We start from the raw sequence: 67697 nt of genomic DNA, 5'->3' as shown, positions 1-67697 counted from the left end.
ACGGATAAACCAGCGATCCTCATCAGGTTTGTGAATCAAAAACACAAGCTAGCTCTGATGAACCAAAGGAAGAACCTGAAGGGATCTGCTGCTAATCTGAACGACCATCTAACCAGAAGGAATGCTGAAATCTCCAAACATGCCAGGCTTCTCAGGAAGCGTAAGCAGATTGAGAACACTTGGGTTAAAGGCTGCAGGATTTACGTCAAACCACTCGGTCCACCGGACCGGTCCGAGGTTCTGGTTGTGAAGACCATGAAAGACTTTGAGAAGTGTCTAATCACAGACGTCTGAACCAACATGCAGTAATAAATCAAAGAACCAAATAATTTCAAGAAATATGACTCCATAAGTCTGAAGTGACCTGATTAACAGCAAAGCTCTGACATGCAGACAACTTGACCTCAACTCTTAAGGCCTGTTCACACCGGGATGAATTTCGCCGGCGATTGTCGCAGACGTTTAACGCCTCGTGACTAAACAAAGGGCACCAATGAGAGTGTGCACACCGACGTGAAAAAACGTCACGCGTCACAGCGTCAAAAAAAACAAAACGCCTCGGGTTCGTTTTTTTTTTTTGACGCGTCGCGTCGAAATCTATTCGACCAATGAGAATGGCGCTTTTGCACACGTGTCTGGAGCTTCTGAAGTTACAGTAAAACACAACTTGGGGGCGCTCAAACACAAAACTGCCTTGCTGAGCACACATACCAGCGAAGAAGATAGACGCCAAGTAGCGTCTACACTGCCGCATAGAAATAATGACGGACATTCTAAAATATCCCCGAACCAAGCACCAGTTGGAGCAACTGATGCTTGAAATATTCATGTTTTCTTTGTTTGATTCTGACAAGCGCGTAAATACTTGCTCTCTTCTTCTGAGGGAAAAACGACTTTAAGAAGCGTAAAGTTGCGCAGCTCCACCTTGTGAACAGGAGTATTTCTGTTTACATTAAGCGCCATCTAATGTCAGGGAATGAAATTGCATGTGCGCTCGGCTCATTAACTGCGAAAATCGCCTGGGTGTGAACACAAAAAACGTGGCGAAAAACGCTGGCGAATAACGCCTGGCGAATATTCGTCCCGGTGTGTACGGGCCTTTAGGCGCCGCTGATATCAGCTGAAGAAGGATATGGACCTCTATCTAATGTCTGCAGACATGACAGCAAAGAGAACTATAAGCTTTGTTTTAAACCGAGAAGAACGGCTGTTTATCAGCAGAAAAAGAAGAAATACCAACCTTGGTCTTTCGACAAATATGGACCCTTTTTACTTTACTTCATAACATTACTTTATCATAAAAAAAGATAAATAAAAATACAAAAAAATAATAAAACAAATGATTAATCAATTATTGAAAATTGTCAAATTGATTGACTTTAATTATATTACTTCACTTGTTTAAAAAAAATTGATAAGATGATTCATGAATTTTTCCTAATGAAACATAATTTTGCACATATTATTAACTTTTGATACTTGACCAAATTTTGCTATGAAAATTCCTGAAATAGTATTTTGTCTATTTTACTAATATAGTATTATTTTTTTAATCATATCAATGACTTTTACAAGTAACATAATCTGCATATATTTTGGATACTTCATTGCCATGTTGATTTCTAAAAGTTATTTTTTACAAAATAATTTAAGTAATTCATCTTTGTCATGTGCTTTCTAGGAACCGGATATTATAAATCATGTAATAAAATGGTTACAGTAGAACAGGGGTGGGATTATAGAAGTTCACTTCCTTCCACTCCCTTTCAAGCAATACTTAATTTTATGTCTTTTTGTGTATTATTCCTATCTGATTGCTTGAAATAAACCATTTCAAATGCTGTAAACATTTTCTTTTTACTCTGATGTATGAAAGTTACTCTATGTGTGTGAATGATAATGGTTACAATTTCATTGGCGGTATGAGTGCAATGTGTGGTGTTATACCCAAGAGGCTACTCTCACCCTAAAATCCTTTTTTTTTTTTTTCAGTTTCATAAAAAATTGTATTCTGTTAGCTATACAAAACAGTACAACAACCATTGTCAATAAAGGACTGAGCTAAGACTGAAAGGTGGACATGAGGGTTATTTCAATGGTCCTCTGCTATAGTGACCAAACATCTACTCATTTTGACTTGCAGTGCTTACTCAATGCCAAAGGGAGAAAATATTTTGGGGGCACTGACTGTTTAAATGAGAAGGAAATTTAGTTTTGACACATGAGTGAATTGTTTTGGGAGAGATATGAGCTTTTGCAGGTGAACCATGGTGTTGGGCTGAACCATCCACATTATTTTAGCAAAAGCACCAAGAGTGTTGAGAACGTCCAGTCTGATCAAGAAATGAGCCAAACCAATGGAGAAAAACTGTAAATGTTCCTAACAACACCACACAAAAATGATTAATGGAAATGTATCCGCCTATGGAGGGTCATACCCAGAGTGAAAGTGGAAAAACACACTACAGGCTGATCCTGCTTGGATGTTATGTCTCTGAAACAAGTCAAAATGAGGTTTAGTAGTGGGCGTGGCCTCCACATGCCCATATGGATTATGTTACTTGAAGAGAATCTATCTGATCAGAACCGGATTTAAAACACTGTAAAACTACCAAATGAATGAACTCAGTAGGGGTGGGGTTATATAAGCTTGCTTCTTCCCACTTCCCACTTTTCAAGCAATATGTCATGATTTTCAGGCGAGACAGACCCAGACGCTGGAACTCAGAATGATCAGGCAGGTGAGTAGCTTGGTAAGTCACCATTAGGGGTAACGAACTGGCGTTGAATGAATGAGCTGGATCTCCTCAAGAGCAGGCTGGTTGATGAGGGTGAAGTGGTCACAGCTGGTGGAGTCAGGAGCAGAGCAGAGGGGGGCGGGGCTGACAGGCACCGTGACATAATAAATCAAACTCTACTTATACTTTAGCTAATTATCTCTATATTTAATAAAGCAAATGTGATTTAAGCGACATTTTTGTTTTGTTTTATTTTCTGTCTTTTTAATCTATGCATTTCATCATTTCTGTAATGAGTTTGATAAATATGTGTAAATTCTTTATTGCTTTGACTACGATGCTTGAAATAAATCAATAAATCAAATCAAATCAAATCAAATATGAGTTCCTTGTAACGGCTGGGTTTGCTTCTTATGAGGCGGCGGATGGTCTCCTGGGGAATCTCCTCCCACACCTGGACCAAAGCATCCACCAACTCCTGGACTGTCTGTGGTGCAACCTGGCGTTGGTGGATGGACCGAGACATTTGTCCCAGATGTGCTCAACTGGATTCAGGTCGGGCAGGTCGGTCCGTTCTATCAATACCTTCATCTGGCAGAAACTGCTGACACACTCCAGCCACATGAGGTCCAGCATTGTCTGCATTAGGAGGAACCCAGGGCCAATCGCACCAGCATACGGTCTCACGGGGTCTGAGGATCTCAGTACCTAAAGGCAGTCAGGCTGCCTCTGGTGAGTGCATGGAGAGCTGTATGGCCCTCCAAAGAAAAGCCGCCCCAAACCATTACTGACCCACTCTCAAACCGGTCATGTTGGGTAATGTAGGCAGCAGAACGTTCTCCACGGCACCTCCAGACTCGGTCACGTCTGTCACATGTATTCAGTGAGAACCTGCTTTCATCTGGGCGCCAGTGGTCAATTCACCAGTCTTGGTGTTCTTCAGCAAAGCCAAACGTCTTGCACGGTGTTGGGCTGTAAGCACAACTCCCACCTGTGGATGTCAGGCCCTCATTCCACCCTCATGGAGTCTGTTTCTCATAGTTTTTTGTGGTCTGTACAAATGTTTGGCCGGAGGTCATTTTGCTGGAAGATGACCTCCACAAAGGAGGAGGTGGTCCTGAGGCAGGGTTGTGACCCTCCTACAGCCTCCTCCACATCTCCTGGTTCCTGATGAACTGGCATGTCTCCTGGTGGCGCCTCCGTGCTCTGGACACTACGCTGACAGACACAGCAAACCGTCTCGCCACAGCGCGGGTTAATGTGCCGTCCTGGATGAGTTGCACTACCGGGACCACTTTGTAGGTTGTAGACGCCGTCTTATATTACCTCTGGAGTGACAACACTGTTGGCATTCAAAAACGAATGTAACTTACCCACTTGGTAGGTGTGTAATGATTCTCTTTAACGATGATTCAATTTCATTCAATATTTTTCTTGCAGATCCAATTCATCGTTGATATTGGTTCATTGGATCTGATCCTCTGTCCTAAAGTTTTGATTTTTGATTTGAAATGGTTTATTTAAAGCAATCAAATAGGAATAATACACAAAACAATCCAATCGTCAGTTATACATTCGTAATATAACTAATCAAACTTAGTATAATTAGACAAAAAATTAAGTATTGCTTGAAAGGGAGTGGAAGGAAGTGAACTTCTATAATCCCACCCCTGTTCTACTGTAACCATTTTATTACATGATTTATAATATCCGGTTCCTAGAAAGCACATGACAAAGATGAATTACTTAAATTATTTTGTAAAAAATAACTTTTAGAAATCAACATGGCAATGAAGTATCCAAAATATATGCAGATTATGTTACTTGTAAAAGTCATTGATATGATTAAAAAAATAATACTATATTAGTAAAATAGACAAAACACTATTTCAGGAATTTTCATAGCAAAATTTGGTCAAGTATCAAAAGTTAATAATATGTGCAAAATTATGTTTCATTAGGAAAAATTCATGAATTCGCTTATCAATTTTTTTGAAAAAAGTGGATCCAGATCCTCTTCATCCAAACTTCCATACAGAAATTCCTGCTACTGAACAGTTTTCCAGATTCTTGGATTTCTTCCAGATCATCAAGTTAATGAAATCTGTGTCCAAACCAACCAGTAAACTAGAATGAATGTCAAATCCATTCACATGTTAGTTTCCTAAAGTTCACCACTGTTGTTTTTCCACATCCAAAGAATCCAAAGGGAACATTCTAGACACTGGATGGTCACATGACTTTATTCACAGTCTGTCCACACTTTGGACTGGAATGATGGACTGATCCGTGTTGATGACATCACATGTCTGTTGTCCGCTGTGATTGGTCGGCTTTATTTTATAGTAAAATAAACCTACTGGACCTCATTTCAAATGGTATTTTCCAAGAATCAATTCGATTGTGCCTCAGACTGATCGATCTGGTTGGATCGTAGGAATAGAAATTGATTCATCGATAACCCCCCCCCCCCACACACACACACACACTACTTGGTTATCTGTTTCTGGCAGTCACACTGAACTAACGCGATTGGTGACTCAAATTTGCCTGTGCCGCCTCTATTTGGATGCTTGGTGAATTCACTGCCTGAGGCTTCTCCAAAAAGGTTCACCGTCTACTACAGGAGCTGCATCTGAATGGCGGCCGCTTGTATCAGTACTTCAGAAGAGGGAAAAAATGAGAATAAAACCAATTCAACTTTCTATTCTTGTCTTTTTACAAGTAAGAAAATGATCATAAACTTCTGGACAAGAACAATAAGCTTCTCCCCATGTTGGTTTTAGACTCCACCCACTAATTGCATCATTGAACATGCCACTGGCCAAAGCTAAGTTCCTGATTGGTCGACATGATGCATCTTCGTCATTCTGATTTTTCACTCTGGAGGCGTTCAAAAATTGCTCATATATTGTGTTGCCTCCAGAGCGACGCACCGTGTCCAAATTGAGACATCAAATGGTTCTGCAGGACCTCAGATTCCGTCTGTACTCTGACCTAACATTGAAACTGGACGCCTCTGCCGTGTGAACCATGTTCGGTTTGAACACAGCTTCAGACACGGACAGACTAGGAATCTGTTGTTACACTTAGGATTCTTAATGGTGGAAAAAAAGCCTGAAGTGGCTAGCTCCGCCCACCTTAACAATGTGCTGATAATTAGCAGGAAGCTCAGACCTTTCTGTCCACCTGTGGGTCCACTATCAATAATGCCAAGTTAGAATGTCCCCTCCTCAAGAGCCACAACCCTGCCTGTTTTTCAGGTCTCCGGATTGCTGCTGCTTAGCTAAGTTAGGTGATTCCACGTCCTGATTGGCTGAACTCACCTGATTTAGGTAGTCAGCATCCTGCAGCCCAGGAAAATCCTTCAACAGATGGGGGGGCTGGTTTGCTGCCCTAAAGTATCAATTTATTTATTCACTGAGATAAATCTGTTTTAAATTTCTAATTTTCAATTCCAATGGCAAAATAGACATACGGGGTAAATATTTGACATTGCACCTCCCGCGTTGTCACTTCGGCTGCACACCCTGTGGTAAAGCCGGCTGCTGGACATGGGCACTGATCGATACTGGTAGGACTGAGGCTGTAGCTGATTATTTTTCAATATAATATTTTCCAACCAGCTGTCATGAACCTTCCTTGGTTCATAAGGAGGTAGTTAGGTAGTTTAGCTCGTGCTGGTAGTTTAGCTCGTGTTGGATAGTTTAGCTCGTGCTGGTTTGCGGCGCCTTCCGTCCGTGAAACCCAGGTTCGACTCCGGGCTGCTCCCTGTTCCCTTCTCTACCTCTGCCGGTTCCAAGCCCGGTTTGAGAAGGTTGCGTCAGGAAGGGCATCCGGCGTAAAACATTGCCAAATTTACCATGCGACTTGTTCGCTGTGGCGACCCCTGATGGGAGAAGCCGAAAGTGGAAGCTGTCATGAACCTTCCTTGTTCCCCCCCCCCCCCCGCCCCCCCCGCCTAATCTGCAGTTTTCTGCACGTTGGGGTCAAGTAGAGAAGACTGTGGCCAAGATTCCCCTACGACCTCAGATTTGACCTTTGCTGTTCAGAATCCTCTGTGATGTTAGAAATAATCATTTCCACGTATTCACGTCTCTGGACGAAGAGCAGCTCAACGAAACTTGTTGTTGTTCACCTTTTGGCTTATCCCTTCAGGGGTTTGGCAGAAGGATTTATGCAGGACGCCTTTCCTGAGACAACCCTGCATTTTATCTGGACTAGGGACCGACACTGGGGGACCCAGACTTGGGCCCCCTAGTGGCCACATAGTAGCAGTAGTGAAGGGCTTTACACTGGATAAAGCTCAAGCTGGCCTCCTGGAAATCAAACCCGCATGTTCCACGTGCCAGTCCTGCGCTTAACTAAACTGTTAAACAGTTTGTTCTGGAACTTAATTAACATTTCTTTGTCTTTCAATAACCCTTAAAACCAAAATGCAGAAGACAGACCATTTTTGATCCTTTAGTGAATATTCTGTTCTGCTGCGCCGAGGCTCTGGAACTCCCTTCCTATCAATCTCAGAACATCACAGACCCTGGACCCTTTTAAAGACATTTCTATTTAAAAAAGCCTATGACTGCTGATAGTTTTATTTTTTTGCTTGTTAAGTGCTACTTTTATAGTTTTAGGTTAGTTTTGTATTAAAATGTGCACATTATTTCTTTTTAATCGAGTTTTATTCATATCTTGTAGCACTTTGAGGTTTCATTTAATGAAAAGTGCATTATAAATAAAATGTATTGTTATTGGTGCGTGAGACAAGCCTGTCGTCAGTTTGTGTGCAACACCCTCCCACCTCTGCTCTGATTGGTCCAGCCTGACACATAGGCATTCCTGAGTCTCTATTCTTTTATGGGACTCAGTTGCTGCTACGGTGGACCGTCGGATGAACCTGTGGTCTCAGGTCAAACTTACAGAAAGGATTTTTCTGTCAGTAATAGAAACAGTGTTATGCAGATGATGTTTTGTGAGATGACTAGAAAATGTGACAGCATGTGTTACAGGTATAATAATGTTCAGCTGTTGGGACACGGGTGGAAAAACACCCTTCTCTCTCCAAATTCTTACTCCATTAAATGAAATAAACCACTCGGGGAAGCTCGGTGTCATTCCGTCCCTTCACTGCTGTTTCATGACACCATGCGCTTTCTTTTCATGATGTTGTGTTGTTAATCTCCTGTTCTACTCCACACCAAATGTATGGGCTGATGGACACACACAGACTTTCTCTCCATTGTCTGGATGCCAAGCTGATGCGTAAGCTCCCTGTCTGCCTTCTATCACTGTATATTTAGCAACAGGAGCTTCTCAGCTGCTCCTTTCTAGAACCTGAGCCTCCCTCTTCCATCCACACTATTTTGTCTTTCTCCTTCTCCAGGGTCAAGGCTGGTCCCTCCACCCTCCCCCCCCCGCGTCTTCCATGTATTAACATATACTCTTGGAAGAGGCCGACATAATCACACAGCCAATAAGGACCCGGTGATCTCAAGCACTGTTTTAGCACAAGGACTTATTCTCTGAGCACAGCCTCCACATTTTTAGACGCTCGTCTTTGTCGCCGGAGGTGCTCCTCTTCCTCTTGGAGGTAAGTCACATGCAGATTTCAGAGCATTTACTTTAATGAAGCGGTGTTTTTTGTGACAAACAGACAGCATTCAGAGGCTTTCCTCTTCGGCAAAGTCAGGTAAAATGTGATTTTCATGGCAGAACATGGACGTTGTTAGAATTGAAGGTGTTGTTGTTACACAAAAACAGTTGTAAAGAGCAATAACCTTCAGAACAAACGACGTGATAAATCAGACAAGGAGCCTTTAAGGAATGAGGATGGAAACAAAACATTTAAAGGAAATCATATTTATTGCTTTATAAGATACTTCAAACCTGTTTAGTTGCATAAAAGTTTTCCTTCCTTGAGACGAGTCTCTGGGTGGATGAAGCGGCGCTGAGGCGATAGCGGCGTGATTTTCATCACAGAGTTCCACTGCAAACCACATTCTGCCCCTTCTGCCTTCTTTCACTCCATCTATCTGGTCTTTTTCCTTTTCAACACCATGACTGAGTTTCAAAAACATTGTCACTCTGAAGAACGAAGGAGCGGCTCACTAAACAACACAGCATCCAGAGGACCGCCGCGCTCTGAGCCGGTCCGCCGTCACTCAAGTCCATCAAACGGCTCAGTGGATGGTGCTTTGATGCTTATTGGCAGTCTGAGCACAGAGCAACTCCCTCTGGATCAAGCAGAAGGATTAAAGCTGCTATTTGGATACTGACATTTGATCCAAAACTAATCCTAAGAGTCCTCTGCAGCTGTGCTCACTGCTAAGTGCAACACTTTATTTTTACATCCAGTTTTTCTGGAAGAGAAATATGTAAAGAAAGGAAATCCTGATCACAGAGCCAACCCCATCCAGCTAACTATTCCACTAGATTCCTTCTTTATTCAGTATCAAGTACAATCATTGTTTCTTTTGTCTTCTTTACATTTCTTGTTTTGAGTGTTTAAAAAGCAATTCACAGAAAATTAATAAAGTCTCAAAAAACAAATCCTATTTTTATCATCTGGTGTAAAAGACTCACATGACGTTTCATAAATGAAGATGGGTTTAACATTTTAGTGTTCACCGTTTCCCTTTTGTTTTGTCTAGATATATTTACAAATCAAGCTACAGTATTGACATTCAGATAATAGTTAACTGTTCAGAAAGAGGATCGGACCATTTCTGAGCTTTAGGGGTTTGAAAATCCAACCATGACTTTAGTTAAGAAGCACCAGCAGAACGAAGTTAAAGGTGCTGTTCAAGAATTCCAGAAAATATCAAAGCAAGAAATAAAGTTTTGTTGGAACCGCACTGTGCCGGTTTAAAAGCCCCGCTGACAGAGGAGGGAAGTTGTGGCCGTACTCTGCACACAGTAAAGACGCTTATACGGTCATCTGCTGTGACGCTGGCAAAGACATTGACATGTTTAGTTACGTTTCCCAAACAGTGTCTGATGGCAGAAGGTCTCGTGCATTTTGCTGCTTTTGTTGTTTCTGTGGAAAGCTGGAACCTGCAGGTCTGCAGTGAGTGTCCTTGGACTAAAGAGTCCCGTCTTGACACGCTCAGGTGTTCTTGTGGTGGGAGAACAGCCTTCAGTCAAAGAACCAGAGAGCTGGCAGGGTGCAGGTCTGCAGGCAGGAAGACGCCGTCTCCTTTAAGGACCGACATGCAGAAATATTTCAACCATGTGGTACCGTCTCTGCAGGCGCTTTAAGGCAGGCCTAGAAGTCCGACTGATGTCACGGCCCGGCCTGCAGCTGATGGTTGTGATCAGCTGGAGAGTAGAGGAGAGGAGAGGCCTTCAGCTCCACAGCTATGCTTGAAGCTCTGCTTGTATTTCTATTTGTAATGTCGGATATTCTGTGATATGGTAGTTTCCCTCTGCCTGCTTTTTTCCACGTTTTTCTTGAAGGTTAAATTAGTTCCATATGAAGCTTCACCTGACAGGCCTCCAGATGCGACTGGCGGGTTTAACGTCACATGACTTCCTCTGTCGGAGCTTTGTTATTTTGAGTCTGATGACCTTTAAAAAACTCTGAAAAAAGGAGGTGGGGGGGGGGGTATTTAAAGCTTAATATCTTCAGCTCTTCATGTCAGAATTTTCATATGAAATCACGTTGATGTTCAGGAGCTGATGACACCAGGACAGATCCACACAGAACAGGAACGGCCAACTTCCCGTCACCATAGCTACATTTCTGCAGAATTATAGTTCATATATTCTATTAAAAACTGCCTCTTTCTCTTTCATGTATCTCATCTCACCTCTCAACTCCAGCCTTTCTGAGCTTCGGCTGAGGGCAGCTGTGTTTGTCATCAGAATTTCTGCGAGAAGAGTTTTTTTTCCATTTGCAAAGTATTTCCAGCACTTTTGAAAGCAATGAGTTATATCACTAGAGGAGACACGCCCGCTTTAGAAGCCTGGCCGACGGTGGCGGAGCGCGACGCCATCTTGGTGAGGTCGACGACGCCCACATGACAATGATTTCTATTGCTTCTAGTGGTGTCTAAGTAGCTTTTATATACTATATTTATATTTACATTTATATATATTTATACATATATGTAAATATATTATATTTATATATATAATATATCTATAGATACATCATTTGTTGTTGTTAAAGAAGAGAAACAGTCAGTCTTAAAAGCTCAAACTTTAATGAAAAGGCATTGTTGCAGGACTTCTTACTAATAAAAAAATTATTACAAAGAATTTTTAAAAATAATTTCTAAACATTTAGAAGTTTTAGACCTCTTTGACATGTAATTTAAATTATTTAGAAAAACCCAACAATAAGTCAATAATAATAATAATAATAACAATAAATAAATAATAAGTCAATAAAAAATAAAAAAATACGTTTATTAATAATAATAATAATAATAATAAATAAATATTCAAAAGAAGTCCAAAAGTGAACAATAGATTTAACCTAAAAAAAACAAAAAAAACAACAACAACAAAGAAAAACAATAGATTTATACTGATTCATGCGAGTGATCAGTTTGTGTAACACAGATATTATGGTGTCGGGTTTCAATCAAACAGCTTCTGGCCTCTCATCAAAATCTGTTTCCACAAATGTTTCTAACATATCCAAACTGAATTACTAGTCGGTTCCACAGTGATCCATCTGGGTTAGCTCTTTTTATTGCTAAGATCCACTTTATCCTCAAGTCTGAATCCACTGGAAACCTGCAAAAAAAGTTCAGTCACTGAGTCAGAAATGTATAAATCTATATTACTATAATAGCCTAGTATGCTGTATACAGGTTTAGCAACATAAATTTAAATTTATGTTGACATCAAATTATCCGTACATCATGCAGCATGTTGATAACAGCCCTGCAGCATCATGCATGTCAACATGTGTTCTATTAATAAAGCCCCTGCAGCATTAAAAGAAAAAAAATCAAAATTCTCACCTGTGAAATGTTCTGCCTTCCTCCTTCATGGACTCATTTCTCTGATTTTGGCAGTTGAAACCCAAACAATGAACTGGTATTATGCAAAAAAATGTGTTCACATGCACTGCAGCAGTGACTTGACCTCACCAAGATGGCGGTGCTCTCCTCCCACGAGGAACCACGTGATGTCTCCTCTAGCCATAGAACTCATCGTTTGAAAGTGACTTCTACGTTTTTCGGAGTACGGCTCCATGATTGCGTTCCGTTAGCATCCGCTGTTGTCATTCAGTGAAGTTTTGTTGGTGATTTGCAGATGTTTGAAAAAAATGAGCAGTGGAAATATGAACATCTTTGCTGAAGCAGAAACGTTTAAGGCTTTACTAAAACATTTTAGTCACATTTTATCCAGTTTACTAACTTGTGTTAGAACAGGTGAAACTATTGGATCCATTTTGCTGGTGATGCATCACTCTGGACTCTTTTTGACTCAAAATACTGAGCTAAACCATTTATCTGTCAGCTTTCATCAACCTGAACACGGTCATGTCAGTGACGTGCGGGGAGGCACTGATGGCTGGTGAGGCACTGATTCCTCTGGAGTCAGATTTACAATGAAAGAACTGAATATTTCAGAACTCATCCAACAGCAGCTAAAAGCTTAAAAGACACACAAGAACATATTTGTCGTTTTAGAATATTTCTGTCATACACATGGATAGAACAAAATGAATTAAAGTATGCTGAACTAAATGAAAAGAACTAATGAACTAAATGATTCATATGTACTGTAAACAAATGAAAGGAGTTCATGCTGTGTTTTCAAAGGAAGGAGAACCTTAATAAAGAGAGGGTGTCCCCCCAGAAGAACCGTCATAGTCTTTATTAACCCGCTCTGCAGGCTGAGGGTCTGAACGTGGAAAGTGAACAGAAAGAGAATCCGACTGATTCTCCTGGAGAAAATCTCCCCTGCCTTTCCAACCACGGTCGGAAAGGAAAAAAGAGAAATCATTGCACATGAAAGGTTCTACATGATCGTAAAAGTAAAATAAATGATTTATTTACATTTTTTCCACTTACTCCTATGTTATTTAAAAAAAAACAACATTGAAAAACATGTTTGGCCTTACTTTTTGAGTCATGTGTTGATCCTTCTCCACTAAAATCTCTATGATCTGTTGGAAAAGTCTTCCTTATTTGCCTTTAGTTTTTTTTTTTATTTTATTTTTTTTTTTTTAACTTGTCCTGTCCAACAGCTGGGCAAACAGATGAGAGCTGAGGGCCTCTTGTGTTGGACATATTTTATTTTAACAAGAGGGGTTATTCATCTTCAGACAAACCAAAGGTATGTCTGAATAAACCCCTTTTGTAATTGAGGCCAAACTTTATTAATTTTAATCATGTTTGAAAATCTTTGGTGTTGGACCGGACGGAAAAGGAAAGAAGGGAAGAAGAGGGAGGGATGTCAGAGGGGGGGTTGATAGTGAGAGGGGGGAGGTAAGACCATGAAGCAGCATAAAGCAGACAGGTTTACTGGTTGTTAATCATTACGGTACGGTTCAAATGTAGTACAAAAAGGGCGGGGCCTGTCCACACACACACTCAAATGTTATAAACACACCTGCTAGCTGCAAAAATGTCCACCTGTTGACATGTACACAAAACAGATAGTGTTCACACACGCATACTTATGCCTTAAAACCAACTAGTGTGAGATATTTCATTCAATCACGCAAACTATTATTGCAAAGGTGAGCTAACACCTGTGCTCAGGTGAGTGTTTATCTTCTTCTAAAATGGATGGAGGAATGTGAAAAGAAGGAAGGAGAGTGCCCAGCCACCCCCACACCAAGACCCCCGCCACAGCAGCAGCGGCAGCCGGTACCCCCCCCAACACCACACGGGAGCAGGCAGGGAACAATCCCCCCCCCGGGCGACCAAATCCGCCACCCAGGCCAGGGCCAGCCGGACCGCCGCGAGGCCCCCAGAGCCAGAGAGCAGGGAGGCACGGAGGGAAAGAGAGCGCCGCCCCAGCCCAACCAGGAGAGCATCCCCCCCACCGCGCCAGGAGAGCCCAGCACAGGGCCCCACCGGAGAAGGGCGCCCACAGCCCCAGACGAGCACCCCATCACCACCCAGGAGTTCCGGGCACCCCCCCGCCCCAACCCCAGGTACGAGCCAGGACCCCCCAAGGGAGACCCGCTCCGCACTCCAGGTAGCCACCCACCCGGCCCACGGTTGGACCAGGGAGGAGCAAGGCAGGAGGGGGACACCCCGGGGAAAAAGGGGGGCCCACAAGGGGTGTTGTAAATATGGCCCGACCAGGCTCGGCCACAGTTGGAAATTTGGCGGGGCACAGCGCCTAGAGGCAAGGACCAGGACCCACCCCCCAGGGACACGAACACCCCCGGCTCAGGTGTAACGTGAACCCCCCCCCCCGCACGGAGAGAGCACCACCGGGCCCAGGAAACCGGCAACCAAGGGACACGGCCGCCAGCGCACATCTCTGTTAACATTGAGTCCTGCCAACAGACGTGAGGCACAGTGCTTCAGAGCCTCACCCGGAGATTCAGCTCCCTCTGTGTTGGTGATTTTAACCTCAGAAACCATAGAAAAAGTGTTGATTTGACTGAAAATGTATATTTAACACAGATCAGTGGAAAATAATAATTACTCAATTTACCTTTTTCTATATCATCAGGATGATGACAGGTGAGGCTCTGCCTCACTTGCCTCACCTGACCTCACGTCACTGGTTCATGTTGTGTTTTCATTGCTAAACTGTGTTCTTAGTTGTGTTTTCTGTCACATTTTTGGGTCCCCGTGTTGAATAATAAAGTGTTTTTCTCTCTTTTCTATGTAAACAGTCTGAATTTATAGACTAACCCAGGGGTCGGCAACCTTTTTTACCCAAAGAGCCATTTGGGACCGCCCCTAATAAAAAGAAAGCACCTGGAGCCACAACCCGTTTTGACATCATTATATATATTATGCATGTATACATTATAATATTATATCAAGGGTGCTCATTACGTCGATCTTCAAGGACATGAGTGTAGATCGCGGGCCAGAAAAGATAAAAAAAAGTACTTCTTAAAAATCCACCAGCCAATCAAAATCCTCACTGAGAAGTACGGGACTTGATTGACATGTAGATTGGCCAATCAGACATCCTTTGAAACATACATCACTGCAAATGCACATTATGTTCTTAAAAGGATGATAGCGCGGGCGAGTGTGGGAGGAGCCACCAGCTGAAGTTCTGGTCTGATCTCTGCATGGAGCGATGTGTTTATCAATGCATGGTAGACACGGAGAATGTGGAGAGATCAGGTTTATTATTTTGAAGAGTTCTACTTGGTAATCATGTTTCCATGTGTGAGTTCATAAAATCATCCCAGGGAAAGTCTCTGCTTCAACTCCTGCAGGGAAAGCTGCGTCTGAATCTGACGCCCGTGTTTGCATCTCTGACAGAGTTTGAAGCCAAAGCCCCTCCCCCACCTCTCCACCTGCTTTTCCTCTCTACCTGTTCACCTGTTCACATCCTCTGCAGCTGACAGTTGTTTCCCCCGCGCTCCTCAGTGTGTCCTACACAGAGAGCACAAAATACGATAGTCGGGGCGCTCCAGCGCGGCACAAGGATGAAAGAGCCGGACGCAGGTTATAGCGGGGATAGAGCGGGTTAAGCAAATGAATGGAAGAAGGCGGCCCGCTGAAGAAATATTTAATACTATACTTATTTTATTATTAGTCTGAACTAACTTTTATTTAGAAAAATATTTTATTTTGCTAAATCAGTCCAGTATGAAAAAAAACATCAACAAAAGTTATGTTGGGCGGTTTTTGGCTGGGTCTGGCGGTTTTCAGATGACTTTTGGGCTGGAAACCTGTGACTCTATCTGGCAACACTGTCTCTGCCCCGCAGCACGTCAAGTTCCTGGCAGAAGATCACTCCGGACCGCGTGTGTCCTCCTGCTATCAGCTCTGCAGTTCTCGCCTGATAAATACGAGCTCATTTAGGAAGCTGGTTTTGACGTGGTACGGAGCCAGCAGATGAACAAACTAAAATAAAATTTAATTATTATAAAATACTCTTTATTTTCCAAAGTCACAGGGAGCCACAACAGATGGATGAAAGAGCCACATGTGGCTCCGGAGCCATGGGTTGCCGACCCCTGGACTAACCTGTCCTGGGATGAGTTTATGTTTTCCATTATTCTTCAAATTTCTCTTCAACAACTGTCACCATTCATCAATATTTAATCACACTACTGTATTTCAGATCTAAATGTAAAAAACTGCAGCACATTTGTCACTTTGTGTTTTATGGTTTTCTGCAGACAAATTTACTTCAAAAAATAATGACAAATCTGAGGTACTAATGTTGTAGATATTGGGATGAATTATGAATAATAATCATGATGGATCTGGATTAGATCACAAATTAAAGGTACATGGTTAAGCTGCTTTCTGTCCACTAATTTAATTGAAAAGTTGTTGCAGTCTTAACTGAATAGAGCTTTCCATGGGGTCACATAGCAGCTAGATTAGGCCCGACAAACACCAGAAGGTGAAGCCACAGAGTCCATGTCTCCGTTAACTCGGTTCATCCGGAGAACGATCCATGATGTCCTCTGAATTCAGGCCAGAAGAACACATAAGACCCAGAGCAGAGCGTTGGCTGAGAGCAGCTGGATAAAGGCTGCAGTCAGCGGTGATGCTGCAAATATATGACCTTCTGGCAGGTGGAGGCAGCTCCCAGAGGCTTTTCTAACTCTTTCCATGATGACCAGGAGCTTCATCTGATTACAGCAGTAATGCATCCTTTTTTGTAACTTGTCCTGTCCAACAGCTGGGCAGACAGATGAGAGCTGAGGGCCTCTTGTGTTGGACATATTTTACTTTTACAACAGGGGTTATTAATTTTTTGACAAACCAGAGGTATGACTGAATAAACCCCTTTTGTAATTGAGGCCAAACTTTATTCATTTTAATTGTATTTGAAGATTTTCTATGTTGGATCAGACGGAAAAGGAAAGGAGGGAAGAAGAGAGAGGGACGTTAGAGAGAGGGGAGTAGGAGGGTGATTATGAGGTAAGGGGGGGGTGTAAAACCATGAAGTTGCAACAAGTTTACTGGTTGTTTATCATTACGGTAAGGTTCAAATGTAGTACAAAAAGGGCGGGGCCTGTCCACACACACTCAAATGTTATCAACTCACCTGTCGGCTGCAAAAATGTCCACATGTCAACATGTAACATGTTCTTAGAAATAAAAATAAACGTGTTCACCTAAAAAAAAGAAAATCAGAGTAATGTAAGAGATTGGTGTTTCTCTTCTTAAAGGCATCTGGACTTCTTTCTTGTCTTGAAGACGTTTCACTTCTCCTCCAAGAAGCTTCATCCATCCAACCAGAACTGATGAAGCTTCTTGGATTCAGTATAATACCCCTAAAAGCTCAAAACACTGATTTTGCATGATATAGGCCCCTTTAACAACTGTACAAAACACACCTTACAAAATATCTATCTGGTGGTTGGGGGTCATATTTGAAATGACATTTTTGTGATAAAAATTAGATATTTGAATAAGGAAGGAACTGCAGGACACCTGTGGTGAGCTGTTCCTGCACAGGCAGCTCTACAATCAGCAGCAGGAGCTTTTGCAGCTGCTGCAGCGGTTCTGCAGCAGCCGCTTTTGTAGGAGTGGTTCCTGCTGTAGCAACAGCTTCTACATCAGTTTTTGATCCTGCAGCCACAGTTCAGTCAATCCTGCTGTTTCCTTTGGCTTTGAGGCAAGCGACTCTACTTGGAGCACAGACAGACGCTCAAATATACCTGCACAAACACAAAACACACAGCAGAAGTCACACTCTCCCCCCTTCATACAGTGATATGAGAAGGTTTGGGCACCCCTGAATAATTTCCAAGATTTTTCTTCATAAATCATTGGTGTCTTATCATCAATTTCAGTTAAATTTATCATATAGCAGATGAACACAGTGATATTTGACAAGTGAAATGAAGTTAATTGGATTTAAAAAAACTGTGCTATAATTACTTCAACAAAAATAGGTAGTTGTGTAAATTTGGGCCACCCCTGTTGTTTTATTGATTTGACTACCTTTAGCAATAATTATTGGAACACTAAATTAGTTTTATCAGCTCATTGACCCTTGACCTCCATACACATGTGAAGCCAATCATGAGAAGAGGTTTTTAAGGTGGCCAAGAGCGAGTTTTTCTCCTCTTTACATCTTCTCCTAAGAATGTCAACATGGGAACCTCCAAACAGCTGTCAGATGAGATGAAAACAAAGATTGTTCATCATCACAGTTTAGGTGAAGGATACAAAAAGCTTGCTAAGAGATTTCAGCTGTCAGTTTCCACTGTGAGGAATATAGTGAGAAAATGGAAGACCACAGGCACAGTTCAAGCAAAGGTCCGGAGTGCTTAAATATTGATGGCATGTTTTTGTTGGGGTGTCTAAATTTATCCACCTGCCTATTTTTGTTGAAGTAATTATAGCACAGTGTCTTTAAATCCAATACACTTCATTTCACTTGTCAAATATCACTGTGTTCATCTGCTAGATGATAGATTTAACTGAAATTGATGATCCGAACAACCAATGATTTATGAGGAAAAATCTTGGAAATTATCAGGGTGCCCAAACTTTCTCATCCCACTGTGGGGTATTTTCATTCCGTGTTTCTCCACCTGCGGTGTCAGATGGCGCTTGGCGTTCCTCCAGGAGGTTGTCTGTCAGCTTTCACGTCTTTGTGTTCTTCCTCAGGTGTCGTGTCGGCTGTCGCCATGTCTGATGCTGAGGAAGTGTAAGTCCACCGCTGACTCTTTATATGACGTCCCTTTGAATGTCACACTGAACTTGCTTTTTAAGGATTTCTGATTTTCTTTCACCTTTCAGGTATGAGGGTAAGTGACTTTTTATGGGATTTTTTTAAAAAAATCAAGGGAAAATGCAGTTTTAATGTTTTGACTGAACACAAACTAAAAGCAGCTCAATAGCCTGGGTCCTTCAGAACTGAATGGACTAGTACATAGAAGTCAAATATTAAAAATGGCTACATGACAAACACATTTTTCATAACTTCTATGATCCGGTTCTTCCTTTGGTAGTTGGGACACTGTGAGCTGGAAACTGAACTGTCACTAAAATGTTCTTTTGCTTGTTTTCGTTTCAGAGGAAGAAGGTAAACACAACCTAATCTGTTTTATTTGGACAATCTTTTGTCACAAAAACTAATTTAGCAGCTTCCCTCCTTACCTTCAACTCAATGTGTTTGACACTGGGATCCCAGAAACCAACACTAACATCTGCGTTCATGTCAGTCACATTGAAGTGGATTTAAAGGTCAAAATGAATTTGTCGAGGCGTCATTCATATGCGTCTTAACCAGGGCTGTCTCTTTAAATGTAAAAACAGGAGCTGTGAGGCTCTGAATATTTTCTCTGAACGCTCAGAGATTTATTTTTATTTCCCTTTTTAAGATGTAACACTTTCATAAACGATGACAAATTAAAGGTTTTCCCACCATTGTTCCAGTCCAGTGAGCATGACTGCATGCACCAGCACAGGAAGGGTCAGTTTGGTTGTTTGCATGGGCGCCTGACTCTGACTGGTAGAGACATTTGGGGGGGTGGGGGGTCCCTGTGATGTTTAGCCTCTTGGAAACCAGGATTTCTTGTCTTGCCATGGACATGCGGTTGGTTTGTTAATAGATTTCACACAGCAGCCATGTTTGAATCTGTTGATTTTACACCCAGACTTGAATTTTGGGAAACTGGAGCTTCTGCTGAATAAAAAAGACGGTTTGCAGATGCAGACGTGACGGCAAAGACAATGACGTGAAAAAACCCATTTGACCAAAAATGCAAATGATATAAATCCTGACTTTTGTGGTGTTGAAGTCCAAATTGACTTCCCCGGTTCTGATTGGGAGTCAGAAGGATCCGATAGTTGAAGGTCATAATAATGAGACTTCACACCCTGAAACTTTGCTTCGCCTTTGCAAATGGAGAATTCCAGCACAGCTGCTCACATCTACTCCTCACACAGACTGTGCTAAAACTCCGCCCTCCCCTTGTCAGACGGCTCTTTTTATTGATCCACACATAATGTATGCATAACTTTCACTCTGCTCAGTTATTGTTAAACAAAGCCTCCAGGTTCACATTCCTCTTTTGACCTTTGTCTAAAGCTCTCTTAACCAAATCCTTCACTTGAACTCACAGGTTATCACACACATGTCTCATGTTTGCTTGACTCACATATAAAACATTAATATACTTTTAATTATAATTCCCACAATTCCCCCTTTTGAACTCATTTTAAGAGTTCACAAACCCCCCTTTCAAACATGTATACTTGTCCCATACACACACATCACACATGCTAAAAAACATTTAATATGAATGTGATCCCACATTCTCCACCATAACAGTCTGGAGGGTTCCTTTTAGATATCAGCAAATAGGTCAGATCGATAGATTTGGATACCCTCCACCTCCTCAGGGTCAGCAGGGGATACATGTGAGCTTTATCCTGGGGAGCCGCTGTGATAGCAGTTGGGATTAATCTATTAATCATCATCTCAGGCATGGTATGCAGCGGCAACCACACAGCGTCAGGATAGCCGCAAACACTGGCATGGAAACCAACACAGAGGAGATCAAAGTCCTATATTTACCAAGAGCATCTAACCAGGAGTCCCACATAGAAGTATCCACACCAGAATGTTCCTTCACCAAACTTTTCTTCACTTAAATTGAGTCATCTGGTGTTTGATCGTTAGCTTTGATGTTCAGGTCATTAGAACTTATTAAACAATGTAGTTCAGCTTTACACTCTCACTGTGAGGTTTTCCAGCTTCTGTCAGTCAAAGTCCTTCCTGTCTGAGCATTAAGGATAAGCAATCAGCTGCAAAACTGTTCCATGAATCAGCAATCAAACACAATCATTCATTCTGTCCCACAGCAGCAGTCCTGCTCTGAGGACCGGGTCCTCTTCTGTCTAACTGCAAAAACTTCACACGTTCCCAAAATGTCTCCAGAATGAAGGAAATAATGACCCCCCCCCTTCAAAAAATGATGACATCACAGCAAGATAAACCATCAGTAAATGAATGGGCTCAAAAAATAGTAGAAATCCACCAACAAAACCAAAACATAGCTGTTGGGAATGTCCAGAGGAAGTTGTGAAACTATTATGGGATGGCCAAAAGTCTTACGGGTAGGCGGCCATTTTGTGGCAAAGTGTTAAATTTAGCGAATTTCACACAATATGAAAAACAAAATACCATTTGTTCGAGCAAATTTCTCAAATTTTCACACACACACCACCGGCTTCAGTCTACAACCACAGCCGTGGTTTGGTTGACCTTTGATCGGGGGAGGAGGCAGCCATCATGAATTCAAAAATGTCGCTTTAAAAGTTTTGTTTAGATTTTTAACGATGTTAGCGTCCAAGCTCGGAAAAGTGGTGGTTCTCTGTGGTTCATACATCTTTTGCTGAAATGTGTGAAAATAAAAGACCTGAATCCCGGCCTTAACCTGAACAAAAAAAAAAAAATATGATGTAAACATATTAGGAAAGTGGGTGTGGTTAGAAAAAACCTCTGCTGGCAAGGAAATCCTAAGTTTCGCCGTTCGCCATTTCTTTTAACAATGACAGATGTGTTCGTCACCTGAGGCGACCAAAAGATAAAATGGTTGCTATGGAGATAAACCCATAGAAATGCCTCCATTATTGGAAAAAGTGTTTTTTACTGAATTTCTCTGACCAAACTGGCAGAGGCAGAAGGAAAGAGTGAGGGGCGTGTCAGCCAGGGGGGGCGGGTAAAGAGGGGACGGCGAGTGCCGGGGTGTAGTGCCTGCGGGCCATCCCACGCCGCTCACAGATTTAATTCAGTTCTAATTTTAAAATGCTAAACTAAAACCTGTAAGGATCCTTTATTTAAATCAGAAACACAGACTCTCTGGATCAGGTCCTCCCCTCTTCTTCTCTGTGTCAGAACAACACATGCTTAGAAATCTGGATCAAACCAGGGTTTTCATGTCATTTAAGGTGAAACTCTTAAGTCCCAAACGGGTCGGGTCAGAACCAGCAGCATGTAGCAGTTTGTGCAGCAGCATTTGCATGCTAAAGGCCATGCAAATGCTGATCCAAATCATGGGCGCCTGACCAGTTTAACATGGCCTCTGTGTGAAATGTCAACCATCTCTCTGTGATCCCCATCATCATCATCATCATCATCATCATCTTTTCCCTCTGTTCTCCATCAGTGTTGTCCCAAAGCTGTACTTCATTCTGCTTACAATGGTTCTGTCGTGTCTGTGGTTCTCATGATGTCCTTGTCCAACACCCTCTACCCCACGGTTTGGTGCATGTAGCCCAGGAGGAGGTAGTAGAAGTAGAAGTAGCCCCTGAGGCAGAGCCCGAGGTAGAGCCTGAACCAGAACCCGAGCCACAGCCGCCGGAGAGGGTGCAGGAGGTGGTTCATGGGGAGGAAGGTACGTGCCAGGGGCGGGCGGCCCTTTCACTCGTTTCCCACAGACACCCAGCAGCCCACAGGGCGACCGCGTCTGCCTGCAAAGAGGAGACCTGTCTGACAGACCCAAGTGTCGAGACCTTCTTCATCCGTCTGAGACATTTTCAACCACCTCTCTTGGTTTCATCACTTTAACATCGTTTTTGATTGTTACTCAGTATTTCAGTCCTGCTACAATTAAAAGCAAAGTCTAAACCACAAGGATTTTATAATAAAGGACAGGATGTTTTGATCCCTGTTGCCCCCAAAAATATAGAACATTCCCATCATGCACCACTCTGTGTAAACAGATTACTTTTCAGGAAGTGTTTGTTTTATAACCAAATCCATGTTTTTCCCATCACAGCTGTGGCGTTGGCAGCACAGTTGTTGAATTTGTCTTTTCAGTGTCAGTTCTGCATCTAAATGTTGTCAAAGGAGAAGAAGAATGTCTGGTCTTTACATGAGCCAATGCCCGCCTTCATCCATGGCCTTCTGTCTATTTAACGGCTCATTTCTGACCTTTATCATGTTCATACCCAGAAAACTGTTGTCCCTCCTAAAGGCCATAGCAGAGGGGATGATGGGTAATAATTGTGTCATGTAAAAACACATTCTCCGCCAGCCCATGTTTAGTGTGTAGATAGAGAGTGAAAGCATTTACGTTGGGGTGTTGCGATGCCAAACCTTCCCTGCTGAGCTCTGAGGGCCACAGGTCACTGAACGGGTCTCTGTGTGGACGCTCCCCGAACCGCCACTCACTCCACTGCTTTGGCATTAAAATCCTCCAAGAACCACTCCATCCACTGAGCCTTTTTCAGCAATGCTTTCAGAAGAATTTTCCTAACTTCTGTAGCTCTGAAGTGCTTTTGTTCCTCTGCATAAATAAGTGTCATATTCTCATTGGAAACCCTCCCACTGCAGCCCCGCCCACAACTGAGAGGTGAATTCCTGATGAGCTCCTGCTGCTCTGCAGAAACTATGTGCTGGAAAACAACCCAGTTTTTTAACAACAGCATCATCACAGTTAAGAGACCACTGGGAACACTTTTAATAGATCATCATGATCGTGGGTAATCTGATGCTTTAAAAAGCTGCAGATTCATCAATCTGAAAGATGTTGTTTCCTATGTTGCTGGTTTCACACCTGGGCTGAATAGAGAACGCTGATGAAATCTACACCCAATGTAGTCCCAGCAGCTGCTCACCTGGGGGCAGTACTGTCCAGGAGGGCAGAAAAGCACAGAGAAGACCAGGAGGGTACTTGTAACAGGAGCCTGCAGCACAGGTTCAGCATTTTCTGTGATGCTTCAGAGTTGATTCACTTTCTTGAAGTTCAACTGGACTATTTCTCTACATTCAGACAGGCAGAGCTTCGCACACCGTTAGAGAGGAGGAGCTCCGGTCAGGCGAGGATCGATGTGTTGGAGAATTCTTTGTGAAAACATGTGAATGAGGCCGGCCTTTTGCTGATGTTCTGTCAGAAAGGTCCAAACCAAAGTCCGCTTCCACCAACGTGAAGCTGCTGCCTGCAGCCTCAGCTATTGTGAGACTTGTGCAGTGACCGGCAGCTCAACACCCCAACCCAGTAAATGTGCCTGTTACGGTCATTCAAACAGCTGCTCAGTGCTGTCACTAATGATTTCTGTTCTGCTCTTGCTTTGGACGCTTGCTGCATGCAGAAGCCTATGAAGAGGAAGGTATGTGGATTTGAATTCTTCTCCATTCTTCTGATCGGACGCTGTGTTTCCTTGTTGGATGAGTCACTGATCCTCTTGGGAGAAGATTAGAATAAATCCGATTGTTTGCGCCAAGAATTCATCAATGCAGAGGCGGAGTCACGGGCCTCACTGCTCATCTCTGCTTCTTCTCTCTTTTGCATGATTGTTTCCTGCCAGGGGAGGATGGAGATCAAGATGGTAGTTTGTATTTCATGCTGAGTCCCTGTTGCTCTGCTTGCTACTTTCTCCTTGTCTGTTGACTCCTGTTTTCTTGTGGAAGGGTCCCGTAGATCTAAGCTAATCAAACACTTCCCACATGTAGCTGTGTCTTCTCTCCCCCAGAAGTGTGCACGGATGTGCTGGATGCCTCTAAAACGGAACCTTCACATACTTCTATGTCATGGTTATCCCTCAGTTTGATTTACAAACTAATTCTCCTCCAATTAACATTCAGATGAAATAGATGTGTCACTTCTACAAGTGGATTTCCAGAAAACACAGGAATACTGCTTCAGTCGGAAAGGAAGACGGACAAACACCAATCAGTTGGATTTTTGGGAAATGGACTAAACTCAGAGAGGGTTTCCTCTTGTGGAAGAACGTCTTCATGTTCTGACTCTGTACGGTCAAATACCAGACCGTAGCTTACAGGAACACCAAAGATCTGCTCTGAATGTGCTCCTTTCCAGAAAAAGATGCGTCCATCCTGGAGACTGCTGCTGAGCTGTTTTCTGTTGAGGACATCCCATAATGTAGACCTCTGATTTATGCCGAAAAGCTGAGCAGGAATGCACAGGACAAGGCGTGTTTGAAATCTGACAATGAATCTCTCAGGCCCCACAAAAATCCCTTTTTAATCTGGGTAAATACTGGATTCTGATTGGCTGCAGGGTGTCCATTAAAGAGTGAAAAAGGACCCTAAACAGGAAGTTCAGGTCACTTATTGATCTTTAATAGTGTGTTGGCCTGAGTGACAGCTGATAATCGAAACAAGGGGAAGTTGGAGCGTTGGTGGACAGACGGTTTATTATAAGACAGTAGATGTCCTTCAAATGTCTCTATGATGGACATGACAGGACCTCATGTGACCATCAGTGTTGACCTTCATTTTAAACACTTTGGTGTCTTTCTTTGTGTCTCATGTACCAAATTGTTTGACTGAGTAAACTCATCTTTATTGATACTTTTACTATTAACTAATAAAAAATAGTTTGCTCGTCATTTGAGTTAATGCTGGACATTTCTTTCTTAGGAAACTGCTTTAGCTTAACAAACTTTATCTTCATCATTTGGACTAAAACAAGCGGTCAGAGGTGAAGCGTCCCTCTGAACGGATGCGTTGGGTCTCTGAGCAGCATCTAGACCACTTTCCTCCACTGGTTAGTCCTCATTCAGCAGCAGAGGCAGCTCTCACTGTTACCATGACAACATGTTGGACCATCCATGAAATAGTAACGGTTTCAACATGAAAAAGAAGATGTGAATACTTCCATGTTGATCCCTTTTGTGAGTGACCATGGTCTGAAGGGCTGATGCCCGTTGAGGTCGTGTTCAGAAATGAACGTCTGCAGAAGCAGCCGTCTGACGCGCAGCTGAGACGCCTCTGTGTCCTCCTGAGAACCTGACCGAGCATCCTCACTCACACGTTTCATTCATAACATAAAAAATCCACAACATGAGAGTTTGTCTTTTCATTCTGTCTTTGGACGCCTTTTCATGTGGTCACACACGTCAGGCTGGAAATCTTTGAGCTCCAGCTGCAGAATCACTGAAAACGTGTTTGTGTTTTCAAAATGGAAAGACCAAAGTCAAAATGGAGAGCATGGGTTTCTGCTGGATGCTGTCAGCATGAGATTGACAGACAGAGATCAGCGTTGTGGAGTCAGAAGACCCTGAGGGGTCACTAACTTTCTGCCTCAGCTTCCACCAAAGATCAGAAGGAAACCTTCAGTTGTAGAGTCCCAGCAGGATAAACACTGATGTTTGGACTCACTTAGTGGCTGCAGTTTTCATCCATATTTCACATCAGGAAGGGCTTTTCAGAGCAGCTGGTTCCCGTTTCCGCGGATGGATTGACCTTCCAGCGTCACCGCCTGCAGCTGCTGTTCTGCTTTAACCCCAGATCTCCAGAAAAACCACATTTCCCAAAACATCAACAGATGAGTGTTTCTTCCTTGCAGTCCCTTTCCACAGTATTGCTGTGTGCGTTTTTCATTGAGACCAGGCGCTCGTGCACCGATAATCAAACTCACTCTAACATTTAAGGCTGAGGAGAGAAAACGAAACCACACACACCTTCTCCATTAACTTTTGGCTCAGATTTCTTGTTCTGCTGCTTTTTAATGATGACATCTTTTCTCTGCATTGCTTTGGTTGTAACCAGAGGAGAAGCCAAAGTTCAAGTAAGTTTTCCCTTTTTGTTTTACGTGTGAAGGTCTTTAACTGTTGCTGCTGCCTTTCTCTTGTTAACGCTGTTTTCTCCTCCAACAGACCTCCAAAGATCCCAGATGGAGAGAAGGTGGACTTTGACGTGAGCAGACTTCTTCTCCACTCATTTTGAATGACATTTCAGCTGAAAGACTGGTCCCCGCAGCATCACGGCAGCATGATGTCGAACCCGTCCTCTGTCTGCACAGGACATCCAAAAGAAGCGTCAGAACAAGGATCTGGTGGAGCTCCAGTCGCTGATCGATGCTCACTTTGAGTGCAGGAAGAAGGAGGAGGAGGAGCTCATCGCTCTCAAAGAAAGAATCGTGAGATTCTGCTCCTGAGTTTCTGGGAAGTTTTGGGTTTGATGCAGACATGTAGACAACAAGCACCTTTTGGTTTCCAGGAGAAACGGCGTGCAGAGCGAGCCGAGCAGCAGCGGATCCGCTCTGAGAGGGAAAAGGAGCGACAGGCCAGGCGCGAGGTACGCCTCGGTCTCTGCAGGGTGCTGGGCTTTGGACTCACACTTTTGTTTCCGTCACTTCACTTTCTAATGGAATGAAACCAAAGCCACACGTTTCTTTCCTTTCTAAAGTCACTGCTTGTTGTCATCAGTGATAACTGAATGTCTGCTCTAAATGATGGTAGCCACAGGCAGCTCCGCCTTCATCACATCATTTATGTAGGACAGGAGGAAGCAGACGATGACTGAAGTTACTTCTGTTTGGTTAAAACAAACAGCTTTTCACTGCAAATGCTTGTTTTCCTCAATGTTTGTTTCCTGTGAACCCCTTTGACAGGCTGAGAGGATGAGGAAGGAGGAAGCTGATGCCCTGAGGAAGGCTGAGGACGATGTGAAGAAAAAGATAGCATTGACCAACATGGGCTCAGGCTTCAGCAGCAATCTTCAAAGGGTACTCCTCTTTTTGTCTTTTGGAGTGAGAACTGGTTTAGGGTCAAGTGAGACTGAAGATGTAATCCAAGGGAGACATTCTGAGTGAGTATGTCTTTTTCAGATCGAGCAAAAACGCGGCAAAAAGCAGACTGAAAGAGAAAAGAAGAAGAAGATTCTGGCAGAGAGATACAAACCTCTGAGCTTTGATGATCTCAGTGATGACAAATTGAGGTAAACATCAGCAGAACGCATTTGTTTCCAACAACAGCAGGATGCAGACAGACAGTTTCTCCGTAACACTTCCCAAAAAACCTAAAAGCAGTGAAAGATGGAGCGGGTTTCCCTTCATGTTTCCGGGTTCCTCTGTGGGCAGGAATTCAGCCAAACCTGCTCATGTCTGTGAACTAGTAGTGCTTCCATCAATCAGTCACTGATAAAGTCTTTATGCTTCATAATAATCTGAGGGAGGGCTTCTTTAAAGGGGAAAAGGAGTGGATGGACATCGGTTCCACTCCGGCTGCAGCCGGCTGAGGACGGTAGGTAACGGAAGAACAGCAGCAGGCGCTCTCCGTTGTCCTGAAGGCACGTGCAGACAGATCCAGAGGGTTCCTCCTTTTCTCCATCAGAATCAGAATCAGCTTTATTGGCCGAGTCCAGCGCTTGTCCAAGGAATTTGGATCGGTGTCTTGTGCTCTCATGCCAACCAAGCAAGGTGTTGAAGGTGTAAAAGGGTCAGGACAAAAAAGGATAAATACTTTAGAAAAGTAATGTGAAGATAGATATAAGGGTAAATAAACATAACAATAAAAATGCAGCAGTAGTGCCGGTGTGACAGTTTCTGTGGTTTTGTTCCGTGCTCTGTGATTGGTCAGGAGGTCATCAGAGTGACGGCTCGGGGGAAGAAGCTGACTTTGTGGCGAGTGGTTTTGGCGCACATTGTTCTAAAATGCCGCCCTGACGGTAGAAGGCTGAAAAGGTGGCGTCCGGGATGAAAGGGGTCTTTTCCGATTCTGCCAGCCCGCTTCCTGACCCTGGACTGGTCCAGGTCCTGAATGGAGGGAAGACTGGAACCAATAGTCCTCTGAGCAGATCTGACGGTCCTCTGTAGTCTGTTCCTGTCGGGTCTGGTTGCTGAACCAAACCAGACCATGATGGATGTGGTCAGGACAGACTGGATTATTGCCGTGTAGAAAATGGTCAGCAGCTCCTGAGGAAGGTTGAACTTCTGGAGTTGTGGCAGGAAGTCCAACCTCTGCTGAGCCTTCTTCTGGAGTAAGTCACTGTGAGAGGTCCACTATGGTCCCGTGAGATGGTGGGCTCTAGAAACTTCTCACACACAAAGACCTCCAGTCGGCTGGGTCCTGTGAGCAGCTGCTGATAGGCTGATCTGAACCCCGAAGAGGCGTCTTGAAGTGCTCTGGCACCACAGTCCTGCTCACATCTCCGACCGGGGGCCACACAGTCACGGTCCCCTTGGCCTGGTTTAAAAACAAAAGCTGTCCAATGTAGTCAAGCCTCCACCTTCCATTCCCAAACTAGGGGGGGAGGATGCATGCGGGAGGGGGTATTTAAAATATTTATATTTCATCAGAGCTCAAAGTTGTGCATTAATAAAGACATGCTCTTCAGCACATGGAGTTCACCCTGGACCGTCGCTACACAATGCTGGCACATCTACCAGCTGGAAGAAGCGGTGCAGCTCTTTCCCCAGGCTTTTTCTTTCACTGCTCAAAGTCCAAAACCTGCGACCAAACCAGAGGAGCGCCGGCCTTCAGGAGCTGCTCCTCGTCTCTGGAACCCCCTCCCTTTGTCAGTACGACTGATCGACCCCGTTGAGTGTTTTAAAAGTCAGGTCAAGACGGTTTTATTCAAATGAGCTTTCAGTTGATCTATTTCAGTCTTTTATTGTGTTTTGGGTGGTTTCTTTTTACTCTCTTTTACTTTCTTTGTCTCTGATGTGTTTGGATGCTCACATTTGAGATGTTTCTATTGGGAAGGACTTTGTGATTTTTATCAGAGAAAGGGGCTACAGAAGTAATTATTCACTTACGTGACTTATTTACTCACCCACAAATCACTACCAAATCCTAGTCCCTGATTGGTCAAAGTCCTCATTCAATAGCCATGAAGCCGAAAACGGTCGTAGAAACACGGGAACATGAGAGACTTCAATGCAATGAAACGCAGCTTTACAAAGACTTTCCATGAGAAGATGTCGCTGGAACGTGTGATTCCAAGGCCGCTGTGAATGTAGCTTCACTTTTGCCCCAAAGTTCTCTCCCTTCTGTGCTCGGGGTGAAATCTTCTGGTTACAACCAAACGTGCTGACCGCGCTAACCAAACCTCTGATTGGATGTCTGTCTCTGTCTCAGCATTTGAATGGAGATTTTCTCTCCAAGTTAGAAGAAACTCCTTTGAAGCCAGAAATGTGTTTTCAGCTGATTTTTCTTGTATGTTTTAGGGAAAAAGCCAAGGATCTGTGGGAATGGCTGCACAACTTGGAAGCTCTGAAATACGACTACAGTGAGAAGCTGAAGAGGCAGAGATATGAGGTCAGTCATGAAGGATTTCGGCGCTTTCTCACTCCTAAATGAGGGAGAATAAAAAAACGTATAGGTTTAGGAAAAAACATTTTGTCTGTCAAATGGAGAAACTGGAGCTGTGGCTGATTTTCTTACATAGAAGAACTTTCACTTATTGATCTGTAAAGTATTTGCTTCTTCCTGTTTCCATGTTTTTCTGACCATCGCTGCATGAACATAGATAAACAGGACTATTTAAATAGGATTAAATGTATACATAATAAATAAATACATAACTGATGAATAGTAAAGTTAAATAAGAAATAAATAAATAAATATAATAAATAGCACATCTGCATATATAATTATATTTGAACAATATTCAATTTATGAAGATTAATTTTCGTATTGAATTACTTTAATTACCTTTTCAGACCAAAAGAAATCAAACATTTTAATTAATTTATTTTCTATCATTTGCCAAAATTATAATACATTCTGAGTTGGTAAACAGAATTATCGTAATGAACACAAAAATTGGAAAATTTAATCACGCATGAAGGAAAAAACAGAGTCGAACCACCTTTACACTTCTCTACTTTCTTCTTCTTCTTGTTGTTTTAGTTTTTTTTTTAGTAATTAATATGATAGGAACTGTATTTTAACAGCTGAAACCCCTAAGTAAAAAGTACTTTATTTAAGTGTACTACAAGTAGTTTATACTAAAAGTGAGGCAGTATACTTGCAGTTTACTTTTATAGACCATCTATTTATTGTAAACTTAAAATGTTCCAGTTTAGTGTGAATAGGTATTCAGTTTTTACCTTTCCCATTACAAGTACACAGTCCATAGTACACTTGCTATACTTATACTCAAAAACACTTCATAAAGTAATTTCATAGTGTAGTGATCCTGACTCTGTAACGATCATGCCTTTGGCAGCAGTGCATTGTGGGAGTTAGGGTTATTCTGTTGGTGTTGTTAAACCATGAGTGAGTTGGTTTGTTCAGTCTTTGTGTGTTCTGTTCAATGTCCATGAAATGGTTTAGCTGAGGTCGTTGGACTATACCATTTACCTGTAGCTCCTGAACGTCACGTATGATACATGGGTCACCTGCTAGAAAGGTTTAGGCTGTAGATGTGAGCACTTTGCTAGTCAGAATAGTTGATTCCTGTTCCATCCTGACCTACATCACTGCAGCCGCTTCAATATGTACTACCTTTTGCTAATGGTCAGAGGGTTGATGGTTCGATCCCCGCTCCCCCCAGCCAGCTGTCGTTGCACTTCCCCCTCCACTGGTGTGTGAATGTGTCTGAATGTCCCGGCAGCCACGCCCCCATCGGTCTGACCCGGGGCAGCTGTGGTACATCAGGGGTTACCATCACCACGTATGAATGGATGATGGAAACTCTGGAAGAAGTTTGGGAGTCTGGAAAAGAGCAGATCGATCTGAGCCATTATTGTTATTATTATTATGGGATGCTTGGTTTCAGATGTTGGTAAAGTTCTCTGTATTTGTAATTTACACCAGCATTTTATAGTTGCTGCTTCAGTTGATTTAGTGGGAGGAGCATAAGTGGAGCAGAAAGAAGCCTGGATGTGTCCGTTAGCAGAGCTAGCTTTAGCCTGGGTTTAAGCTGTGGGTCAGTCTGGAGAAGTGGGGTGGTGGGAGGAGGTGGTGATATTTAGAAGGTACATAAAAACAATTCTTTTTTTGAACATAGCAACAGTTTTGACTTCTGATAAATTTGAAGATTATTCTTGAACATATGAAGCATCAAGGAAAACGTGAGGAATGAGATCCTGATCTGATGAGGACCGCTCCAGTCCTGGTTCTGTTCTACAATTCTAATCTAGAAAAACCTTTAATGACCTTCAATGTAAGACTTCCTGTAGGTCCAACGGGAGACTTATTTTAGCTGAATATCAATAACAATCAAACTGTAGTTTTGAATGCTGCTGTGCTCCCCAGGGTTTATTGATTCACTGTTAACAAACTATTTGTGATGCTCTTCCTTGGGTTATTGTGTTAAACACTGTAAACATTCATTCATTCATTTTCTATACCGTTTTATCCCTTTCGGGGTCACGGGGCTGCTGGAGCCTATCCCGGCCACTTGTGGGCGAAGGCAGGGAGGACACCCTGAACAAGTCGCCAGTTTGTTGCAGGGTAGAATGTCCTCAATCAGACATCCATTCACTCCCGCACAATGTAAACAGTAAATAGGAAACTTTTTTCAGGTCCTTCTCTTAAAATGACAGCAATATACATTTATAACGTAAATGTGAATGGGAAAACATTTGATTTACATGTTTACATTTGTTAAAAAGGGATTAGGAAATGGAAAAATGTAAACGTTTTCACTTTCAGCCTCAAATGTTTCTCTGACTTTTTCAGGTCGTCTCCCTCAGGAACCGCATTGATGAGCTGCAGAAACAGTAAGTGATGAAGGCAAACATGGCAATGAACTGTTGAAACAGCAGCGTCACACTGTTCTTTCAAAAGGGCAAAACGCTAATGTCTGAGGGTCGGCAAACGCAACACGAGTTGTGCAGATGGAGTTCTATGTGAAGGCCATGTCATACTGCCTACACATGTAGCACAGATAAAAACTGGTCATTTGTGAACATACGTCACAAAAGTGAGAAAAGTTGTGGTTCTGAACGTGAAGTTTTCACAGACGTATCAGGAATGAACCACATTAAACCACGGAAGAAGTAGGAATAAACCATGGGAAGAACACATAAACCTGCGTTTCTTGGAATTTCTTCACTTTCACATTCAGAGCACTGAGCAGAAATCACATCGCGTTAGCACCACGGTCAGCTCCCGTTGGGGCCCCAAACGATGCTTTGTTTAAACAGTTGGGTTCCCCCAGTCCGCTCCATTGACTGTAGAACATAACTGAATGAATCACGTGTGACGTCACTCACAGGAAATAACGTGCTTCCAGATATTTACATCGCCATGTTGGAACCAGATGTCCTCAGTAAGACGTGACAGGTTAATCTACATTTCAAAGGCAACTTCTCTCTCCAATCAGGAGTGAGCATATTAGAAGGCCACACCCCTTTCATTGAAAGTTGGCTCTGGAGAATCGTCAATCAAATGGTTTGAACTTTTGACCTTCATTGAGGCATCTGATTGGTCAGTTTATAATTTGAAAAACTTGCGCTACATGAAAAATATCATAGAAATCAAAAAGGATTATCAAGAACATGTCAATAAAAGGCAACCAAGTCAGTCCATTCCCCCCTTTCTGTCAATAGTCCGCAGCAGGTCTAAGTCAGTTGCTAGGCACCAGCCGAGGCTGCCCCCGCTGGGGGAGGGACCCCCAGCGGGGGCAGCAGCTAGAGATGTCAGCTAGAAGGGACGGGTGAACCATCAGGATCCCATCCACAGCCGTCATACACGAACGCCTTCCACGACATGCCTCAGCGCGGCGCCAGACACAGCCCTGAATTCCCACCTGGACGGGCTGGAGGGTGGGAGCGGGATACCCCAACTCGGCAAAAACTGCTGGAGGGGCGAAAGGTCTGCGGTAAATATATCCGTCATACAATACGCCAATCATGCGTGATTATTGTGCTATTAATGTGTAAGTTGTTATTGATTACGTAATTTAACGTGACATGTGTCCTGCATACAAGATCTGAAAGTCACACATTGGTGGTACATCCATGAAAAGTCCGTTAGACATACGCAGAACGGTCCTAGGAAGCCTTAAATTTGCATGTGCATCTCGCAAGAATCACGCACAACTGCGTATAATGCATGTAATAATTATGTATGAACTACGTGACAAACGCATAAACTGCGTAATACTCAACCGACCCAAAACTTGAAACAGCTCAAAACTGAATTCACATGAGGGTCCGATAGCCGAAACCCGCGACACACGTCAATGAATGCAAGAAACACTTACACATTGGGTCACGCATGGATCACAAAAGATGAAAACGTCATACATGGAAAATGTATGTAGCGTCTGAGTGACACAGAACTTTACTCTGATTTCCTTTTGCTTTGATATTTTCCATTTTTTCCCAGATGTTAAAAACTCTCTTTTCTTTTTTTAAGTTTGTTTTGTTACTCTGACAATAGAAAAACAAAAGAACATTTCTTTTGAATAACTTTAGTCACTGATTATTTTTTTGTTTTGTTTTATTTAGTGAAAGTTATAGATTGCCCTGATAAGAAAACTGAGATATTTCCTGTTCCACTTTCCATTTCTTTTCGACAAAACAAATGTGTTTTTGTGGGATAGATGTTTAGGTGTTTTTGTGTTCTTTGTTTTTTCGTTATCAGAACAGCACAAACAAGTATCTACTTAAAAAAAATAATATTTTAAAGACTGCCAAAAAGAGAGAGTTGTCATTTCTTGTGTTAGATGCTTGTTTGTGAAGGCAGTGATGAAGGCCTAACGGTTTGATCTCAGTGTGATCATACCTCACAAAGGCAGGAATGTGAGTGTAACCTCCGACCACGGCGAGTTCTGTTTGCATGGAGACGTGCCTCTCATGACCATGAGGCACTGTCACCCCTTCATCTGTAGAAAAACACATCTGTACTTTTTCCCAGTGTCTTGCATCACTTGGTAAATGGTGTATACTTATATAGCGCCTTTCTTCCTCCAAGGACAAAGCGCTTTACAGTCACAGACCCATTCACCCAGTCACACACACATTCACTCACACATTCATTCGACTCATGGGCGCGCAAGGCGGAATCGAACCTGCAATCTCACGATCATGGGTCGACCGCTCTACCGCTGCACCACGGCCGCCCCTACAAAGTGACTTCTTTGTTACTAAATGCTCAGTCATCCCTCTGAAGACCTGATTTTGCTCTTTGCACCTTGCAGCAGCAAGAAGGGAGCCGCCAGTCGTCGCAGGAAGTGATGCCATGGCTGAGGAAGGCAGTCAGATTGAGTGGGACGCACGCTTCATCCAACTCCGCCACAATGGGAGCAGCTAGATCTTTTAGTGCCTGTACCTGCTTGAGTGAAACCGTTTTACCATTAAAACCATAAATAAATATGAGATGGCACCAATGTCTCTGTTCAAAGAAAACTTCATTTCTGTCCAGCTAGTATCCCTGATCAGGGTTCCTGAGAACGCTTTGGTTCTTTGGTCTTTATGGAGCACAAGACAATAGTCGAAACTGGGCTTTTGGCATCCACACGCATGGACATCATATTGAGTTATTGAGTGAGTAGTAGGATCATAGTACTTCATAGTAATTCAGGTTAACCTTTGTGCTATCCTAAGGGGTCCAGATGACCCGATCCATGTCATTGAGTTTTTACTCAGTTCTTGTTCTGAATCTTTGCTGCATTTTAAAAACCAAAAGCAAATGAACGAAACAGCAAAACATTGTGTGAAGCTGCAAAACGCTGCAAATGTGATGATGTGAGTTCAAGCACTGCAAACACTGTTGATGGTTGACCTCTTAACCTTTAACCCTTGAGCTATCTTAAATGACCCCCCCTTCCATTGAGGTGATCTCCCTACCATGACAAAGGTGGATAAAGGTGGAAAGATTTCATTTATCCATGGACACCAGTGAAGATCACAAATCATTGAAGAAAAAAGGTTCAGAGCACTGTCTAGTGGGTCTAGATGACCCACCTCCCAACGTTAAAGTGCCTAGGATAGAACAAGGGTTAATCAGAAGCTCAATGAACAAAAGAAAAATGTTCAAAATTTCCACAAGGTTGAATTTTATTGAACGCTACTTTAACTCCATAACATGAAATTAAATCTAATCTAACTCAGTTTCACGTAATGTTCAATTTTACTTAAATATGTTAAAGCAAAAATGAATACACCATGCTACAAAAACTATTACATCTAGTATTTTCTATGAGCTCCGTGATTTTATTATTTTTTAAACTTTTATTTTTCAATTTTGTCAATAACCACATACACACACAACAAGACAATACATAAAATGGACATAATCAAAAGCAAACAACCAAAGAGGGGAGGCAGCCCCTATATCTCAGCAATATGGGAAGAAATAAATATATATATATATATATATAAGTAAATAAGTAAAAAGTAAAAAATAAATAAAAAAATAAATGAAAACAGCCGGAGAAAAGAAAAACTAGTTCCAGACAAGATGTGTTGGGTACATCAAAAGTTTTCTATCACGGGTTATGCCGTGTAACCCGGTTCCGGGTTACACGGCAGGACGCGTGGCGTGCCTCTCTGCAAATACAACTATCTTCAAATTACTTAAAAGGTTGATTTTCCCCAAAAAAGAGAGCTGACCATGGCCCCGAAGAAACCCCAGGAATACGAAGACCTCAAAAAGACTCTTGACATTATTCAAGAAACGCTGAAAAGTTTTATGGAACAAGTGTCGGCTAAGCTAACGCCACTTTGGGAGATGATGGAAGAGTTCCGAAGATTTCGGGCTCAAAACGAGCAGCGAGAAAACCAGGTCGAGATTCTGGAGAAAAGACTGGACGATGTGGATCAGCAAGTAAGGATGAATAATGTCATTCTCACTGGAGTACCAATCAAGCCTCGAGCTAGCACTGCTAATGCTAGCGCTAGCGTAGCTAGCAGTGCCAATACGGATATCGGTGCAGTGTCTTTGGAGCAGCAAATACATTCATTTCTCAAATCTAAAGGGATTTCCCTGGATCTCAATACCATCGAGACCTGCAACCTGCTCCCCAGGAGAAAGGAGACGGATAAACCAGCGATCCTCATCAGGTTTGTGAATCACAAACACAAGCTAGCTTTGATGACCCAAAGGAAACACCTGAAAGGTTCGGCTGCTTATCTGAACGACCATCTGACCAGAAGGAATGCTGAAATCGCCAAACATGCCAGGCTTCTCAGGAAGCAGATTGAGAACACTTGGGTTAAAGGCTGCAGGATTTATGTCAAACCGCTCGGTCCACCGGACCGGTCAAAGGTTTTGGTTGTGAACACCCTGAAAGACTTTGAGAAGTGTTTGATCACGGTCGTCTGAAACAACATGGAGTAATAAATCAAAGAGCCAAATAATTTCAAGAAATATGACGCCTGGATTCATCACTTTACGTAACCTGAATAACAGCAGAGTTCTGACCTGCAGACAACTTGACCTCAACTTTCACCGTCGCTGATATCAGCTGAAGAAGGATATGGACCTGAATCTAATGTCTGCAGACATAACATGGAAGAGAACTATTAACTGTTTAAACCAAGAAAATCGGCTGTTATCAGTAAAAGAAGAAATGTCAACCTTGGACAATCGACAGTTATGGACCCTTTTTACTTTTCCCCTACAGCATTACTTTATCATAAAAAATAAATAAATAAATAAAATAAAAATACAAAAAAAAATATTAAAAAAAGTAAAACAAATGATTAATCACTTATTGAAAATTGTTAAATTGATTGACTTTTAATGATTTTACTTCACTTTCTCCAAAACTTGATAAATTGATTCAAAAATCTTTCCTAATGTAGCATAACTTTGCACATGTTTTTAACTTTTGATACTTGATGAAATTTTTGCTATGAAAATTCCTGAAACAGTGTTGTGTCTACTTTACTGATATAGTATTATGTTTTATTCATATGCATGGCTTTTATAAGTAACATAATATTTAAGATGACTGATCTGCATTTGCCATGTTGATTTCTAAAATAGTTATTTTTGACGTAATACTTAAGTAATTCATCTTTGTCATGTGCTTTATCGATATCTTATGATTTTTTAATTCTGTCTGATAAAAACTGGGAACCAGATATTATAAATCATGTAATAAAATGGTTACAGTAGAACAGGGGTGGGATTATATAAGTTCGCTTCCTTCCACTCCCTTTCAAGCAATATTATTAATATGTCTAATTATCCTAAGTTTGATTAGTTACTGTATGAATGTATAACTGATGTTTATATTGCTGTTGTGTATTATTTCTACTTAATTGCTTGAAATAAACCATTTCAAATCAAAATCAAATCAAAACAATCCGTTAACAATGCAGGGGGGGGTCTTAAGCTGGATATACAAATAAGTGAATAAATAAAGTACAGCAGATGAAAAGAAAGTACACTTCTACACAAATGCTCTTATTATAATGGCAGAAATGTTCACATTAATATAGTCAAGGAAGGGCCTCCAAGTTTTCTCAAAGACATCAGTTTTGGAGTGTGAGAGACAAGTCAGGCGATCCAAAGGAACGTTTTCCAGTAAAATCCTCTGCCATCCAGAAGTTGAGGGTTTTTGTCTTTAATCCAGTTGTGAAGGATGTTTTTCCTTGCACAGAATGCTAATATGTTATAAAGCCTTTTATGATATTTATTAGTAATCCTGCAGCCGGGAAGGCCGAGAACCAGAGAGATTGGGTCAGACCTAAGGTCCTCTTTCAGAATGTTTCGCATTTCAAATAAGACATCTCTCCAGTAATTCTGTATCTTAATACAAGACCAGAAATAATGAGTGAAATCGCCGATCTCCGTCTTACACTTAAGGCAGAGTGGAGAGATATCCTTTCTGTATCTAGAAAGGCGGTTTGGGGCAATATGTGCTCGATGCAGAATCATTAGTTGTATTGCTTTTGCCCGGTTACACACTGTTATTTCTGTTGCATTTTCCCAAATGTCTTCTGTTATTGTGACACCCAGCTCCTTCTCCCAGGTCCTTTCGACTAGTATCCCAGAACTAGCATTAGAGCAATTCTTCAAGGCAGCATAAAAGGTTCTCATGGAGACCCCCCCCCCTGATGGAGAAGTACCAGTTTTTCCATCTGTGTGACTCTCACTTCAGTCAACAGTGAAGAATCCTTGAAAATAAAGTCTCTGATCTGGAAATATCGGAACAGATCGCTCCTCGGTATATCATATTTGTCCATAATTTGATTGAAAGACATAAGGGTTGGACCATTAAATAGATCCCCCAAAGAGCAGATTCCCTTAGCTGACCACTTTTTGAAGACTATATCCAAGGTGCCAGGGAGGAAGTCAGGGTTATCAGTAATTGGGGTGAGAGCCGAGGTACACCCCTGCCTACCTTCCATTTGATGTGTAAGTCTCCATGCTCTGACTGCACTGACGGTGACTGGGTTGTTGCAAAGTGTTTTTGCACATTTTAGCTTTTTGATAAAAAGAAGATTACTTAGGGGACAGGCTGAGAGAGATTTCTCAACATCCAGCCAGATTGAACATCATCATCTGTAATCCAATCAGCTATGTATCTCAGATGGGCGTTCATTTGATATCTCCTGATGTCAGGGAAGTCAAGCCCACCCAGAGCACAGGCTAACTGCAATATAGACAGCCTGATCCGTGGTCTCTGTTTACGCCAAATAAAACTGCTGAAACAGCCATTTAATTTTTTAAGGTTTTGCAATTAAACAGAATGGGAATCATTTGTATTGTGTAAAGTAAACATGGGAGGGTACACATCTTCAGGAGGGAGATCCGGCCTAGCCACGATAGGGGAAGGAGGCTCCACCTCTCCAGATCCTGTTTTATTCTGTTGAACAATGGGTCAAAATGTATTCAAAACACCTGGTTAAATTTAGGAGTAATATGTATACCTAGATATATTAGGCCTTCAGGGGACCACTTAAATGGAAAAGGATTGGGGCTGTCAGGCTGTTGCTGCACATTACCAAGGGGCATTGCCTCTGATTTGGATACATTTATCTTGTAACCCGAGAAGGCAGCAAACCTTGTCATGATCTGACTAAGGCGAGGGACCGATAGAGAGGGGTTTCTCAGAAATAGTAATACATCGTCCGCATATAGTGTGATCTTGTGTGATTTCCCCCCCAGATCCAGTCCTATCATTAGAGGGTCCTGCCTGATATATTCTGCTAGTGGTTCTATTGCCAGTACAAACAGAAGAGGTGACAAGGGGCAGCCCTGTCTGCAACCCCTCTGGACCACAAAATTAGCTGACCTTAAGCCATTAGTTCTAACTGCAGCCAGTGGCTGAGTATATAAGACCTTTATCCAGTTAATAAAGCCATCACCCAAACCGAACTTTTGAAGTGTTAAGAATAAGTACGACCACTCTACTCGGTCAAAGGCTTTTTCCGCATCCAGGGAAATTACCAAACCGTCCAAAGCTTTTTGGTCAGAGAGTTGAATGATATTTAATATCCTTCTAACATTATTATACGAGTTCCGACCCTTAATAAAGCCAGTTTGATCTTCCTTAGCAATAAGTGGCAGAAGGTTCTCCAAGCGTATTGCTAACACTTTTGAGAGGATTTTTAGATCAACATTTAACAGCGAAATTGGTCTATATGAGCCGCATTCCTCGGAGGGTTTGCCTTTTTTATGGATAAGGGAGATATTGGCTTCTCTTAACGAAGGGGGTATAGTTCCGAATTCAAATGAATGATTGAACATATTTAACATAGGCTCTATGAGAAGGTTTTGAAATTCTTTATAAAACTCGCTTCCGAGTCCATCGCCTCCCGGAACTTTGCCTGTTTGGAAGTGATTAATAGCCTGATGTAATTCAGGGGCAGAGATTGGGGCATTTAATTTCAGTCTTGAATCCTGAGATATAGTTGGGAGGTTTGTTTCAGAAAAGAAGGCCTCTATTGGGCTTTTGACATTGTTGGTGTTTTCTGACTTATATAGTTTAGTGTAAAAGCTTCTGAAGGTGTCATTAATTAATTTAGGATCTGATAAACAGGTCTCCGACTCGCTCAGGATTGACTCAATCATCTGGGTCGCCCTTCGCTTTTTTGTTAGGGTAGCTAAGTATTTTCCTGGTTTATCTCCAAATTCAAATAATTTTTGTCTAGCATATTCTAATTTTTCCCCTGCTTTCTTTGTTGGAAGGGAGTCTAGCGTATAGCGCGAATAGCAACAGTTTCTTTTAGTTTAGCTGCTGTCGGTTTCTTTATGTATTCCATTTGTGATTCGTTTAATCTTCTTTCCAGTAGAGTTTGCTGTTCCAAGTTTTGGCGTCTTTTGGTGGCAGAGTAGGATATAATTAAGCCCCTAGCATAAGCCTTTGCAGTTTCCCAGAGCAGAGATGGACTGTCGACGGAGGGAGTATTAATGGAGAGAAACGCCCTAAACTCTGTTGAGAAGTATGACACAAAGGCCTGATCTTGCAACAGTGTGCTGTCCATTTTCCAGCATGCAGGGTTTTTTGGTTGTTTTTTGAGTGAAACGTTCAGATATGTTGCTGCATGATCTGATATCACAATATTACAGATTGAACAAGAAACTACAGATTGTAAGAGTTGTTTTGGGGCAAAGAAAAAATCAATTCTTGTGTAGCATTTGTGAGGGTTAGAGAAAAAAGTGAATTCTTTTTCTGTTGGATGAAGTGTCCTCCAAACATCCACATACCCCAATTCTTCACAGAGTCCAAGAATTTGTCTCGACTGTTTTGATGTTTTGATATCTATCAAAGGGTTCATGAGACAGTTGAAGTCGCCTCCTATAATTGTGTTTTCCACTGCGAACTCAGATATCTTGTTAAAAGCATCCACTAAAAAATTAAGAGGATGGCCTGGTGGATAATAAACATTCAGAAGGGCAAAATTTTCCCCATGCAAGGAAGCTGAGATGAGCACAAATCTTCCACACTTATCTTGAATACATTTGGACACTTTAACTGGCAGGTTTTTCCTAATTAGTATTGCACACCCCTACTTTTACTGGTAAAGGAGGAGAATTAGACCTGGTCAAAACCACACTGTCGCAGCTTTAAATGCTCTTCATCATTCAGGTGGGTTTCTTGTAGCATAGCAATGTCAACCTTTTCCTTTTTCAGGGACATCAAAATCTTCTTCCGCTTAATAGGAGAATGACTTCCTTTGATATTCCAAGTGCACAATTTTAATGTGTCAAGAACCATAATGTTTTCCACTAAAGAAAAGATGTAAGCTCCCGCTTGTGCGCTTGTGTAACCCAACGAAAAAATCAGAAAAACAACAACAAAATTAACAGACATAGAACAGTATATATAACGGTACATATAACAGATGTGCCAACAGCACAGTAAAGGAAACCTTTCCCACTCAGAAACCAGTGGGATACCCTAAACCCTTCCATACTCTTACACACTCACAGATTACATCTCTTAAGGCTCCGTATATAAAGAAGAAAAAAAAATTTATACATATATAGGCATATATGCACGCGCACACGCACGTACACACGCATACAAAAATAAAAAACCAACCCACTATTATCATGGTAACCACCTTTAAAAGTATAATAAAATGAAGAGAAAAGAAAAACCTCCCTCTGGGGAAAGGGAATTAAACCATGTTCAGTAATAATATGGCATTAATTAAATGTTTCATGTGCTTCACTCAATTGAAGCCACTCTGAGCAGCAGTGGAGCAAAGTCAAACCAAACAAACTTCTGTAGAGCATATAGCCAACTGAACGGTTGTAACAAACTGAGCCGTGCTCCGTAAGAGAGAGAGAGACAGGAACTATCCCGAGACGCCTGTGACTCACGTGCAGATTATTTTAGAGTGACAGCAAATGTCATGGCCTTCTCAGGTGAGTCGAAGCTCCTGGCCTCTCCATGACGTAGGATTTTCAAGGTGGCAGGGTACAGCATCATGTATTTAGCACCGATGTCCTGCAGATGTTTTTTAACCTCGTCAAATCCTTTCCGCTTGGGCATGACTGCAGCTGACAGATCCTGGAAAAACATGATGCTCGACTCCTGAAATTTCACAGACCTGTTGCGTCTTGCTGCGTTATTAAAAGATCTTGCAAGAAACACCTATTTTTGTCCATGACTAATTGTGAACCTTCACAGCCTTGATCCATTTTTCTGCCGCATCGGTAGTGTGTTCCGTCGCCGAGATCCGATCCTCCATTTCTGTAGTTCGTTCCTCGATTTCCTTCAGCTGTTGAGATTGGGTCTCCAGCAACCTTGAAAGTGGGCACAGTCTTTCGTCTATCACCTTAGTTATGTTTGCAGTTATTACTTGTATGGTTTGACAAAAAGCCGGGTCCAGAGCACTCTCTGCGTTATTTAGTGCGTGTTGCTCCTCGGCTATCGAAGGCTGGCCGGGCAAGCTAGCAGTGGCTTCGGGCTTGCTCGTCTTAGCCGATTTTCTACTCTCCTTCGGTGGCATCTTGTCCTGGCACTTCAAAAAATACTCATCAATGCTCAAAAAAAAAGTCAGTTTTTCCTTATTTTTCCTTAAAATGGATGTAGATGACAGATTTAGTGGGGTTATGCTGAAAAAACAGTGAAGTGGTGCGGAGCTAAGAGAAAATCAACCCTTCTACGCCGCCATCTTGAGTCCCCCCGCTCCGTGATTTTTAAGGACAGCACCAAGTCTTCTAGGCATGGAAAGAACAAGTTGGCGTCATATTGGAACATCTCTCTTTATCCATTTTTCAAGAAGAATCTCTTTTAGAGCCTGGATGGAGAGGGATGCTCCCAAGGTCGGTTTGCTCACCATTCAGATCTCTCTGAGAGTTGTGGTTGCAGGTGACTGTTGGATAAAAAGTGTTGTTTTTTTTAGAAGCCATGGATAGTAGAGTTCATCTCCGCACCTCATAAGTCCAGCATCTTCACGTATCTCTTGTTTAGATTGTATATTTTTCCAAATCTTGCAGGCTCCTGATAAGAACAACCTTGGACTGCTCAGGGGAGCCACAGAGTTTGGCATAAATTTTACAGTCTTTCACCCAGGTTCCCTGAATTTTCCCTGCTTTTTCAAGTAACGTGCTCTTCTGGCGATGTCGGCATTCCTTTTCGTGAGGTTGTCATTCATGAAAACGTTGGTTCCCCTCAGATTTCTTCCGTGCTTCAATAAAGCTGCTTTGTGTTTCCGATTGACAAACTTTAAGAGGATTGCTGGTTTCTCTTCTCCTGGGAAGCGTTCTGCAGATCTCCACATTGTTGGTATCCAGAGAAATTCCATTGGACTTAAGGAACTCCTCCACCTGTTTTTCCACAGAGCTCGTCTCCTGCTTGTCGGATTCCTCACCGTTCCCAGTGGTCACTGCATGCGCGTATGACCGGGGTTTGATTTTCAATCTGGTGATTATCACGTTGTTAGATCTGGAGTGCTGGTCTTGTTCATCTATTTGTTTTTGGATTATATCCATCCTGTTGAAGCACTGCTCCTGCAGAGCCCGGACCTGCTTCACCTCTCCGATAGCATCCAGAATTTGTCCGAGAACAATCTTCATAGCTTTAATCTCTTCCAGCACGAAATCAAGCATCTTCCTCAAAATTCAAAATTATTTATGTATTCATTGCCAAGACTAATACTCCTTTGTCTCCATCTATGCATCACTTCCTGAGCCTGCGACCCCCTCCTCCCCGGTCAGAACTTCAGTTTCTGGTGGATGACATAAACCTTGACAAAGTTGTCTGGCTCCAAGTTCCACAGTCTCTGCTCGTCCTGCAGCTTCCCTGCAGATCGTTGCCCCTGCACTCCTTGATCTGGAGCTGCAACGACGACTGCACTCCACGTACCTACTCTGCACTGGAAGTGATGGGGCGGTGGACCTCCTCCAAAGAGACTTCAGACTGAAATCAACCAATATGTTAGCAGCAGAATGGAAAACAATTTCTTGGATTATGGATGTTTGAATACTATATTACACCAGGTGGAAGCCTCGAGATTACGATGTGTCAAGCTCCTATTATTAGTATGTAGATGGAAGCATCGAATTTATGGCCGTTAAGCTCGTTCGTAGTACTTCAGATGAAGCATTGAATTTATGGATGTTCTTATGCTCGTATCATGGTATGCTAGTGGAAGCATTTGGATGTTAGGCTTCGTGTCGCCTTACAGGTTTGATTCATTGCAGATTCTTTGCAGATATTGGCTCCACGTTCAATTTGCCTGGCTCTCTTTCTCTTCTATGTAGATAGTGTGTTCCCTTCGTGGCGCTGAACTTGAACGGGAGCGCCCCTACGGTCAGAGGTGCCGGGTCACACATGGCAGTCATACTTAAGTCTGTTGAATATGGAATGCCTCCCAAAACACACTTCATCTGACTTAAACACACATAATACTGATCTTAACATTCACTTTCTCTTCAATCTCTTGCTGATCTCCTTTTTGGTTTTGGGGGGTAGTTTAACACCCAAAGTTTTCTATGGAGATCTTTGTTTTATGTATCTGAACAGAGCTTTATGCCAAACTAGAAGAAATGTGGAATAAATCTTCTTTAATGCATGAGTTGTCTGACTAAAGTATGCTTGTATGAACATTAGTTGTATTACATACATGTTTACATGTATGTATGTGAACATTTTTGGAGCCAACAGGTATGTTTATAACATGTGAGTGTGTGTGTGGACAGGCCCGCCCCTTCTCTATTTGTATTACAGTTGAACCTGACAGAAATGATTATTAACATCCAGCAACTTGTTTTTATATGCTGCTTCATGATTTTACCCCCTTTCTAGAATCACCCTCCTATCCCCCCCTCTCTCTAACATCCCTCCCTCTTCTTCCCTTCTTTCCTTTTCCGTCCGGTCCAACACAAGAGATTTTCAAACATGGTTAAAATGAATAAAGTTTTGGCCTCGATTTCAAAAGGGGTTTATTCAGTCATACCTCTGGTTTGTCAGAAGATTCATAACCCCTGTTGTTAAAGTAAAATGTGTCCAACACAAGAGGCCCTCAGCTCTCATCTGTCTGCCCAGCTGTTGGACAGGACAAGTTAAAAAAAAAAAAAAGGAGAGGCCTCCTTCATGGACGATAACCACGCACGCCGTTCCTCTGCAGCGTGCGCCGGGTGGCGTCACGGGAAAAAGTCCCTCCAGTTTGGCGTTCTACAGCTTTAGCTAACTGCAGTGAACCTGCATGGTGGTTTCCTTCAACCTTCTCATCAGAAGACGCTCCTGTCCAGATGTTAGCTTCTGTGGACGTCATGGTTCCACTTCCATCTTTCTTGAACTTCTGGATCACTTTTGCTTTAGGGTTTTGACTGAGATGTAAAGCTTTGCTGATCTTCTTGTAGCCCCCACCTCTTTGTGCAGAGAAATGATTTCCTTTCTCAGATTTGGTGACATTTCTCTTCCATGGGGGGCCATTGCTGACAGCATGAAATGGGAGGGGCTTTTCTATCTTAAGAAATGCCATTTTCTAGTCACCTGTGTGCTGGACTCACCTGTGGTTGATTGGGGTGTACTCATTTATGCAACATCGACTTAAATTAATTTGTTTGGAAATATCATAACATGTCTTGTTTGCAATCAATGGCCCACCTTTGGAGGTGTATTTTGTAGTTTATTATTTCAGAAAATGTTGATTCTGAAAGAACTCTAATGGTTTACTGACATATTTAGTGGGGTGTACTCATTTATACTGAGCACTGTATGAAGAACTGGACAGCACCGGGCCCTGACATGATACATGCCTACTGGCTAAAGAAGCTTACCACACTCCACGAGCGCCTGGCAGCACAAATGAACCAGCTGCTAAGAGATGGGTCTCACCCCGAATGGCTAACAGAAGGGCGAACGATCCTGATCCAGAAGCATTCCTCAAAGGGTGCAGTCCCATCCAACTACCGGCCAATAACCTGTCTCTCCACAACATGGAAGCTCATGTCGGGCATCATTGCAACCAAGATAAATAGGCACATGGATCAATACATGAGTAACACACAGAAGGGCATTGGTAGAGACTCCAGAGGAGCCAAACACCAACTCCTGGTTGACAGAACAGTCGCTCAAGACTGCAAGTCACGACACACCAACCTGTGCACAGCCTGGATTGATTACAAGAAAGCCTATGACTCAATGCCACACACATGGATCACTGAATGCTTGGAGCTGTACAACATCAACAGGACTATGAGAGCCTTCATAAGAAACTCAATGAAGCTGTAGAAAACCACCCTTGAAGCCAATGGGAAGCCACTTGCACAAGTGTCCATCAAATGTGGGATATACCAAGGTGATGCTCTGTCCCCACTGCTGTTCTGCATAGGTCTCAACCCCCTCAGCCAAATAATCAACAACAATTCCACAGGCAAATGGCAACCTGGAGCAGGCAACAAGGAAAGCTGCAACAGCTAAATACCTCCAACGAGTAAGGCAAGTCCTGAGAAGCCAGCTCAATGGCAACAACAAGACCTGGGCAATAAACAGCTACGCACTGCCAGTTATCAGATACCCTGCAGGAATAATAAGATGGCAAAAGGAAGAGATACAGACCACGGATGTTAAAACACGAAAGATTCTCACCATGCATGGAGGGTTCCATCCCAAATCCAGCACCCTGAGACTGTATGCTAGCCGCAAGGAAGGAGGCAGAGGACTAGTGAGTGTAGAAGCCACTATCCAGGATGAAACATCCAAGATCCATGAGTACATCAAGCTCAAGGCCCCAACTGACAGTATGCTCAGTGAATGTCTCAGACAATGGAGAGCAGAGGACACAGTGCTGGAGGACAGATCCTCATGGGAGGACAAACCCCTGCATGGGATGTACCACCGGACCATAACTGAAGTGGCTGATATCAAGAAGTCCTACCAATGGCTAGAAAGGGCTGGCCTACAGGACAGCACTGAAACACTCATCGTGGCAGCTCAGGAACAAGCCCCGAGCACCAGAGCCATAGAGGCTCAGATCTACCACACCAGACAAGACCCAAGATATAGATCTACCACACCAGACAAGACCCAAGGTGTAGATCTACCACACCAGACAAGACCCAAGGTGTAGATCTACCACACCAGACAAGACCCAAGGTGTAGATCTACCACACCAGATAAGACCCAAGGTGTAGATCTACTACACCAGACAAGACCCAAGGTGTAGATCTACCACACCAGACAAGACCCAAGGTGTAGATCTACCACACCAGATAAGACCCAAGGTGTAGATCTACTACACCAGACAAGACCCAAGGTGTAGATCTACCACACCAGACAAGACCCAAGGTGTAGATCTTTTGCAGGTTGAGTTGCGAAGAGCTTGTTTATTCGTCTGGCTTCATTGTCTCTTGTGTACCTCTTTAGGCGGCTGCTCAAGGCTAGGAGCCTTTGTTTGGCAGTTTCCAGTGCTTCAGGTATGGGCATCTGGCTGTATCTCTTAGGTACTTGCTTTCTCATTGTACCTCTTTGAGCCTCTGTCAGCTTACTCACATCCCTCCGAGTGGCCTTGATTTTGGCCTCTAACCGTTGCTTCCATGGTGGGTACTGTTTCCTTCCATGGTTGCTCTTGTAGCCAAGCATCTCAAGGATCACTGCTGCTGAAGTGTAAATCAGTTCATTGGTTTCTGTGATGTTTGTGGTAGGAATTGCCCTCAATGCTTCATTCACAGTTTCCAGTAGACTTTCAGGTACATCACTTAACCGTTGTAGTTGGTGTCGGGGTTGTCTAGTCTTCATTGTAGACATGATCTTGTCTTTCAGGTCAGTTGCTGCCTCGCTCAGCTTAATTGTGGTTGTTGGGGCTGTGTACCCAATCTCAGGGTGGGAGTGTGGCATAACCTCCTCTCTGACCTGTTGTTCTGGCTCTCTCGTGGCATTGTATTTTATCGCTTCAATCTCAAGTTGTGATAGGAGTTGCCGTTTGTGGATGTTAGAGCACTGAGCTACCAGTTGTTTGGCAGTTAGCCTTGATTGCCTTGATTGACACACACACACACACACACACATATACATATATATATATATATATATATGGGATATACCAAGGTAATGCTCTGTCGGGCCAACATCAGTCACCTCCTCTACATGGATGACATCAAGCTTTATGCTAAGAGCGAGCGTGACATTGACTCCCTGATCCACACCACCAGGATCTACAGTACTGACATTGGGATGTCATTCGGGCTCGAGAAATGCAGCCGGATGGTGAAAAAGAGAGGCAAGGTAGTCCACACAGGAGGGGTCTCACTCCCAGAAGGAACAATAGCAGACATCGAGGACAGTTACAAGTACCTTGGAATTCCACAGGCAAATGGCAACCTGGAGCAGGCAACAAGGAAAGCTGCAACAGCTAAATACCTCCAACGAGTAAGGCAAGTCCTGAGAAGCCAGCTCAATGGCAAGAACAAGACCCGGGCAATAAACAGCTACGCACTGCCAGTTATCAGATACCCTGCAGGAATAATAAGATGGCCAAAGGAAGAGATACAGACCACGGATGTTAAAACACGAAAGATTCTCACCATGCATGGAGGGTTCCATCCCAAATCCAGCACCCTGAGACTGTATGCTAGCCGCAAGGAAGGAGGCCGAGGACTAGTGAGCGTAGAAGCCACTGTCCAGGATGAAACATCCAAGATGCATGAGTACATCAAGCTCAAGGCCCCAAATGACAGTGTGCTCAGTGAATGTCTCAGGCAATGGAGAGCAGAGGATACAGTGCTGGAGGACGGATCCTCATGGGAGGACAAACCCCTGCATGGGATGTACCACCGGACCATAACTGAAGTGGCTGATATCAAGAAGTCCTACCAATGGCTAGAAAGGGCTGGCCTACAGGACAGCACCGAAGCGCTCATCCTGGCAGCCCAGGAACAGGCCCTGAGCACCAGAGCGATAGAAGCTCAGATCTACCACACCAGACAAGACCCAAGGTGTAGGCTGTGCAAAGAAGCACCTGAAACAATCCAGCACATAACTGCAGGGTGTAAGATGCTGGCAGGTAAAGCATACATGGAGCGCCACAATCAAGTGGCTGCAATAATATACAGGAACATGTGTGCAGAATATGGACTGGAAACCCCAAGGTCAAAATGGGAAACACCTCTGAAGGTGGTAGAGAATGAGAGGGCAAAGATCCTGTGGGACTTCCAGATCCAGACTGATAGGATGGTGATGGAGAACCAACCAGACATTGTAGTGGTGGATAAAGAACAGAGGAAAGCCGTTGTGGTGGATGTGGCAGTGCCAAGCGATGGGAACATCAGGAAGAAGGAACATGAGATACTGGAGAAATACCAGGGACTCAGAGAAGAACTGGAGAAAGCCTGGAAAGTGAAGGTGACAGTGGTGGCTGTGGCAATTGGAGCACTCGGGGCAGTAACCCCCAAGCTGGAGGAGTGGCTACAACAGATACCTGGAAAGACCTCAGACCTCTCAGTCCAGAAAAGAACAGGAACAGCTAAGATACTGCAGGACCCTCAAGCTCCCAGGCATCTGGTAGAGGACCCCAGCTTGGAGGAGAAACCACCCGCGGAGGGTGAGAGGGGCGTTGTTTTTATAAATATGTATAGAAATAAACATGTATAAATGTGGGTTTATTAAAACTTCACATACTTGTAAACATAAAAAACAATCAATCTTAAACATTTTAAGAACACTCACAATTTGTTTTTAGATGTGATCGACATCTGAACAGCAAAACTCGGTCAATTTCTTTTTAAAAACTTATTTTTCTGCTTGAAGGATTCAACTTTTCTGTTGTTATCAATAAACTTAACTGGAACTTTAGAAGCATTATCTACTGACATGACGTCATCGGCTCCACAAGTTGGGGAGTAGTTTAGTTGAGTTTTTGTTCTGGATAGAGATGGGTTTGCTTTCATTGCAGTGGTTCTTCCTGAGGCTTCAGCTGCTGCTGGGATCTGCAGGTGAACTCGGGGCAGCAGGGGAGCAGCAAGGCGGACCTGCAGCCAGCTCTGAGCTGATCCGCTCCACAATGTTGGACAAACAGTCCAAACTGGATATGAGCGATGTCTTCCTGCTGCTGCTGCAACCTATAAAGACACAACAATCATTTATTTCTATACATTATATATGGAAAATAATAGCTAATAGTTTAAAGATATTGCATGATAACAATGGCTAATCAAAAAAACATCCATACATTGGTGACATTAGCAGGAATCTGCGTGTAACCTTCAGTTGTGGGTCTCTTGACATTTGTGTTGTCAGCAAATTATAAAAGCAGAACCAAAGAAAATTGTTGTGAGTATAGATGATCGATGCTGTTCAGCTATTTAGGGGAAGTTTAGGAAAAAAGGGAGGTTCCGTCAAATTTAGCAGAACAAAGAAACGTATGTTAACCCTTGTGCTATCTTAGATGACCCCCACCCTTGCATTGAGGTGTTCTCCCTACCATGACAAAGGTGGATAAAGGTGGAAAGATTTCATGTAATCCATGGACACCAGTGAAGATCACAAATCATTGAAGAAAAAAGGTTCAGAGCTCTGTCTAGTGGGTCTAGATGACCCAACTCCCAACGTAAAAGTGCCTAGGATAGCACAAGGGTTAAATAAAACCAAAAGCAGAAAGAATATTCTGCAAAGGCTTCTGTTCATGAAAAAAAAAACGCAAATCCAACGATAAACTAGAAAATGTTCAAATTTACATCTTAGTAATTAGGAGAAAATATTTTAACACTCAATATTGTTGAGCAAAACAATTATGACACATTTTAAAAATAATGTTTCTCAACAGCTGATAGCTAAGTTTTTGTAAGAGCACAACAGTGATAATGTGAAGAAATCTCTGTGACTGTCGTGGTCGTAGACCCTGATGCAGTTCCTCAATGATAATGGATACTTCCTCGGACCTCAGAGGGAAACTCAAGGCTCCTGGTCTGCAGATGACACTCGAGCTCCATCATCAGAAAGGAGGAACATGGTCCCCAAACTCTGGAACTCTCTTCCTCTGGATTTAAGGAACTCTGACTCCCTGTCCCTCTTTAAATCCAAATTCTAAATGCATCTGATCAGGAAATCATATCTTTAACACCTCCTCACCATTTCTGTCTCTCCCGTCTGTTTTTATGGTGCTCTACCTATTTTTATTTGTGCAGTGACCTTGAGGGTCCACAAAGGCCATTTCTACAAAAATTAAATGTATTATAATAAAGAACCATAGTGTCCTGAAGCCTAATCTCAAAACTGGACTGTTTGAAAGTGGGACTGGGTTCCACTTGGTGGTCAGATTAGTCCAAATGTCACATTTATCAGGGTAATAATGGAGGTCATGTCCTCTGGTTACAAAACACTGAACGGTTTCAACTCACTGTCAGCCGTCTGCTTGTTTTCAATCCTGGCACAACTCAAATGGATAAAATCCATCTGAAAGCAGAGAAAAGATGAAAAGACTTCAGCCAAAGTTTAAAAGGACACAGACTTCAACCGCTCTACTGTCATTGAGTTTTTACTCAGTTCTTGTTCTGAATCTTTGCTGCATTTTGAAAACCAAAAGCAAATGAACGAAACAGCAAAACATTGTGTGAAGCTGCAGAACGCTGCAAATGTGATGATGTGAGTTCAAGCACTGCAAACACTGTTGATGGTTGACCTTTAACCTTTAAACTAGTCGATCCTAATGTCCCATACAGGTGGTTGATTCATATATTTGCTGCAGGTTATTTTGTCTGTGGGAGAAAAAGGGTCCAGCCTGGATGGGGCACGTAGGTGACCCGCTGGGACTTTTAGGGTCGTAGTGAGGCGAAACACATTTATTTTGATGGCATGCTGCGATATGTAGTGAACACTTACACAACATGTGAGGGTAGTAAGGGGGAAGCAGGTGAGATGCAGGCGTGTTGGATGGACTTTTAATTTTTTCCAACCCCCCCAAATTCTGTGGACTGAGCACAGACCCTGTTGGTGCCGTTCATGTGATATATTAGCGCCCCGTGCATGCAGGCTCATGACGGACGGATGATGCCGCCATACAGTGTTCTCAGTCCACATGGTTCAAGGACTGGCCCATTACTGACCGCACACAAATGCTGCACGCACGGGGTGTGCACGTGATGCTTAAGGGCCCGTAGGACACCTGCAGGACGTCCGCACTAACTACACTGATTGTTGAATTCTCTCATTTCTAACAGTCGGGCTGCAGCGAGGAGCGTGCCCGTGTCACATGAACATGCTCCTTGTGTAGTCTGCCGGATTTGTGGGGTTGAAAAAAAAGAAAAATCGCGCCTGCGTCTCACCTACCTCCCCCTTAGGTGTTGTGTAAGTGTTCAGCACGACATGGTGCCCGCCCCACACCTGTAGATAAAAGTGAACAGGATTTTCTCTCTATGGTTCACCTAGCGGTCTATGACCTTAATGTTTTGTCCTGACACCTGTGTTCCAGTACAGGTTTGATCATTTTTTCACCTGCAGACAGCCGTGTCAACCCGTAAGGACAGTTGGGACTAAGGCTTTAACAGTTTAAACTTCATGTATGAGTTTTCTTCACGGTAACCCTTGTGCTATCTTAGATGACCCCCCCCCCCCCCCCCCCTTCCATCGAGGTGTTCTCCCTACCATGACAAAGGTGGATAAAAGTGGAAAGATTTCATGGAATCCATGGACACCAGTGAAGATCACAAATCATTGAAGAAAAAAGGTTCAGAGCTCTGTCTAGTGCAGAGGTGGGCACTGAGGGCCGCAGTCCTGCATGTTTTCCAGCATGCCCTGCTCTGGCATGTTCTGATTGGCTGGACACACCTGAACCAGGTAATCAGCCATGAGTAGGGCAAGACTATCTGGAAATCATGCAGACACACCGGCCCTCGAGGCCTGGAATTGCCCACCCATGGTCTAGTGGGTCTAGATGACCCAACTCCCAACGTTAAAGTGCCTGGGATAGCACAAGGGCTATCACTACATTGGGTGACATTGGCTCAGGCGGTTGAGCGGGTCGTCCAATGACCGAATGGTCGGCGGTTCGATCCCTGCTCCCCCCAGCCAAAATGTCGTTGTGTCCTTGGGCCAGACACTTCACCCTCCTTGCCTCCAGTGTGGCTCCACTGGTGTGTGAATGTGCATGAATGATCCCGGTGATGGTCAGAGGGGCCGTAGGCAGCTGTTGCTACATCAGTAGCTACCATAACCAAGTATGAATGAGGAGTGAATGGATAATGGACACAATGTAAGCACTTTGAGTGACTGGAAAAGCACAGAAAAATCCAATCTATTATTATTTAGGGCTAGTGGGTCTAGATGACCCAACTCCCAACGTTAAAGTGCCTAGGATAGAACAAGGGTTAAGATTCATATAGAGTTAATTCAGTCTCAATAGTCAGAAATGCACAAAAACTGTTTCACAAACATAATTCTTTGAAAAATGATGGAATGATGGATTCATACGATTGTAATTCCTATGATCTTTGAGTTTATATTACATGTGAACCTCAAAATCATGTTTGTGGAACAGTTTGTGTGTATTTGTGAATTTATGTTACATGTTTGCATAAAAACATATTCGTGAATCAGAGCGTGTGTGTTTGTTAATCAGTGTGTGCATTGAGACTGAATTAACTCCATAGTTTGCATGGATTCAGCTGCTCAAAATGAATCACTCCTGCAAAATAAACCTCCACCTCGTCCCCTGCCTGTGACATGGCTGTGCGTGAGCGGATGCTCCTGGACTCACCGTGCCGTCGGAGCTTGTGGAGCGTGGACTGGAGGTGTCGGACTCGCTGCTGAACTGATCCAGTGGAGGACAGAAACTTTCGTCTTGTTCGTCCCTCAGCAGGGCCTGCAGGGACTCGATGTAACTGATGGCGTTGCGCAGGATCTCCACCTTGGGGAGGCGCTGGCTGGGGTTGGATACTGTGCAGCGTTTCAGCGTCTCAAAAGCGTTGTTGACTTTGCTGAGCCGCCGTCTCTCCCGCATGGTTGCAGCTTTCCTTCGATCTGCATGCGTCGTCTTCCTCTTGCAGGCCTTGCAGGCCCAGAGCAGGCAGTGTCCAGCCTGGTGGGGGCCCCCAGGGGCCCTCACGTGCTGGTCCTCCTCCCCCTCTGCCGTTGGAACGAGGCAGTGACCTTGGTCCTCCGTTTTCAGCAGGCTGCTGTGCGACAGCCGAGTGTCCAGGTCCTCAAAAAAGTTCATGTCACTGGTGGCAAAGCAGGGGTCATAGAGGTCGACGGAGGAGGAGAGAGGGAAGGGGAAGTCCGGAAGATCCATTAGCGTTTGCAGATGACACCAAGTGAGGAGAAAGCGGCTTTTCTGACAACTCCGATTTGGAAATTTACAATAACTTAAAGTAAAACAATCCACTGAAACTACAGGAAGAAGAACTGATGGGGAAACTCAGCTGTCCTGTCTCAGACGTCTTTATAAAGAAAGCAGTGTGGAGGCGGGCCCATGGTGTCAGGAACCAATCATCTGATAGGTGTGTTTTCACTAGGGTGGGGGTAATGTGGGGTCACTGGGGTGAGACTAAGCAAAGAAATAAAAACAAATCTATCTATGCTTGACACTCTAGACGTTAAGTGATGCAGCACATGGGCTTTTCTATCGCATCTACATTCAAGAAGTCAAATTATCAGCTCAAACAACACAGTCTCATAAATCAGGCTAATTTTAGCTCCGGCTCGCACACGGAGGCTGTTACACAAATGTTACACACCTCACACATCAGAACAGCTGAAACCCACATTCCAGCCCCTCTGGGTCCAAACACTTCCGACTTTTAGTCAGGAAATTAAATTGGCTTGAAATGTAAAATAAATGGTCTTTTGTCTATTTGAATATGTGAAATGTATGAATGTGGTGACAGAAAGTCACAGGAGCAGCAGGAGCTTCAACGCCAGCGTCTGTTGAGTCGTCTTACGGTTCAGTTTGTGCTGCCGCTTTTTGTTTTTGGATCAGTTTGGGATCGTCTCGTTAAACCATTGAGAACAGACTCGGGCTGAAAAACCAAATGAAGAAATGAAACTCTTTATGCTAAATGTTTAATTTTGTAAGATATAAGGTCAAAGAAAAACAAAAACTCAGAAGTCTGAGGAGCATTGAACCAGTCAATACGAGGTTTCAGACTTTTCCATTGTTCTACATTATTTTTTCTGCACTTTTATCTCTCTTATTGTGTCAGTCTTTTGATTTTTATAATTGACCATTTTTTAGTCTGAATTGTTCAGTTTACTGTCTTTCTGGCCTCAGATTCTGACATCGCTGTTGGTTTTCTCTTGTGGTCATTTGGGCAGCGGATCAGCTGAGGTTGTTTTTAAACGGATTCAAATTCTTTTTAATCTAAAGCAGATCTGAGCTTTGAAGGCTAACTGGCTTCTTCACCAGTGACTGATCACAGGAATATGTTTGCATAACTTGGTTGTAACTGTCATCACAAGCTGTAGAAACATCAGGAAAACTCTTTAAAATGTTGCTGGTTCTTGTGAGTATTACAGCTGTCTAGATTGGTAATCCATTACTTGTGGTTTTAGTCGGTAAAATGAACAAAAGAGCGGCGGCGTGCATTAACCAGGCCTGCTCATTTCTGGTCCTGCCTGTTTTCCAGCTCTCCCTGCACTGTTTGCTGCTGATCACCTGACCAGGTGTGTTCATTCAGCCGTCTGATTGAGCTCATCAGCAGCTAGCAGGACGTGGGGATCTGGAAAACAGTCCCACCAGGGCGGTATTCCAGGAAGCATGTTTAAACTAGCCTGACTTTAAGCCTGAACTCTGGCTGAAATCATCCTGAACTTGTTTACTCTGGGTATGTCGGTTCCAAAAGACCGGATATGAGTTGGCGTAATTGCACTCGACTTGGTAACCCTGGGTTAACACACGTACACAGCAGGTACATAAAGACATTCTCAATGGATCACCGTTTTACGGAGTCACCATGGAAACGCGTGGTGAAAAAAAGAGAGAGAGCTATACTTCAGTGAGACGGAGTCTGAGATTAATGACGTCGTATGAAGATTATACGTCCATCAATAAAGTAACACGGCTGCATCATCAAAAAGAGTTTCTGCTTTCCATTTCCATTTTCTTTTTGACGCATATTTATATATATATAACTTATCCAATTTTGCCAACTTAAATGAATTACTTCTATTGGTAACAAGTAATTGAGTTAAATGTATTCAATTCTAATTTCTTACGTCTATAAAACTCAATAATTGTTTATACAACTCAAATTTACATATTTATCTAACTAAACGTCATATTACTCCAATTCAATTAATATTTTTTCCATCTTAATTAATTATATTTCTTGAACTCTCAAATGTCTAAGTTTGAGCCGGCAGATATACTCATTTGTATAACAATAAAAAGAACAACACAATATGCACAGCATGCATAATGCCATGCAGAAATTTCCATCATTCTCACTACAATGTCACACAATAGGGGTGCTAAATAAACTCATCATCCTCTCCCTCCCCCCTCACTCATGGTGCAGAGACTTAAGCATAGTAGGACAAAATAACTAGACTAAACACAGTAAAACAGCTAAACAACTAAACACATTTGGTCAAAAACCCACACTTAAACCCAAATCCGTCCAGACAGGCAAAGGGAATGGTATCCCACAATCCCTTGCGGTGCCGATCTAACAGCAGCACCAAAGATACACCTACTTAATTGAATTAATTTGAATGGAAGTAAAATAAATGTCTGAATTTGGGAATTTCTCAAAATATCAAGATCATCAATTAAACCGTGCAAAATGACACCCATCTGGAACAACCCAGACATCCTTATAAATAAAAATATGATTCATTTCCCAGCTTGGCAAGCAGGGGGTATAAAACAACTAGAGCACGTAATTATTGATAGTAGATTCATAACTCCTCAGGAACTTCAAGACAAACATGGAATAAATAACTTCTTGGAATATCAGCAACTTAAATCAATTATTACTAAAAAGTTTAAATACAGAGACAACGATTTCAAGCTACCAGAGGTAGTTACCACTCTGATTAATTTCTCAATGAAAAAAACTCTCTCCAAAATATACAAACTTTTATGTAATTTAGATAATAATATTTCACTTCCGACAACAAAATGGGATGCGGATTTGAGCATCAGCACAGATGAAAGCTTCTGGTCAGAACTTTGTCTAAACACCTTTAAACTGACAAAAAGTCCAAATCTGCAGCTAATCCATCTCAAAACTTTTCACAGAATTTACTACACTGGACAGAGGATGTTCAAGATGGGTCTCAGTAACTCAGACATTTGTCAGCACTGTGATAATAATCTACCCGACAGCTACATGCATGCACTGTGGTTCTGCACTCCTGTCCAGGCTCTCTGGCAGCAGGTATGTGCCGATTTATCAGTCTGGCTTAAGGTTTCAATCACAGCCTCACCGTCACTTTGTGTGCTTGGTGACATGAGTGCCATCGATGTAGAAAGAGGATTAGCATCTATCATTTTCATAACTCTTTGTATTGCTAAAAAAACTATTTTATCAAATTGGAAAAACAAGAAAAATATAAATATAAGTCAACACAGAAATCTGCTGCTTGATCATATCAGCTTGGAAAAAATGTCAGCCCAAAGTTCAAGTAACTTTGAAAGAATTCGGTCTCTCTGGTCTCCCGTAGCTAACTCCGTGATTTAGGGGGTGGGGGGGCCTGGTCGTCGCTGCTCCTTGCCCTTCTGCCGCGGTTCGGGGTGGGGGCCGGGGCTCCGGTGCCTGGCGGGGGGTGGTGGGGGCTCCGTTGGTCGGGGGGTCGGGTCCGGTGCCTGGGTGGGGCGGGCTGGGGCGCTGCGTGGTCCTCTGGGCTTGGGTGTGGGGCTGCGTGGTGGGGTGGTGGTCTGGCTTGGCTTGGGGGGGTGGTCCCTTTGCCTGTGCTGGGGGGGGGGGTTGGCGGGGGGCCCTGCTGGGGGGGGGGGCAGCGGCACTGGATGGGCCCATCTACACCTGGGGCTGGGATCAGCCCTTCCCTGGCTCTGGGACGGGACGGGACATTCTACCAGGTGTCCCCAACTTATCCCCTTCCTCATATTACCTCATATTAGGGTGAGGGGGTGGGGGTGTTTAGCCTGCGATACGCCTGGGGGGGTACTTGGCAGTGGCCCCCCTCCTATGGTTGCCGTATGGAGTGGGCCCCCCCTCTTTCAGTTTTATTTGCACCTTAGACATGTAGGGCCCTTGGTAGGGGGGGTGCTTAGACATCACTGCCAGCAAGCAGCAGATGTCCTCCTAGCACCCTACCCGCCAATTTTAACTGCACCTTAGACATTTAGGGCCCCTTGGTGGGGAGGGTGAGGGGACATCACAGTGAGTAATCAGGAGATGTCCCCTTAGTGCCCTACCCGCCAATTTTAACTGCACCCCCCTTAGTACACACACCCCTCCCCCCTCAATATATAAATCCCAACATAAACACACACACACACGCACACACACATCCTCTCCAACACACGCACACACACTCTGTAAGGAAGGTGGGACCTATGACCATCTGTCCCCTGCCCCTTCCCTGGTGTGGGGTACGGGGCCCTCGGCAACGGCGGCCGTGTCCCTTGGGTGCCGGTTTCCTGGGCCCGGTAGTGCTCTCTCCGTGCGGGGGGGGGGGGGTTCACATTACACCTGAGCCGGGGGTGTTCGTGTCCCTGGGGGGTGGGTTCTGGTCCTTGCTCCTGAGCGCTGGGCCCCGCCAAATTTCCAACTGTGGCCGAGCCTGGTCGGGCCATATTTACAACACCCCTTGTGGGCCCTCTTTTTTCCCCGGGGTTCCCCCCTCCTGGGCGGGGGCGGCGGGCCCCTGCCTCGCTCCTCCCTGGATCAACCGTGGGCCGGGTGGGTGGCTGCCTGGAGTGCGGAGCGGGTCTCCCTTGGGGGGTCCGGGCTCGTACCTGGGGTTGGGGCGGGGGGGTGCCCGGAACTCCTGGGTGGTGATGGGGTGCTCGTCTGGGGCTGTGGGCGCCCTTCTACGGTGGGGCCCTGCGCTGGGCTCTCCTGGCGCGGTGGGGGGCCTGCTCTCCTGGTTGGGCTGGGGCGGCGCTCTCTTTCCCTCCGTGCCTCGCTGCTCTCTGTCTCTGGGGGCCTCGCGGCGGTCCGACTGGCCCTGGCCTGGGTGGCGGATTTGGTCGCATGGGGGGCGGACTGTTCCCTGCCTGCTCCCGTGTGGCGTTGGGGGGGGGGTACCGGCTGCCGCTGCTGCTGCGGCGGGGGTCTTGGTGTGGGGATGGCTGGGCACTCTCCTTCCTTCTTTACACATTCCTCCATCCATTTTAGAAGAATATAAACACTCACCTGAGCACAGGTGTTAGCTCACCTTTGCACTAATAGTTTGCATGATTGAATGAATGAAATATTTCACACTAGTTGGTTTTAAGGAATAAGTGTGCGTGTGTGAACACTATCTGTTTTGTGTACATGTTGACATGTGGGCTTTTCTGCGGCTAGCAGGTGTGTTGATAACATTTGAGTGTGTGTGTGTGGACAGGCCCCGCCCTTTTTGAACTACATTTGAACCTTACCGTAATGATAAACAACCAGTAAACTTGTTGCTTTATGCTGCTTCATTGTCTTATCCCCCCTACCCTCCTATTATCACCCTCCTAACCCCCTCCCCCCCCCTCTCTCTCTAACATCCCTCTCTCTTCTTCCCTTCTTTCCTTTTCCATCCAGTCCAACACCAAAGACTTTCAAACATGGTTGAAATTAATAAAGTTTTGCCTCAATTTATTCAGTCATACCTTTGGTTTGTCTGAAGATTAATAACCCCTCTTGTTAAAGTAAAATATGTCCAACAAAAGAGGCCCTCAGCTCTCATCTGCCTGCCCAGCTGTTGGACAGGACAAGTTAAAAAAATAAAAAATAAAAAAATAAATAAATAAATAAATAAATAAATGTCTGAAAACTACGTGTTATTTTTAAGCTGACTTAACAAAAAAAGATTTATCCAAACTGAAGCAAATAATAAAGTTAGATCATAGTATAAAGTTTCTCTTTCCAACATCAATATGTGGTCTTATCAGCCTCTCACGGTGGAAAAAGTATTATCTGAGCTTCTTCATCCACTAAATCATCTTCAAATGGACACGGCATGCTGCTTCACCTCTCTGAAAACAAACTAACCTTCAACTAAACCTGCTCCAGACCAGGTTATGTTCAGAGCATGAGTTGCTATGGCAACTTGACCTACCCTGAAACATACCTCCATTTCTGGAACCAAAAGCTGAGGTTATCAACTTCCTTAGCCTCAAAATTACCGTGGGAGCTAGCAGAACCTGCTTTCTGGAATACCCCCCTGGTGAACAGTTGTTGTTTTCTTTTTTTGTTATTGATGCTCTTATTGGTGCTCTTTCCAGAACGTTTATCTTTATTTTAAAAACATTTGACCATTAAAATTGAAACATTTGCCAAGCAGGGCTAATTGATCTTCATTTAAAGAATTTGTAAACCTACAAACATAAATTTTTATGGCTTTTTCAGATGTGAAGTGCTGCATTGAAAATTGCTCACATTTCAAACTCAAACTCAAACTTGAGTGTTGCGTGGGGGAAACTACTGAGTTATATTTAGCAGAATCTGAAATCCAAGACCCTTAACGTTCCTGCTGAGCAGACCTCCTTCATTCTTTGAGAAATGTGCCGCTCCTTATACAACAGCCATCACTGTGCACTCACACCAGTACAGAATATTTTAACAGACATAAGCTGCACTCAAACACCAAAGCTATGGAAACCTTCAGACCATTTTAAGGTATTTAGATGAATGCCAACAGTTTTTTCTCTTTTTTTATATTAAATTGTCTTCTTTATTTCTTTCTTTCTACCTAAACTCACCTGTGCTTCCTTCACCTGTCCTCATGCACCTGGTGGTCTCAATACAGATTTCTCCAGATGATATCAACTGGTTCACATCCTGCACCAAACTCCATCTCCAGTAAGCTGGGTGCACATTTGTCAAGTTTTGGGTTGTTTTCATGACCTCATCAGTCTGTGTGCCCTTGGGCAGCTCTCAGTCTGCCAACTGGTCTACCTCAAGAATACATTTAGGGACCTTTGTAATTTTCACTGTACATTAATGACCTTCCATCCAGTTGTGCTGATGTTTCTGTGCAGATGTATGCCGATGACACTGTAGTCTATGTTCATGGCAGTAATTCCTCTCAGGTGGCAGAGAAGCCCACCTTAACCATCACAGCTTGGTTAAAGGACTCTTGTTTGCAGTTGAACACATCTGAAACAGTTGCAATGTTTTTTTCACCAAGTCCAATAATAATTTCACTGCTGAGCCAGATGTTTTTGTTGCAGGAGCTGTCTTTCAAATCCCATATCAAAAGGGTCTGCAATAGAATCCCATTCAACCTCAGTCATTTCAGACACATTCGCCTCAGATGTCCACACAGTCAGCATAAATGTTCATGCACTTCATGGTTTCCTCACATATCTGTTTATCTGACAGGCTTGCACTACATCTTTAAAACCTCTGCAAACATACAAACAAACTGTTAAACCTTTGGATAAGAAGCCCAATATTTTTCACCATTGTCCAATGTTACAAAAACATGGTTTACTGAGTTGGGAGAACATGGTCAAATGTTCAAATCTCTGTCTCATCATGGCTCATCATCCCCTCCTCTTCATCAGTTTGTTAACATCCGGATAGCAGATCACAACAGAACTCTGAGTGCAGTCAGAGGAGACTGTTCCATTCCCTTTAGAACAAGGGTTTTTGGTCAAACTGCTTTTTCTGTTAGAGCTGCTACTGACTGGAACTTCATCCCCATAACTATTACAAATCGTATAATTCATTGAAAATACAGTTAAAGAAATGGCTCATTGACAGTCAGAGCTGTCACCACTGAGTAAACCTCCTCTCACCCGTTCCCCGCTACCATCTTGTCTTGTGTGCATCTATATGTCTGGTTTTGGATTGTTTTATCACCAATTTATTTTTAGACTATCTGCTAATTTTACTGAATGTGTGGTTTAGTATATGTATGTAATGTTATGTAAATTTGTAATTTTATTTTGACCTTTTAGGGTGATTTTAACATCTATAGGGACTGCAGTGGCTCATTTTGGGGTTTGTCTCATGAAAGCTGCCTTCTACCATCTAGTCTGGTGACTGTAACCCTTGTTCTATCCTAGGCACTTTGACATTGGGAGTGGGGTCATCTAGACCCACTAGACAGTGCTCTGAACCTTTTTTCTTCAATGATTTGTGATCTTCACTGGTGTCCATGGATTACATGAAATCTTTCCACCTTTATCCACCTTTGTCATGGTAGGGGGAACACCTCAATGGAAGGGGGGGGGGGGTCATCTAAGATAGCATGAGGGTTAAGGGCATCTGCTCTTTTGTGGAGGAGCTGTGAGAATCTTTGTCTTTGGTTTGACCAAAGAACAAATCCATGTCCTGTCAAATTTCATTTTTTAAATCACTACAAGTCCCAAAGGCTGCTCCTTCAAATATGGTGGATATCCCCAAATGTCCTCTGCAGATACCAAAATGAGGTCATTCAGTGGTCTGCAGTGGTTGGGAGATGTTCAGGTTTAGAAATCTCCTCTACTTACGGTTCATGTCATGTTGGAGTATTAGTGCTAATTCATAAATTAATGAAGTTACTTGTTACTTTAGTCAGAATACTTTGAGATCAATGTATTCAATCAATGCTCAGATTTGACCTTTGTCCTGCGATTCTCTGACTGATGATTTTAATGACAGACTTAAGTTTGCCATTGATACAGCCGCTCCAATGAAAACTAAAATCTTGAGACAGAATCCGAAGACGCCTTGGAGAAACGGTGCTATTTTAAATCTGAAGAGAATTTGTAGGAGAGAATTTAGAAAAACTAATTTAACAGTCGACTATGACTTTTTAAAGGATCAACTAAAAACCTACTAAACCTATTAAACAGGCAAGGACACTTTATTTTTCTAATCTCATCACAAAAAAACAACAACCCCCGGTTTCTTTTTAAGACTATTGATTTTTTATTAAACAAAGATTTTAATAAATCCATCATGCCTCACTCACAAACTGCATGTGAGGCCTTTGCTGACCACTTCAGGAGTAAAGTCAATGCTATTAGATCCAACCTTCAACCGGTACATAACAGTAATCCTAGCAGGTCAGTGGTATTGTCTTTACCTGAGGAAACACTGGAGAGTTTTGTCCTGGTTGATGCAGAGATGCTTGGTCGACTTTTTTCCCAAGCAAACACTACAACCTGCCTCTTAGACCCTATTCCTACTTCTCTTTTTAAAACATTTTATAAATTCTTTGAGTCCGAGATTTTAAACATAGCTAACTGCTCTCTTCAGACGGGGGTCTTGCTCTCTCTCTCTTCAGACGGGGGTCTTGCCCTCTCTCTCTTCAGACGGGGGTCTTGCCCTTTCTCTCTTCAGACGGGGGTCTTGCCCTCTCTCTCTTCAGACGGGGGTCTTGCCCTCTCTCTCTTCAGACGGGGGTCTTGCCCTTTCTCTCTTCAGACGGGGGTCTTGCCCTCTCTCTCTTCAGACGGGGGTGTTCCCCTCTGCCTGTAAGACGGCGGTGGTGAGGCCCCTTCTGAAGAAGAGTCACTTGGACCCAAAGATCATGGACAATTACAGACCTGTATCCAACTTACCATTTTTAGGAAAAATTATTGAAAAACTTGTTTTTATTCAATTACATGATTTTTTAAATGAACATAATGTTCTTGAAAAGTGTCAGTCTGGTTTTAGGACAAATCACAGTACTGAGACGGCCCTTTTAAAAATTTTAAATGATCTCAGAAATACTTATAACTCGCAGAAACTTTCTGTTCTGGTGCTGCTAGATCTTAGTGCCGCCTTTGATACGGTGGATCACCAGATTTTACTTGACAGACTAAGGAGTCGGGTCGGCCTCTCAGGAACTGCTCTTAACTGGTTTCACTCCTATCTCACAGATCGCCATTTTTTTGTAAGTATGGATACTCGGTCCTCAGGGGTCCATGAAATAAGTTGTGGCGTTCCCCAGGGTTCAATCTTGGGTCCAATACTTTTTAACTTGTATATGTTTCCTCTTGGGGATGTCATCAGGAGACACGGCGTTGACTTTCACAGCTATGCTGATGATACACAGCTTTACATCGCCGTGTCTCCTGATGACCTTGAACCTGTCAGCACTCTTTTAAACTGCATTTTAGATATAAAGCTGTGGATGGCAGAAAATTTCTTACAGCTCAACCAGGACAAAACTGAAGTTCTAATCATTGGTCCTGAAGAGAAGAGAGAGATGATTTTACCACATCTTCATAATTTTAAATCTTCTCAATGTGTGAGAAACCTGGGCGTACTTTTTGACTCTGAGCTAAATTTTATCCCACACATTAAAAATGTCGTTAAGACAGGATTTCATCATCTCAAGAACATTGCCAGAGTCCGCCCGTTCCTCTCTCTTGCCAGCACAGAGGTGCTGATGCTTTTATTTTTAGTGGTTTAGATTTTTGTAATCTCTGGTTTACCCAAAAAGTCTCTTTCAAACTTACAACTATTGCAGAACTCTGCGGCACGAGTTCTGACGAGGACCAGAGGGCGGGAACACATTACACCTATTTTAAAATCGCTGCATTGGCTCCCTGTGCGTTTCAGGATTGATTTTAAAGTTCTTTTAATGGTTTATAAATGTTTTTATGGTCTTGGGCCTTCTTATTTAAATGATATTATTTTAAAATACGAACCCTCGCGGACCCTGAGGTCCTCTGGCACTGGCCTCTTGGTTGTCCCTAAGGTGAGGACCAGGACACATGGTGAGGCTTCGTTCTGCCATTACGGCCCTCGCCTGTGGAACGGCCTGTCTGAGGGCCTCAGGGCCGCAGGGACTGTAGAGGTTTTTAAGAAGAGGCTCAAGACCCACCTTTTTAGTCTGGCTTTTACATGACTTTGAACATTTCCTATGTCTTTTTATTTTTTATCTATCTATTTATCAATTTATTTATTTATTTACGTATTTATTCATTTATTTATTTGTAACGACTATTATTATCTCTGTTTTTAATATACTATTCTTTTTATTGTTATTTTACCAATGATACGTAGGTTATGTTTTAATCAGTTTACGTATTTTATGTTTTAATTACTAAAATTGTTAAATCGTATTTTATTTATTTTTTTTATCTTTTTTTCTATTTTATTGTTGTTATTTTATGATAATTTTTATTCTGATGTTTTTTACTCGTGTTTCCTCTTGGGGATCCATTTTTCTGGGGCACCACCGGCTTGACCTGTAGGGGGTGCTATTGCTGCAGTGCCCGTTCTCGTTGGGCGGGCTGGGGTCCCGCTCTGTGGTCTAATAGCCATGGAGTGGGCCCTGGGCTGCTCTGTTTCCTTGGCGGGCGCTGTGGTACTGACCCCTGTGGTCGGGCTGGGCCTTGGAATAAATGGATCCCCATCATATCGTTTCCTCACAGCAGAACCGAGCCAGACCTTCTTTAAGCTGCAGTTCTTTGGTTCTGTTCAGGGTTCTACTGGGGGAACTGGGTGGGTGGGTGGGGTGTGGTTGGCGTGGGGGGTGGTGAGGGAGGGGTCCCATCTTTGTGTGATTGTCTTTTGTTTGCTGTTTTTAACAATCTTCGGTTTTTATGACTGTTTTATCTGCTTTTACGTGAAGCGCTTTGTGTTTTTAACTGAAATGAAAGGCGCTATATAAATAAAGTTTGAGTTTGAGTTTATTAATGACTGCTGGTATAAACATATGATAATACCTATATTCTGTGAAAATGCTGTAGAATGTGGGATTTTCCTTGTACTTTAGACTAAAATGATCGTCTGCACAGCAATTACTGACAGATAATTTGGCTTTATAAGCATGAAGTCCCCGACACCCTGGCATGTCTACAGTGAAAGTGTGCAGGAGCGAGCACTCGTGCACATCTATATGTCTAAAAACAGTCTTTATTTTTCTGCTTCCTGAGGTTTAGACGTGTTATGTCTTTCAGTTATGAGGCTGCACAGATTTTAATGCATGACTCGAGGCCCACATTTTCTATGAGGACAACAAACTACTTTCCTTGTGAAAGTAGTTTGTTGTTTGCATTGTTCAGGTGGTTCAAATGATTTAAATACTTTGAATTTAAATATATTAGAGTTTTGCTTGATTCTTTGTATTTGTGGTCATCTTCAGATTACAAACTGCAGAGATCTGCCCGTTGTCAGTCTGCATATTCCTGTTAAATTTCAACAGAAATATTTACATTTGAAGGATCTAAACTTGTTACAGGCTTGTCAATGACTGCTGATCTGTAAAGCTGAGGTTTCCCGTGTCAGAATCCACGGGCATAAAGTTTGACATCTGAAGCCGCTTGGCAGCAGGAATGTCCTTCCACATTTATTCCGGTCTCTGTGGAGGGTTCACTCTCCGTCAGACCGCTGCGCCAAATGTCCGCCCAAACCTAGTCTGCAGCATGTAAGCCTAAGAGCAAGAATTTAAACCATAATAATGTGCAAGTCATGTTTAGATGGCTTCTCTTGATGCTATTATTGTGTGTATTTAATATTATAACTACTATTTCTATTGGAAGCCAACAAAAACAGTCCAAAGATCGGAGGCTGAGTCTTTTTCTGCAGTGCTTTGTTTTCCCTGGGGTTGCAGGTTCTCCATTTAACAGTCTTTGCTCCTGGGCAGTGGGTCACTCCTGAAAGGAGAGCAGAGAATGTCCCTCCCAATAAGTCAGGGGTATTGTTGCTTAAATGAGTCCTTTTCTGAAAGACATCAAAGTTCTACTTCAGATTAGTGATAATGGATGAGAAAAAACACAGTTTTCATTAGTTTGACATTGTCCCAAAATTAAGACAATAATAAAGATAAACCCAAATAACAACTATTGACCATGATTCAAAGAGGTTCATTGTGTCTATAAAATTATACTGCTTATTTAATTTATTTTTATCAGACACTGGTTTGTTTTGTAATGTCAAACGTACCGACATGTTTCGGTGGAATGTCTTCCACCTTCGTCAGGGTCGTCATCAGGTGATGGTGTGTGACGTCTTTAAAAGCAGATGGTTGTGACTGAGGCGGAGTCACCTGTCAGACTTTGACAAGTGACTCCGCCCCTTGACAAAACAGAGGAGAAAAAACACATACAAAATGCACTAACCAGGTGTCAATATCCTCAATGGGCCATAAAAAAGGAACAAACACAGGTGGAGCAGAGAAAATAAAGGAAGCAGGGAAGAAAAATCTAACGAAGAAATCGGAAAACAAAGGCATGGTTACATTTACGGACGTCAGAGGAATAACAGAACGCATCAAAAGGGCTATAAAAAAACATCACATCAGCCCCCCAGTTAAACCGTATAAAAAACTCAGGCAAATACTTGTTCACCCAAA

At 43.1% G+C, this 67697-nt stretch overlaps 2 protein-coding genes across 12 annotated transcripts; one reads left to right on the top strand and one right to left on the bottom strand.

The window, feature by feature from the left end:
* Positions 1-7597: 7597 nt before the first annotated feature.
* Positions 7598-34856, top strand: LOC101159792 (troponin T, fast skeletal muscle isoforms). 10 transcript variants are annotated; one of them, XM_023951307.1, is made up of 17 exons: positions 7598-7997; positions 8119-8325; positions 18482-18521; positions 18614-18621; positions 18891-18899; positions 22099-22218; positions 23918-23935; positions 24134-24154; positions 26340-26358; positions 26447-26486; positions 26593-26709; positions 26790-26867; positions 27184-27297; positions 27400-27509; positions 29740-29830; positions 32201-32241; positions 34668-34856. In XM_023951307.1, exons 3-17 carry the CDS (start codon positions 18502-18504, stop codon positions 34702-34704), a joined length of 843 nt encoding a protein of 280 aa, XP_023807075.1. In that variant the 5' UTR covers positions 7598-7997; positions 8119-8325; positions 18482-18501; the 3' UTR covers positions 34705-34856. The 10 variants fall into 10 exon arrangements, with proteins under 10 accessions (XP_023807075.1, XP_023807080.1, XP_023807085.1 ...); XM_023951312.1 differs by lacking the exons at positions 7598-7997; positions 18891-18899 and having other exon boundaries at positions 8233-8325; XM_023951313.1 differs by lacking the exons at positions 7598-7997; positions 24134-24154 and having other exon boundaries at positions 8234-8325.
* Positions 34857-49960: 15104 nt separating this feature from the next.
* Positions 49961-54763, bottom strand: LOC105357454 (myoblast determination protein 1 homolog 1-like). Of its 2 annotated transcripts, XM_023951300.1 has the most exons (4): positions 54073-54763; positions 52647-52700; positions 51719-51773; positions 49961-50440 (listed from the first exon to the last, which is right to left on the bottom strand). In XM_023951300.1, the coding sequence occupies exons 1-4, from the start codon at positions 54604-54606 to the stop codon at positions 50292-50294; spliced, it is 792 nt and encodes a 263-aa protein (XP_023807068.1). In that variant the 5' UTR covers positions 54607-54763; the 3' UTR covers positions 49961-50291. The 2 variants fall into 2 exon arrangements, with proteins under 2 accessions (XP_023807068.1, XP_023807072.1); XM_023951304.1 differs by lacking the exon at positions 52647-52700 and having other exon boundaries at positions 54073-54758.
* Positions 54764-67697: the final 12934 nt, after the last annotated feature.

The sequence above is a fragment of the Oryzias latipes genome, chromosome 3 (assembly GCF_002234675.1).
Source record: "Oryzias latipes chromosome 3, ASM223467v1".
NCBI classification, from domain to species: Eukaryota; Metazoa; Chordata; class Actinopteri; order Beloniformes; family Adrianichthyidae; genus Oryzias; species Oryzias latipes.
The sequence above is the reverse complement of the archived record's forward strand: the minus strand, read 5'-3'. Positions and strand labels throughout refer to the sequence as shown.

Bases quoted from the DNA above. Each gene is read 5' to 3' on its own strand.
- LOC105357454 (XM_023951300.1), bottom strand. From the start codon at position 54,606: ATGGATCTTCCGGACTTCCCCTTCCCTCTCTCCTCCTCCGTCGACCTC. The intron at 52,701-54,072 runs GTGAGTCCAGGA...TTTTATCTACAG, and splicing joins CCACAAGCTCCGACGGCACG to GTGTGGGGCGGGCACCATGT. The intron at 50,441-51,718 runs GTGAGTTGAAAC...GTGTCTTTATAG, and splicing joins AAACAAGCAGACGGCTGACA to GTTGCAGCAGCAGCAGGAAG.
- LOC101159792 (XM_023951307.1), top strand. From the start codon at position 18,502: ATGTCTGATGCTGAGGAAGT. The intron at 26,868-27,183 runs GTACGCCTCGGT...CCCCTTTGACAG, and splicing joins AGCGACAGGCCAGGCGCGAG to GCTGAGAGGATGAGGAAGGA. The intron at 32,242-34,667 runs GTAAGTGATGAA...TGCACCTTGCAG, and splicing joins ATTGATGAGCTGCAGAAACA to CAGCAAGAAGGGAGCCGCCA.